The 62,951-nt window shown below is 36.8% G+C and overlaps 4 protein-coding genes and 1 pseudogene across 4 annotated transcripts in view; 3 read left to right on the top strand and 2 right to left on the bottom strand.

Moving 5' to 3' along the window:
- The window catches only part of Afti (aftiphilin), a 23,419-nt gene extending 22,288 nt beyond the window's left edge, over positions 1-1,131 (bottom strand). Inside the window, exon 1 of the mRNA XM_089090141.1 lies at positions 1,087-1,131. The gene's annotated coding sequence lies outside the window, so the exon portion shown is untranslated. The remainder of the gene's footprint in view (positions 1-1,086) is intronic.
- Positions 1,132-14,519: 13,388 nt separating this feature from the next.
- On the top strand, positions 14,520-14,933 carry LOC148951101 (von Willebrand factor A domain-containing protein 5A-like). The gene has a single exon (XM_089090999.1). The coding sequence runs from the start codon at positions 14,523-14,525 to the stop codon at positions 14,931-14,933; it is 411 nt and encodes a 136-aa protein (XP_088947125.1). The 5' UTR covers positions 14,520-14,522.
- Positions 14,934-15,099: 166 nt separating this feature from the next.
- On the top strand, positions 15,100-16,282 carry LOC148951102 (von Willebrand factor A domain-containing protein 5A-like; annotated as a pseudogene).
- A 22,450-nt stretch (positions 16,283-38,732) lies between these two features.
- LOC148951103 (uncharacterized) lies at positions 38,733-46,849 on the bottom strand. Its single transcript, XM_089091000.1, has 3 exons — positions 46,762-46,849; positions 45,114-45,297; positions 38,733-40,239 (listed from the first exon to the last, which is right to left on the bottom strand). The coding sequence occupies exons 1-3, from the start codon at positions 46,847-46,849 to the stop codon at positions 38,733-38,735; spliced, it is 1,779 nt and encodes a 592-aa protein (XP_088947126.1).
- Positions 46,850-49,567: 2,718 nt separating this feature from the next.
- Positions 49,568-57,287, top strand: LOC148951104 (uncharacterized). Its single transcript, XM_089090142.1, has 2 exons — positions 49,568-49,621; positions 56,403-57,287. Exons 1-2 carry the CDS (start codon positions 49,605-49,607, stop codon positions 57,277-57,279), a joined length of 894 nt encoding a protein of 297 aa, XP_088946268.1. The 5' UTR covers positions 49,568-49,604; the 3' UTR covers positions 57,280-57,287.
- Positions 57,288-62,951: the final 5,664 nt, after the last annotated feature.

A 62,951-nucleotide genomic window follows, 5' to 3' on the forward strand; every position in this document is an offset into this window, starting at 1 on the left:
TTTCTTGATTTCATCAATGTTGATTCAATCAATAGGTAATAAGTTAAAACAAGAGTGACATACTGCAAAACACATAGGGAATATATAATTTTGGCTATATATTGGTACATTAAGGGGGGTTGGGGTATGGATGTATAAGCAGTCTACCACATAAGGAGACATGTTAAGAAAAAAATTCTTACTTCATAATAGCCTATGCACTTTAATCCTAGGCTAGTTAATATATTTTGCAACAGGAGAACCTTTATTTTCACTTCTTTCCTTGTTTTTCTAGAAATTTTGTGAATTTATTAAAACCTATTAAAAGAGTATATACCTTTGGGCCCCTTTAAGGGCTCAAGATGTAACTAGCCCCAGAAAACAATTTTAGAATTATGAGAGAGCATAAAAAGGCATCAAATGATGTTTTCAATTTCATCTTAGCTAAATTATGTGCCCTACTGCAAATTTACTGGTTCTTCCACTGCAAAATATATTAACTAGGATTATTGTGCATATTATGAAGTAAGAATTGTCTGCTCAACATGTCTCCTTATGTGGTGGACTGCTCATATATATCTACACCTGGGTTGAGGTAAAGTGAAGCACTTTTGGGAATGATAGGCTATAAACCTTAGCAAGTAGGCTAGTCTAGAGTAGGAATATTTTAGGATTTTTCAAAGTTGTTTTCAGAGTGTCATGTTTCCTTCTCAATAGCCCCACTTGTACACTGAAATTAATCAAGCAGTGAGTTCATGTTCTAGCAAGGACAGAAGGCTAATGGGAAAAACTCAAAATTTATGAGAAACAAGCAGTAGGGCTGGCAGTTCTCCCAATTTTTCTGAAATTAAATTCCTTTTATTTTCTACTAATGGAATAGACCTTGTCCCCCAGATCATGAGGCCCAAAACCGCTAGCCTACAGCAAACACCTTCCAAGATAGGACCTAGAGTCTTTTTGAGGTTCAGGCCTAGGCTGAATTTCTTTTTGAAAGAATTGCTTTCGCAGAACTGTTCATGAAAATTAACCTGGATGGATAGCAAAGGTGAGACTGAGTACTCGTAATATTTGTTTAAGTAGCCTTGTCTAGACTAACAGCTAATTTACCTTGAAACAGAAAAGTTGAACAAATATTCTGCTATTTGTTCTTTAATTAAAATTTAAAAACTTGCCAAGGGTTTTTGGATTCAAGGTAGGTGCCGAAATAAGCGAAAAAGCACAGTTTCTGCGTCTGTATTACTTATGTTGGACTTCAAACCTGCAAGCAAAGAGTATAGGAAACTATAGTTTCCCATACTCTTTGCCTGCAAGAATAAAGTGTCCGAACATGGGTTCTGAGAGACATTCGTTAAATCATTGCATTATGAGTTTTGTTTTATTTTAACTCCTTATTTGACAAATTTTTACATGGGTTTCATAGAACAATTTGCTTTGAATAGTTTCCACTTAAATCATTCTCTCTGGTTTCGTTTCGTTGACGATATCCTTTCTGTTTGGAAACATGGACAGGACTCCTTAGGAGATTTTTTGGTATATTTGAACTCTTTTGATTTGAATCTCCAATTCACAATTTAACTGGAAGATTTAGGAAAGCTGCCTTTCTTGAATGTTTTAATTATAAAAATACTCCTAGCCTTGAATTTCCTGTATACAAAAAGCCGACCCATAATGATCGGTATCTACATTTCTCTTCAAATCATTCCCCCCTCTGTAAAAAGAGGGGTATTAATCTCTTTAGTCGATAGAGTTAAAAAAATCGGTTCAAGTAATCATGTAAATTCTGAATTAAATTATGTTAAAGATATTCTATTCTGCAATGAATACCCAATAAACCTTATTGAAAATATCATAGATAGACGATAAAAAAAGATAAAACAAGAAAATAGGGACCTCGTCCCCCTTAATTCAGTTATTCCGGCAATTGAGAACAAAAATTTTACCACTTTACCATACATCTTAAAACTTAGCGATAAACTTGGGAAAATAAAAAAAACATAATCTCTCTCTTGTTCTTTCAAAACTGAACAAAAAGTTGAATATTTTTTCAACTCAGGGAAAGATAAAACTGACCCTATACTGGGCAGTGGTGTCTACAGAGTCCCGTGTTCATGTGGGATATTTTACATTGGTAAGACCCATCAACAACATAGTGAACGTTTGCATGAACACAAAATTTCAATAGATTAGTCCCTGAAATTCAAAAATAAAATGACAACTTTGATTCCACCTTGGTCCTAAATATCTTTGAAAATCCTACATATTTGTTTTTTTTTCAGGAGGCAACTTTAATATCTACTGTAAATGGCCTACCGCATTCTTTTAAAGAAGTAATTAAGATAAAAAAATATATATACAGAAATTTGGCTATAAATAGAGATACCGGAGATATTTCATTAAGCCCAATTTATAACAATTTAATATTAAAAGAATCAATCAATATTTTTGCCCAGTCTAACTTAAGAGAACCTATCCGCATAACTAATGAAAACCGAAATTGCAGACAAGCTAAAATTATTGCAAGGCAATTCTTGCGTCAATTCTTTCAAAAAATTCTTGCTCAATCATTTTGGTAAATCCTCTTCCATTGATTCCTAGCTGGTTTTTATTCAGTATCTGTTCTCTCTCTGTCAAGTACACGTCGAAAGATTAGATTTTGTTGTTTTTTGTTTTATTAGCACTGAGGACAACTTGGCGGAGGTCCTTGCCGAAATATTTGCTTGTTCTTCGTCTTCATATTTTGCCACTGGCTGACAAAATCCTCGTTTTCTCATCTTTTTGATTTTATTTTTCATTTATTATTTTCTTTCCTCACTTAGTTTTATACGATAATCTGCACAACCCGTGCCCAGCTTTGAATTGGATGCTGGGTTACCTAAAAACTGGGTTCTATCGGTATTGTATTTTAACTAAAGACTACGACACACGTAGCTTTTTTTCTGCACTGATTTACCAAATTGCAGAGAAAACGGCAGCGATTCGAACTTGAAAAATTTATTAGGTGCCAATTTACAAAAACGGCACCAAGTTTCATCGTGATCATAAAAAAAATCTTCAATTGGGTCCTTCTCTTCAGCAGGAAAATCAAAAAAATAAATAGCAATAATAATTAAATGTTCAATAATAAAATAGCTTCATAATTTAATGATGAAAAAAGTAAAACTGTAATTAAGATTTTTAATTATACTAAAATTATAAAAGAAAGATTAATAGCAAAAGAATTTAGTTCTGAAAAAAGGTGATTTATTTGAAGATGTGCTTACTAAATGGCAATTTATTAATGGAACAAGAATAAGGCAAACAGAACGACCCCTTGATTTTGAAATGTAAGATTGCTGCTTGCATGGTCGGATTACATTACCACCTAAACAATTTCCAAATTTATCGGCTTGCTTTTTTTCAGACGTTACTTGCTCTCTAAGGAGTCCTACAGACGAGTCCAAAACTTGAACTAACGTTTCACTTTAGCTTCATTGACGTAAGCAAACCAATTCATTTTTAAATTTTGGAGCTGGTAATGCAATTCGAACATGGAAGCAGCAATCTACAAATGGATCTTTTTTGTTTAAGACTCTTTCCTCCGGAAAATGGAGGGCTCCGCAGTAAATAGGTACAACGTTGAAGGCCCTAATGGGTTGTGATTGACAGTTGCATAGTTCAAAGCCTCTTTATAGGTTTGTATTGGGTTTTTGTGGCAAGCCTTGTTGATGTTTTACTTGTCATTTTGTATGCTTCATATATACTAAATTTGATATGATCACTCGCGGGAGGCAAATGGTGTAATTTATGCTCTTGAACATAGGCGCAGAGTACGGGGGGGGGGGGGCAGGGAACCAAGGGTCCTACCGGATGAAGCCCAGGGGGCTCAGCCCCCAAAGAAATTTCAAATTCTGCCCTGTAACGTTCAGATTATTAGCACAAGCAGACTTCAGAGTTATCTTTTCAGTCTTAAGACTGATTATGTTGAATGATCATGCAAATCAGTTTCTTTTCCTTCCTGGCGAGCAGAAAAAGAACCTGTCGATTTTGACAGTTACAGCCATAATTAGGCTTCAAATTTAATCTTAATTTGGCATGGGCCCCCTTTTCCTGGAAAGTGTTCGAAAGTGAAAATGAAGGGTAGGATCTGCTGGCGAAACCGTCTGTGCTCAGTGGTCATTTTGAACTTAAACGGACTGTAGTGAAAAAAAAAACTGAGGCGAAAACTTTAATAATGAAAATAGTAGAACACTTTTTTTTTGCTAAGAACTCTAAAGACAGAACCGAGTTTACAGATGGGAGCTCACATATTGGTACCGAAAAAGGACAGATAAACGAACAACCGAGTACTTGTAGTTTAAGTGGTAGTGTTCGAGCTAGTGATGTAAATAAGAAAGCAAATGACCAAGGTAGCCCTAGTAGTAGCAATGTGTCAAGTGTAGCTGATACAGTCAGTGTCAGTAATGTCGGTAGTAATAGTACCACGGAGGACAGAACATTTCAAGCTAGCTGGACTGAAAAGTGTCAATTGTTACGACTAGACCCTGGCGCCACGCCGATGAGGGGAGACCGGCGGCGGCGGGGCCAAAAACAGCACGCAACGCCACACCACCGGTAAGATGTCAGCGGCACGCCGCCGGCGCGATCAATGTTGACCACAAACATTAATGTTTTCATCAGTCTTTCTCAAATCACAGCTTAAATTTACAAGAGATTTGAGCCTATTCATGAGTCATGAGCCTATTCTTTGTTATTCATCAAGAGAAGTAGAAATCTGGTAGAAACGAAATGGCTGTGGTGTTTCAGAACCTTTGCATATTAGTTGAAGTATCTATTAGCTATGTATTCTTAACATAAATAATTATCAAAATTAGTAGTTATTTTTCATCGAGCATTACTGCATACAAAACTTCAAATACCGTATCTCAAAATTCGTCAGTTATCAGGGTAAAAACTTTGAATATAAGTTTGAACTTATAAGCCTAATTTTTTCATAATGCCCTTTGTCTATATCTGTTTTGTCACCTTTAAAATAGTTAAAATGGGCGACTTTGATATTGATTGTTTTTTGTTTTTTTTTTGCTCTTTCGGATTTCTAAAAAGCCTTCCTTGTATTAAAAACTGGTTTTTAATAAAAATAAAAAAAAAAATACACTTTAAAGTTTTTTTTTGGCTTCTTTATAGAATATTTGCCATGTAGGCTAAGGCTGAACTGCTGCTTTTTTTATTGCTTTCGGCTTCTCTTTTGGATATAATTCATTTTTCTTTTGGGGATTCATTCAAAATTATAAACTCATAAATGCCTAATATCAGCTAAGTTATAAACTGCATCGATAATGAATAAATTTATCAAAATGAATTCTACATAATGAACACCATATGATAACACTTCAATTACAATGACACAAAAAACACTTAATGGTTTATTCGGTATAAGAAAAATGAAGTGCCAGCTATTTTCTTAGGTAAAAAATTAAAAGCTCATCCGTTTTAAATGTAATTAAATGAAATAATATGCAGACTAAAGTAGCTCCAGGAAGATGTTGATATTTTCTTCCTAGTTCCTCACTTTTAATCCAAGCAAAATGTTCGGAAACTTAGTATCAGTTATTATGTTTAAGCTTTGATTTCCAAATGCTCACAAAAATTACCAAATTTAAGAAAGTTTCAACAATAATTCAGCTGCGGTCAAAACACTCAAAGACTCCTCTTTGATCCCCACTTAGGCTCATAGCTTCTGCTATGGTCATATCCATGGAAATCTCCAAAGAGTTTCTTTTTAAAATATCTTTCAAGCGTAGTTAGGGGCATTTAGCCTTTTTTGCTTTTCTTCAAATCTTTGAAAAAAGTGTTTTAATATTCCAAATGTTACATTTGTTATATTTGTGCATATTTTTTGTCATCATTTGTGGGGGGATCAAATTTTTTAAACCACTATAGATACGTAAGCATGTTGCAGCATCCAGTACCCTGAGGTCATAAAACTATCGAAGATTCCTCCTTGAACCTCTCAAATTGAAAGCTTTTACTATGACCTGGCCTTTTAATGTAACTTGGGTACTGGACCAAGGGCACCAATGTCTCTCGAGCGCAACATTGGGAAGGGATGTTGATATTGCTCTCGTTACACCAATTCGTTTTAGTGTGAATCGACCTGGTACTTCTGAATGAATGTTTTTAAAGTAAACTCGTTTTATCAATAAGAAACAAAACGGGTTGGACGCATTTGTCCCTTTCCCTTTGGACGATAAAACTATACAAGTGCTGTACCACGTATAACTCACAAAAATCTTGCTGATTTTTGTCCACTTTTCAACTTTTTGGCACCCCTGCTTTCAATAAAAAAAAAATCAAGGTACTATCACTTAAATATAATAACTCCCTATGCCCCTCCCTCTGGATATTATCTTCATAGGATACCGTCTCTGCTTTAAATAAAAAAATTAACTTATTGGCATCCCTGCTTTCCAAAAAAAAGTTCGAGGTATTATCATTTAAATGTAATAGCTCCCTACCCCCCCCCCCCCTCTGGATACCACCTTGATAGGATGCTGTCTCTGCTTTAAATAAAAAAAAACAATTAACTTTTTGACATTTCTGCTTTCAATAAAAAAAAATTCGAGACATTATCATTTAAATGTAATACCTACCTACCCCCTCTGGATACCACCTTGATAGGATACCGTCTCAGCTTTACATTAAAAAAATAATTTACTTAATAATTAACTAGGTCACTATACGGTTCAAACAAACATGCGAAATAACGTTAAACAGCTTAATGTTCCTAGAAAAAAATTGAGAGTATGAGTAAAAGGGGTACAAAGACAACAAGAAAAATGTCAAAATTATTCAGATATACCTCAAAATATTGGAAAACTGAGTCATAGATTCCTTGTGGCATTCAATAAGATCCAAAGAATTTAATTAAAAGGGAGCATACATAAAAGCCAAACTAGGCAAGTTGCCTATGAGAAATCGCAAAATACCCAAGACAATGAACAAGTCCCAATGCCCTGGGCTTATTATAAAGATTTATCTACCAAAAATTGCATGGTGTGAGAAGTGGGATATGAACCCACGCCCTCTTTCAATGTTTGGTAGATAAATCTTTATTTAAAACCCAGGCACCTATAATAAAGAACACTATAAGCAAAGCAAGCAAGCATAACGCATCAAGGCAAATAAGCATAAGCACGCAATAGAAGCTGGTGCACAACCACAAGAATAAAGCAAGGTATCACATAATGCTACATCCCCCTCAGCTATTTCCAAGAGATGAGCTCCTTTTACCTCTAGGCCTGGAGGCGCTAGGCTTACTCTGCTAACTGGCAATAACTTGGCAAATTATCACTCAATACAGGACACAACAGAACCCTATACCTTGAGGCACAAGGCTCAATCCCATCAGCTGCCAATGGGTTTTGGCAGACCTACACTAGACACAAGTGCTAAATTGTTGCTTCGTTATTCATTATAGGCTTAGTCTCTCTGGTGGCTTCACCACTCTGCCGGATCTTGTGGCCTGAGCAGCTGTTGCTAGTGCTTAAATTGTGCTAGACGGTTCCCTTGCTGGCAGGTGGGGCTTAGCTATGACCATACCAGGCTCGGTGGTGGTAGTCGGGAATCTCTGCAATGATCTGTGCAGATTCATGCTTGCGGCAGTGTCAGGACAATCTGCAACCTGTCCCAGGTTTAGTGACCTTAGCAAAGCCTCGGAGAGGTACTTCATGGCAGGTCTATCATCAGGTGTGAGTAGAGAGGTTGCTTTGATTAAGTGTCTTCGGTTGCGACGAAGGATTGTACCATATTTAGTTGATAGGTAGTACGATCTAGGCTCATCTGCCTCTTTAATTATTTCCCCGCTTTTACACGGTGCTTACGGATGTTTTCTGAAGAAGACCTGATCACCTCCTCTGAGTTTGGGATGTTCTCTAGCATGCCGATCATGGTAGGATTTCTGTCTGGGTTGAGCCATCTTTCTGCTCGCCAAGAATTCAGAAGTCTGTACCACTCTGTTTTCCAAGGGTTTTTCTGTGCATGGCAGTTTTTAGCGGAGCTGGCGGCTCAGGAGCATTTGTGAGGGGGGCAGCTAAACCGTCTATTGGGGTGTTACGGTATTCCAGAATTCCGAAGTACGGGTCCGATCCATTTTCACTTGCCTTGGTCACGACGCTCTTGCAAGTATGGATAGTCTTTTCCACTAATCTATTTGACTGGGGGTATATTGGAGTTGAAGTTTTTAGCTCAAACCCCAGTCTCTGGCAAACCTCTTGAATTCTTGGGACACGAATTGTCTACCATTATTGGACATCATGACCTGGGTTATGCCATGATGGGCAAAATATGATTTCAGTTTCAAAATGACTTCTGCAGATGTTAAATCATGCAACTGATCAGTTTCAAAAAAGTGGCTATGGTAGTCCACCACTAGGAAGAAGCTGGCTCCATGCCAGGAGAATATGTCACAGGCAACTTGTTGCCATGGGAGAATTGATACTGGTGAGCAGATTAGTGGCTCTTTTTGCAGACTCCTGCTGTTTTTTGGCATGTGTAGCAGCTGACAATCAGATTTTCTATGTTTGTGTTCAGTCGAGGCCAGTAGATGAGCATCCTGGCTCTATGTTTAGTTTTCTCCGCTCCTATATGGGACGCGTGTAGCAGTTTTAACGTGTCGGTTCTCAGACATGCTGGTACCACTATCCTGTCTCCCTTGAATATGATTTCGTCATTGATGCATAGTTCGTGTCGGACTCCCCAAAATGGAAGCACGTGACTAGGACATAGCTTGCGGCAAACTGGCCAGCCAGTTTCTATAATTTGTCTGAGTGCAACTAGCTGGGGGTCTTCTTTAGACTGGTTGCAGATTTCTTGCAGTTTTGAATCACTCACCGAAAGTAGCTTGACAACTTGGTGTACATACGCTTCGAGTTCTCTCTGGCTTGCCTTGTCAATGTCTGACAGGTGGAGCCTTGATAAAGCATCAGCGACTGGTATTTCAGCGCCAGGCTGGTAAGTGAAACTCAAGTCGTATGGCTGAATCTGGAGCATCATAATTTGTAGTCTTGCTGAGGCCTTGTGCAAAGGCTGTCGTAAGATGGTTTCAAGAGGGCGATTATCAGTGAACACATTGACTTGCCTTCCATAAATGTAATGGTGGAAGTATCTGCAGCCAAATACAATGGCGTAAAGTTCTTTCTCTAGCTGTGAGTATCTTTGCTCGGTAGATGTAAGGGCTCGTGAAGCGTATGCTATTGCCTGTCCATTTGTTGAGATGTATGCTCCTAGGCCGTGTGATGAGGCATTGACTGTCAGGTCAATTGAGGTACTTCGGTGATCAAGGAAGTGAAGGTGCGACACAATGGAGCCCTTTATTTCCTTTAAGGCAACATCATGCTTTGTTTCCCAAACAAAGATTTTGTCTTTGCAGATGTCACGAAGGTCCTATAATTTTGTTGATAGATTAGGGATGTATCTGGCTAAGTAATTTAGCATTCCTAGGAGGGTGGTCAGCTCTTCTTTGTTCTCTGGCTTTGGAATTGCATTAATTGCTCGTAGCTTCTCTGGATCAGGGCGCATCCCTTTTTCGCCAATCATATGGCCAAAGTATGTTTCCTCTTGTACCCCAAATTTAGATTTACTGAGGTTGAGCCTCACCCCTTTTGCTCGAGCCCTCTTTAAGGCAGCAACAAGACGCTGATTATGCTTTTCCAGGGTTGAACCGAAAACTAGCAGATCGTCTATGATGACTATAAAGCCAGTGAGACCTTCAAACACTTCCTCAATGCGCCTCTGGAATTCGTCCTGCGCTGATATATTGCCAAACGGCATACGCTTGAAACGGTATCTTCCAAAGATAGTGTTGAATGTAGTTAGGTCTGAGGATTCCTCATCTAGCGACAACAACCAGTATCTTGAACGTGTGTCTAGCTTTGTGAAGTACTTTGCTCCATGCAAGTTGGATGTAGAGTCTTCTAGAATTGGAATAGGGTAGTGGTTCTTCCGATGGATTTATTGAGATCCACAGAGTCAATACAGAGACGGAGAGTGCCATCTTTCTTTTGAAGGGCCACCATGGAGTTGACCCATTCAGTAGGGAGAGTCACCTTCTCAATGACACCGTCTTTCTCCATTTTATCAAGCTCTGCTTTAAGCTTGTTGCAAAGAGCTGATGGATTTTCCTTACAGCATGAACCTTAGGGATGGCTCCATCCTTCAAATAAATATGGCACTTGCCATCCAGGTTTTCGAGCCCTTCAAAGACATCATTGAATTCTTTAATAATCTCCAAAACAGAGTTGCAGATTGGTACTTCAGTGCTTGCAGCAGAGTTGACATTCACGATCTGTTTAATAAGGTTCAGATCCAAGCTTGATCTGAAACCGATTATGGGAACAGAGTGTGCTTCTACAATGTAGAACTGCTGGTTGGAAGGCCTTGATTGTTCATAGGTACAGCTCAAAGTACATGTCCCTCGAACAGGAATCCTGCCACCACAGTAACTAGTAAGCTTCTGCCTAGCCTTGGTTATTTCTGGCTTTGGCAAGAGCATGTCAAAATACTTGATAGGAAGGACATTTGCTTGCACTCCTGTGTCAACTTTGAAGCTCACTGGCAAATGGGCGTTTATTTTGAGGGAAACTATGGCTTCTTCCTTGTTATTTGTTTCCGAGACTTCATGCAGAAATATATGGTCCTCATCATCAGTGTTTTCACGTGTGTTGTTGGTGCCTGAAACTATACTTACGACCTTGTTACTTCTTCAGACGCGTGCAAAACGGTTAGGCTTGCGGCACTTTGTACATATTTTTCCTTTTGCAGGACATGCATGATTCGGGCTGTAGCTGCCTCCACAGAAGTAGCATTCTCTAGATCTTGGGCTGGTGGTCTTGAGCTCGTCGTTTCTTCTGCTTGGGCGGCGATTGATTTTGTGAATGGAAACAACTTCTTTTTTTTTATGCTACCTTCATCAAACGTTCTTAGCTGTGCCTGGATTGTTTCAAAAATGTGACATTTCTCTATAGTTGTTTCAAGGGTTAGGGCATCCCCTTCTTCTAGCAAGCGCTCTCTGATACCTGGGTTCAGTATTCGACAGACTATTCTATCTCGTACCATTTCGTCTGCGTCCCTGTAGCTAAAGGCCTTAACCAAGGTTTTCACCTCTGTTATGTAGCTTTCTATATTTTCTCCCTCAGGTTGGTCACGTTTCTGAAAGACGTACCTTGCAAACACGCTGTCTGTTTTAGGTGTTGCATAATCTTTGAATTTTGTCATGTATGGCTCAAGCTTTTCCTTTTCAATCTCACTGACGGTGAAGGTATTAAATATCTCTCTTACCTTGTCTCCTACCCAAATCAGTAGGTAGGTGCGCATGGTCTTCTCAGTATTCCCAGATAAGGGGCCAGCAAACATAAGACGAGCATGCTGCTTAAATCGTTTCCACTCATCTGGAAGACACAGCGAGTCCCAACTGATACTTGGCTGATTTACATCCATTATTGGTTTCTCACTTCTGACACCATGCAATGATTGGTAGATAAATCTTTATTTAAAACCCAGGCACCTATAATAAATATCAAATAAATATCACATATATCATTATGTGATACCTTGCTTTATGCTTGTTGTTGTGCACCAGCTGCTATTGCGTGCTTAAGCTTATTTGCCTTGATGCGTTATGCTTGCTTGCTTTCCTTATAGGGTTCTTTATTATAGGTGCCTGGGTTTTAAATAAAGATTTATCTACCGAGCATTGCGTGGTGTCAGAAGTGGGATATTCCCTCATCGGCGAGGTGCCGGGGTCTAGTCGTAACAATTGGTACTTTTCAGTCCAGCAAACTTGAAATGTTCTGTCCTTCGTGGTACTACTACTACCTAGCCTAATACTGCTTTCTTCTCCACTCTCATTTTGACTAGTTCTGATTCTTGGTTTCGCTTGTCTTCTAACTGTAAGTGTCTTTGTTCTTCACTTTCATTTTAGTTCGTTTTTATCCTCGTTGTTGCAAGTCTTCTCCATAGGTTCATTACAACCACCCTGGGAAAAATACGAACTCTTCCTTAAAGTTGTCATATATTTAAATCGTATACTTTATATCGTATACGATACTATGGTAATTCAGGCCGTTGTAGTGTGGGTGTCTTGCATAAGGTGTTTGAAGTAGCATATCCACTGTCCATCCAGAAGTTCTATCTGGATAAAACAGTGGTTAGGTGAAGGGTTTCACCCGATGGTCGGTATTTTTTAAATTGCCAATATTTTTGCCATGTTGTCTTACAACCATTTCATTTGACGGAAAAATTTAGTCAGCATTAAAAGTAAGTACAGTGTATACTTCATTACATGCAAAAGGGTTGAACCATTTATAATTGACACCATCTGGCACATTGAATATGAGCTGAGCCTTTGGAGGCCGTTGTCTCAGTGAAGCAGCACGTTGATTTGCATCATCCTCCACTTTTCATAAAGTGGAGATCCTCGTATTTTCATGTAACATACGGCATAGTTGTTTGTGTCTCGCAATATTTCTTCTGAGAGATCAATTAAGTTATGAGAGATCCCATAATTTGAAGGATGTGAGAGGTGTTCTTCAAAAGCTTCATCGGGACATAAAAAGTACCACTGTTTTATCCAGATAGAACTTCTGGATGGACAGTGGATATGCTATTTCAAACACCTTATGCAAAACACCCACACTACAACGGCCTGAATTACCAAAGTATCGTATCTTTTTTCGACCTGAACGTGCCAAAAGCCTTTCTTTGTAAGCTTTCGCAAACTCTCTCTGTAATCCTGATTGGTTAGGTTCAGTTACTTGGATGTACTGTTCAACAAAATCAGTTTTCACTTTAACCTGCATCTACCATGACACAAGTCGCAAAGCAAAATTTTCGAATTTTTTTCTGTCGACCAATTAAACGAGCAATAATTGTGTATATATGTGATTATAGAATTTTCCTCGAAATTGGTTACTATTTTGTTTTTCTTAAAACTGGCATATTGACATTTTTGGCCACAAGAACGATATAAATAGATAACAACTTTAAGGAAGAGTTCGTATTTTTCCCAGGTTGGTTGTATTGAACCTATGGAGAAGACTTGCAACAACGAGGATAAAAACAAACTAAACTAAAAGTGAAGAACAAAGACACTTGCAGAATCAGAAATCAGAACTAGTCAAATTGAGAGTGGAGAAGAAAGCAGTATTAGGTTAGAAGAACAATATCATCGTAATGTTCGATGCCAACATCTGTGACACATACCCAGTACAAACCTGCAAAGGTTTTTCACTTCTCTTCTGACCACAAAATTCTTTCTTCTTCGCTTTCATTTTGTACTCGTTCTGATACTTGCTATCATATGTCTTCTAACTGCAAGTATCTTTGCTCTTCAGTTGCATTTTTGACACGTCCTGATTCTCGCTGTCGCTTGTCTTCTAACCGCAAATGTCTTTGTTCTTCATTTTTGTTTTTAATTCGTTTTGATCTTTGTTGTTACAAGTCTTCTAGCTGAATTTTTCTTTCTTTAAAGAGTTTTGGTTTCTGTTAACAAGGATTGTTGTGCAAGAAAGTGATCAGGCAAACATCTATTACAGATAAGAAGTGACAATGCTAACAATTCACTGGAGGTATTTCGGATGTTAAAGTGAATTTACTTTCTGAGCATCCTTTTAATCAATTACATAATCATTGCAGTAATACTTTTTTGTTGTTGCAAAATATCCTTTACATGATTCACTAACTTCATCAAAAGACATTTTAGTAGGTCGTGATAATCGGCTTCTGTTGCAGTGACTAAAAAATCTGCATTAATAATATCTAACTTGACCTCATACTGGATCAGTAACCAGCATGAATAAACTCTATTTGTCTAAGCAGCATGGTGTAAACACTGACCACATTTTGAATGCGCCCTACTTTTCCAAAGACATTTGGCTATTTCCAATTGATTTCATATTATTGCAGCAACTAAGGGCGTTTGATTATCTGCAGTCATTACATCTAATTTATTACCATACGAGATAAGTAACTGATCAGGGTTGAATGAGGAACTGATGTTTGATCATCTGCAGTCATTACATCTAATTCGTTACCATACGAGATAAGTAACTGATCGTGGTTGCAGCGGTAGCTGCAACCTAGTGAAAGATAAGTAACTCACATAAATGAAGGCTTCCCCTAATTATAAGATCTAAAGCACTACTGGTCAGCCCTTATAAGACAAAGAGACAAACATCTCAAAGAAAAAACAACAACAAAAAACAAAAGGTATACGGCAAGTAGAAAGAAAAGAAATGACGACAAAACAACAGACACTTCGGCTTTACTAGGCGTCTTCAGCGCTAAAAATAGAAATGACCAATAAAAAATAAAAAGATGAAATCTCATATAATTTTTAAAATCTAAAATTAAAATATATATAAAAAATGTATAAAACTAAAACAAATAAAAAAAAGAAGAAAGAAATCAACATCAATATACACAAGCAGTACTTCATGATTCACTAAAGAGTATATAGATAAACAATTCAAGTAGCTCCGAATGCCATATTTTTCTTTGTCCTGATTCAGATTATGGCTTTGGCTTGGAAAATAAGGGTTCAACCAGATACAGCACCATTGGGCCTTATAGCAACGAAAAATGGAAATGAATATCCTGTGCCGCTGACTGGGGTCAAGGTGCATGTTAAAATTGTCGATGTGCTTGCGGAAGTCAAAGTTGTTCAAACTTATGAAAACTTGGAGATGCAGCCAATAGAAGCAATATACAAGTTTCCTGTTGATGAAGGCTCAGCAGTGTATTATTTTAGCGCTTCGTATGAAAATAGAGAAATTCTTGGGATCGTTAAAGAGATAGAAGAAGCGAAAAAGAATTATGAAGAAGCTGTTGAAAGCAAGCAAAGTGCATTCCTTCTTGAAGAAAAGCTCCCGATGTTTTCAAGGCGAAAATTGGTGATATACCTCCTAGTTTTGCAGTGGATATAACAATCAACCAGTTGTTGAAGATTGCCTGATTAAGTTTTCACTACCAACCACAATCGCGCCAAGATATATACATAGACATGATATATCAGATGTTGCCACAGACTTGGCCAGTATACAATATAGAATAGATGCTGGTTATGGACTCCTATTCACTGCTGATGTTACAATGATGTCAAAAATACTTGAAATCCGGTCACCTTTATATAATCTTCATGTAATCTTGAGGGCAAGCATGCAAATATAAGGACAATAGAGGAGTAGGTGAAAATGAATGAAGATTGGTGATTCTTATCCAAGTTGAAGACTGCCATAAACCAAGACTAATCACTGAAAAGTCAGAGGAAGGAACATATGCGGCAATGATAACTCTAGTGCAATCCATTGATTTAAAGATACAGAAGCTGAACTTGTTTTCCTTATTGACCACAGTGGGTCAATGGATGGTGAATATATATCACAAGCAAAGGAAGCGCTTTTGATCTTTCTACAGTCACTTCCTATAAACTGCTACTTTAATATTATTGGCTTTGGCTCAACATACACAGCGCTATTTCCCAAATCTGTTCAATACACAAAAGATTCGTTGAGAACTGCAAAGAAGCATGCTGAAGGTCTAGGTACTGATTTAGGTAGAACTGAAATTTATGGTCCACTTGATTTTGTGCTTAAGCTGCCAACTGTTGAAGGATATTTACACCAGATTTTTGTCCTCATGGATGGAGAGATATCGAACACAGAGCAGGTGCTTTCTCTCGTTCAATCTTTCTCAAGTAATAATCATGTTTTTACTCTTGGCTCAGGAAGGAGTGCCTCATACCATCTTGTTAGTGGTATTGCACGTCTTGGGGGTGGCACAGCAATCTTTACAACTGTATCAGAAGAGCTCCGAAAGAAGGTCATTAATCAACAAAAAAAATGCTCTACTCTCGTCTTTTACAGATGTCTCTGTCACCCTGCAATCTGATGGAAAAAGGCTGAGTACAAATGCCCACTACAAAATTTGCCAGTGCCCCTCAAAGGTGTCACCCATTTTTGATGGAACTCGGTTTGTTGTTTACATTTTAATGAAGAAGGACTACTTACTTTCAAGTGCCTCCATCACATGCTCCTCTCCAGATGGCCCCTTAAAATTTGATGTCAAAATTTGTGAAAGCTTGCCACTATCAAATATAATCTATAGGCTTGCGGCAAAGAAGCTCATCCAAGAGCTAACTTTCAAAAATCTGGTTGACAGAGAAGAGACAAAGAAGGAAGTGGTAGCCTTGGGTATTAAATACGGTTTGGTTTCAAAGTACACAGCTTTTGTTGCAATAGACAGACACAGTAGAACTATGCTGAACAATAGTTGAGGCACTCTCAAAACTCGCGAGATTCCACTGGACCTAGCAAGAGGGTGGCGTGGTAGCCTTTCAAGATAATCAAGACTAAGAGCTACTCCATCTGAAGAAGTAGGAAGTGCTTTGATTCGACCTGTAGAAAGTACCTTGGCTCAAATAGTCATGCTTCAAATTTCAATGGTGCTTTCCCGTTGGACGACAAGCTGTGCGCTTTAGTAGGTGTCAACCTTAAGACAGTGAAAAACGAAGCACAGAAGTTAGATGTACCAGAAGAGCATATGATGACACATTTAGAGTAGTGAGGGAGTTCTCTTTTCCCTTTCTCTTTTCCATAGGATCCCTATGAGAGTCCTGTTTCTACCGGTCGGATAGCAAACCCATGAGAGACCCTTGCGATTTAAATAGGTCCATAGAAATTAGTATAGGATTCCTGCCAGACTTCCCTGGCAAGATTCTTGGAATTTCAGTACTTTTATTTGAGTAACCGAAGTGTGGTTGGGATAATGCACAAGTAGCATTAATAGGGATTACTAGCCCAGGTGTTCTAATATAGGGAACACAGCTAGAGACACACCCTCGCCTTTTAAACGGTCAGATAGGGATATTAGCATGGGATTTTAAAGGGTCAGATAGGGAGTCTAAAAGTGGAGCTACTAGGCCCTTTAGCCACCACACCCATTAAATGCCTATTCAAAGCGGCTTCTGTTTCCAGCTGTAATATACTTGGCGCAATATTATTTCAGATTGCAAGATTCCCGCAATATGTCCCTGTTTCCAGGTGTTCTTTTAAAGGGAACACAGCTGGCGAGATTACCACGACCCACCCCCCTGCAATCAAATGACGTCACCAACTTACCTCTTTTTAAACGGTCATGTGTAATATGGATGACCCAATTTTATGTAACCTTGAGACAATTTTTTACCAAAAAATTCAAAGCGTTGTTTCTTTCTTTTAACTTAATGGCGGTGTATACTTAATGTAAGGTCAGCACACACGTTGCATAATGACGGCACAAATGTTGCGTAATGGCAGTGCACATAATACTTCTTTGATATTTTATTTTTTCTGAAACGTACAAAGCGTTTTTTCCTTTCTTTTCAAGCGTTTTTTTTTCTTTCTTTGACCTCGCTAGCACTCGAAAGGTCAATTTCATTCCACTGGAACAACGCTCCAAGCAACAGGACTACACTGCTATTTTCAGTACTTTGTATCGAAAACTACATTCTAAAAATATTTTTTATTGCGCGACACCTAAGATTTCTCATTTTTCGCACACGCTAAAACAGCGTGTTTACAGCCAAAATCCGGTACGCACTCGAAAAACATCTATTTCCAGAAACAATTGCTCTCAAGGTATTTTTAGTAATAAAAGGGGAAGGACACGCTTAAATTATGTAGACACTTTTGTCGTCCTAAACAATAAATCTAAAGGATTAAGGTTATTGTACATACAATTTGTTTTAATAAAAACAAATTTACAACAATTTAAAAAAAAAGAAAAAGCAGATTGAAAAACATAACAAACAAAAATAAAACGTCAAAAAATGCTTATAAATGATCGTAATATAGGCAAAAAGAACAGTGTATTTTAGAAAGGCGGTGGGTCCTAGCAATCATTTCCAGGGGGCTGGGATGATATTAGGGTTAAATTTAAGCCATAGAAAGAGCTATCAACGAAATATTTCCCACCATCGTGACAATATACGGCTGCCCCCCCCCTAACTAGCAATCATTTCGAGAGGGCAGGGTTGATATTAGATACAGATTTGTAGGCAATATTGATGTATTTCCGAGAATCTCTAGCGAAAATACAGCGTTTTTTGGGTGCAAGTTAAATTTTCAGCCCCCCCTACGGTAAAAATTCTTTTGACACCCCTAAATTAACTTTTAAGCTGAAGAACGTGATAATCCAATACATTTACGCCACAATGACATTATTTGACTGCCCCTCTGACATCAAATCGTCACCTTCAAGATATTTTTCAGACATTTCTTGTTAAAAATTATGCTTCAATCCGGTGATTCAAGTTTTGCAAGCCAAGCTTATCATAATAATATCCAAAACACTCCACACCACAGTGGCACTACGCAACTACTCCTCCGTCATACACGTGGCATTACCCGTCATCACCCCTGTAGGACATTTTCAAACTTTTCCCACCGAAAATAAGGTCATGAATCTAAATTAAATACTGTTTTTACTTTAACAATGGAACTTCGTATTTCATTGCTAGAGTTTGATACTCCAGGCAATTCTTCCCACAATGCCACACTCTTACGGCTACGTGGCACCCTCTGACATCATATCATCACCTCCAAGACATTCTTCAAACATTTCTTGTCAAAAATGATGCTTCAATCCGGTGATTCAAGTTTTGAAGGCCAAGCTTATCAAAATAACCTCCAAAACACTCCACACCACCTTGGCATTACACGCTTCCTCCTCCATCGTACAAATGGCACTACAGCTTATCGGCCCCCTAGAACATTTTCAACCAGCTCATTCCGAAAATTAGCTCATGAATCTAAATTAAACACTCTTTTTCTTGGACAGCGGAACTCGGCATTTTATTGCTAGAGTAAGATACTCCAAGCAATTCATGCCACAATCCCACACTATTACTGCTCTGTGGCACCCTCTGACATCACATCTAAGACATTTTTTAGACATTTCTTGTCAAAAATCATGCTTCAATCCGGTGATTCAAGTTTTTTGGAAGCCAAGCCTATCATAATAACCTACAAAACACTCCAAGCCACCGTGGCATTGCAAACAAACCCTCCCTCATCCACCTGGCACCACCCCTCATCACCCCGCTATGACACTTCCAACCTTTTCCCACCGAAAATAAGGTCATCAATCTAAATTACATACTATTTTTACTTGAACAGCGGAACTTGGCATTTCATTGCTAGACTGTGTCACTCCAGGCAATTCATGCCACAATGCCACAGTATTACTGCTCTCTGGCAAACTCTGAAATCACATCATCACCTCCAAGACATTTTTCAGACATTTCTTAATTATGCTTCAATCCGGTGATTCAAGTTTTTTGCAAGCCAAGCTTATCATAATAACCTCCAAAACACTCTACACCACTGTGGCATTACACACCTCCCCCTCCCTCATCCACCTGGTACCACCACCCATCACCTCCCTATGACACTTTCAACCTTTTTCCACCAAAATAAGGTCACCAAAACAAATTAAATACTATTTTTACTTGAACAGCGGAACTTGGCATTTCATTGCTAGAGTGTGACACACCAAGCAATTCATGCCACAATGCCACAATATTACTGCTCTCTGGCAAACGGGACGAAGGTTGGCATAAAGTATAGCAGAACTGCTGGATTTTCCCCTGGGTATGTAGGCTAAGTGGAAAGTCACTTGTGCCTGATGTGGTTCTAACCATTATAGTTGGATGGAAAAAAAAATTCAAAGAGTGATCCCATTGAGGAGATGGCTCCTTCACATCACATCATCACCTCCAAGACATTTTCAGACATTTCATGTCAAAAATTATGCTTCAATCTATGCTTCAACTTTTTACCACAGAAAATAAGCTCATGAATCTAAATTAAACACTATTTTTACTCGAACAGCAGAGCACGGCATTTCATTGGTAGAGTATGATACTCTAAGCTATTCATTCCATAATGCCACACTCTTACTGCTCTGCGGCACCCTCTGAAATCACATCATCACCTTCATGACATTTTTCAGACATTTCCTGTTAATAATTATACTTCAACCCATTGATTCAAGTTTTCACAAGCCATATCTACGTGGTACACCATGTCAATTCAAACCACCGTAGTATTATTCAATTTTTACATATTTTCATTGATAAAGCAAAAAATTATACATTTCTCGTGGAAAGACGCGTGAAACCTCAATACAAAGGTTCTTTGATGTGCTGTATTTGATGCTGTAACTTTCATCAAGATCACTTTCAGCCTTTGGGAGTGTTTCCCCCTTTTCAAAAATTAAATTTACTTCAGTAGAATACAAATCTTAAATTAAGGCAAAATTGTCAAGGGTTTTTCACTGATACATTGAATAACCAAGATTTTCTAAGATTTCCCTCTGACTCTCTATGAAATTGTGAAGTTGTTTGACTACTAGCACACATTCGACAATCTTAGCACACTGAATTTTCCATTTTCTACTTATTTTCATTGAAAAAGCAACAAATTTTACATTTCTTGTGGATAGGCGCGTGAAACCTCCACAGCAAGGTTATTTGATTTGCCCTATTTGATGCTGTAATTCTTATCAAGACCCGTTACACCCTTTGAAAGTGCTTCGGCCTTTTTTCAAAAATCAGATTCGTTTTAATAAAATACAAAACTTAGATTACGAGCAAAACTGTTGAGGATTTTTCACTGATACATTGAATAAGCAAGATTTCTTAAGATTTTTCCCCTTTTCACGAAATTGTAAAGTTGTTTGACTACTAGCCCAAATTGATCAATCTTACCACATTGAATTGTGAAACCTCAACAGTGTGGTTCTTTGATGTGCTGTATTTGATACTGTAACTTTTTATTTTCTTCAGAAAAAAATTAAGAACAGAACTCGATCTTTTTCTCTTCTCTGAGAAGATTCAGAATCAAGGTTTGATATTTTTCTCTTCTTTGGAAAATATTCAAAGTGGAAGTTTAACATTTCTATTCCATGGAAAAATTCGGAAGAGAACTTGAACTTTTCTTCTCTTCTTTGAGAAAATTCGAAACTTCAGTGGAACTTTTTCTCTTCGGAAAAAAAAAATCAAAATCGAAGTGTAGCGTTTTCCATGTTCTAAAGAAAATTCAGAAGTGAAGTGAGACTTCTTTCTCATCACTGAGAAAATTCAGAAGCAATGTGACTTCTTTTTCTTCTTTGAGAAAGTTCAGAATTGAACTGGAACTATTTCTGTTCTCTCGGAAAATTCAGAATCGAAATATAACTTTTTTCTCTTCCTTGAGAAGATTCAGAAGAAAACTATAGCTTTTTTTCTCTTCGTCGAGAAAATTCCGAACTAAAGTGAAACTTCCTCTGTTTTAGGGAAACTCAGAACTGAAGTATAACTTTTCTATTTATCGAAAATTCAGAGTCGAAGTTTAAAATTTTTCTCATCTCTGGAAAAAATTCAGAATCGAACCTTAGCATTTTCTCACTGCCATTGGAAAATCCAAAAGCGAAGTTGAACTTTTTTCTTCTTTGAAAAATTCAGAACAGAAGTGGAATTTTTTTGTCTTCTTTGGTGAATCACAGAACCTGAGTATATCTTTTTCTCTTCTTTGAAAAAATTCAGAATTAAAGGGTAACATTTGTCTATAGTCCGGAAAAATTCAGAAGAGAACTTTGAAAGAACTTTGAATTTTTTCGCACTTTTTCGAGAAAACTCAGGATTAAAGTGGAACTTTTTCTCTTATTTGAAAAAAAATCCAAATCAAAGTATAACTTTTTCCATCTTCTACCGAAAATTCAGAAGTAAGACTTCTTTCTTTTCACTGAGAAAATTCAGAAGAGAACTTGAACCTTTTTTTCTCTTCGTTTAGAAAATTCCAAATTGTACTGAAACTATACTTCTTCTTTGGAAAAAATCACAATTGAAGATTAAAAATTTTATTTCTTCAATGGACAAATTCAGATGAGAACTTGAACTTTTCTTTTCTTCTTTGAGAACTTCAGAACTTAAAAGGAACTTCTTTCTTCTTTGAAGGAACTCAGAACTAATGTTTAACTTATTTTTATCTTCTTTGGAAAATTCAGGATTGAAGTTTACCTTTTTTTTGCTCTTCTCAGGAAAAAAAATTCAGTATCAAACCTTAGCATTTTTTCTCCTCCATGGAAAAATTTAGCAGAGAGCTTGAACTTTATTTCTTTGAAAAATTCAGAACAGAAGTGGAACTTTTTACCTTTGTTCTTCACTTCTTTAAAAAACTCAGAGCTAAAGTGGAACTCTTTCTGCTTTGTGAAAGCTCAGAACTGAAGAATAACTTTTTTCCCCTTCTTCGGAAAACATTCAAAGTCGAAACAATAATTTTTTATTTTTCAGTCGAAATTTCAGAAGGGAAATGAGACTTCTTTTTCTTCACTGAAAAAACTAAGAAATGAAAAGAGACTTCTTTTTCTGCTTTGAGAAAATTCAGAATTGAACTGGAACCATTTCTATTCCCTGGAAAAATTTGGAATCAAAATGTAACTTTTCTCTTCCTTGAGAAAATTAAGGAGACAACTTGAACCTTTTTTCTCTTCGTTGAGATACTTAGGAATTAAATTGGAACTTTCCCTCTTCTTAGGAAAACTCAAAAATGAAGTGTAACATTTTCTATCTTCTACCGAAAATTTAGAATCGAAGTTTAACATTTTTCTCTTAATTGGAAAAAAAAATTCATAATTTAACATTACCATTTTTCTCTTCTATGGAAATTCAGAAGAGAACTTGAACTTTTCCTCACTTCTTTGAAAAATTTCAGAACTGAGCTGGAACTATTTGTATTCTCTGAAAAAATCCGGAATCAAAATGTAACTTTTTTCTCTTCCTCGAGAAAATTGAAAAGAGAACTTGAAATTTTTTTCTTCGTTGAGAAATTTCCAAACTAAAGTGCTCTTCTTAGGAAAACTCAAAATTGAAGTGTAACTTTTTTCTATCTTCTACCGAAAATTCAGAGTCGATGTTTAAAACTTTTCTCTTCATTTGAAAAAAATTTATAATTGAACATTAACATTTTTCTCTTCAATGGAACTCCAGAAGAGAACTTGAACTTTTCCTCACTGTTTTGATAAAACTCAGAATGAAAGTGGAACTTTCTCTCTACATTCGAAAAAAAAATCAGAATCGAAGTATAACCTTTTCCATCTTCTACCTAAAATTCAGAATTGAGACTTCTTTCTCTTCACTGGGAAAATTCAGAAAAGAACTTGAAATTTTTTTCCTCGTTTAGAAAATTCCGAATTGAACTGGAACTATTCTTTGGAAAAAATTTATAACTGAAAATTAAAAATTTTCTCTGTAATGGAAAAATTCAGAAGAGAATTTCAACTTTTCTTTACTTCTTTGAAAAAAATCAGAATTGAAGTGAAACTTTCTCTCTTTGGAAAAAATTCAGAATCGAAACATAACTTTTTCTACCTTCTACCGAAAATTCAGAAGTAAAGTAAGATTTCTTTCTCTTCATTGAGAAAATTCATAATTGCACTGGAACTATTTCTATTCTATGGAAATATTTGGAATCAAAATATAACTTTTGTCACTTCCTTGAGAAGTTTCAGAAGAGAACTTGAACTTTTTTCTTTTCGTTGAGAGAATTCCATTTAAATGTAGTTAACTACATTTAAGTTAGGTTCATTTAGCTTAGTTTAGCAATACCACTATTACCAACATATGTTAAATGAAGATTAATTAAATGTAGTTAACTTAATGTAGTTAACTGAAGTTACACTTTTGTTCTGAATTATTTCGAAGAATAAAAAAGTTCAAGTTCTCTTCTGAATTTATCAAAGAAGAGAAAAATTACAAGTTCAATTCAGAATTTTTCCAAAGAAGAGAGAAAAATTACAGTTCAGTTCTGAGTTTTCCTAAAGAAGAAGAAGTTTCACTTAAGTTCGGAATTTTCTCAACGAAGAGAAAAAAGGTTCAAGTTTTCTTCTGAATTTTCTCAAGGAAGAGATTAAGTTACATTTCAATTCTGATTTTTTTTACAAAGAATGCAAATATTTTCAGTTCAAATCTGAATTTTCTTAATGAGGAGAAAGAAGTCTCACTTCACTTCTGCATTTTCGGTAGAAGATAGAAAAAATTATGTTTCGATCCTGAATTTTTTTCCAAAGAAGAGAGAAAGTTTCACTTTAATCCTACGTTTTCTCAAAGAAGTGAAGAAAAGTTCAAGTTCTCTTCTGAATTTTCCCATTGAAGAGAAAAATTTTAATGTTCATTTGTGAGATTTTTCAAAAGAGGAGAAACAGTTCCAGTTCAATTGGGAATTTTCTAAAAGAAGAGAAAAAAATTTCAAGTTCTCTTCTGAGCTTTCTCATTGAAAATAAAGTTTCGCTTCTGAATCTTCGGTAGAAAATGGAAAAAGTTATACTTCGATTCTGAATTTTTCCAAAGAAGAGAGACAGGTCCACTTTAATTCTGGTTTTCTCAAAGAAGTGAGGAAAAGTTCAAGTATTCTTCTCAATTTCCTTAGAAGAGAAAAAGTTTAATGTATAATTATGATTTTTTTTTCAAAGAAGAGAAAAACATTTAACTTCAACTCTGAATTTTCAGTAGAAGATATAAAAAGTTACACTTCAATTTTGAGTTTTCCTAAGAAGAGGGAAAGTTCCAGTTCAGTTCTGAATTTTCTCAACGAAGAGAAAAAAATTCATGTTTTCTTTTTAATTTTCTCAAGGAAGAGAAAAAAGTTACATTTCGATTCCGAATTTTTTCAGATAATAGATATAGTTCCAGTCCAATTCTGAATCTCATCAAAAAAGAAAAAGAAGTCTCATTTCACTTCTGAACTTTCATTAGAAGATGGAAAAAGTTGTGCTTCGACTCTGAATTTTTCGAAGAAGGGGAAAAGGGTTATCCTTTAGTTCTCAGTTTTCCTAAAGAAGAAAGAGTCCCACTTTAGTTCTGAGTATTCTCAAAGAAGTGAAGAACGAAGATAAAAAAGTTCCTCTTCTAATCTGAATTTTTCAAAGAAGAAAAAAGTTCAACTTCTCTTTTGGATTTTTCAATGGAAGTGAAAAAATGCTAAACTTTGATAGTGAGTTTTTTCCAGAGAAGGAAAAAATTTTAAACTTCAATTCTGAATTTTCCAAAGGAGAGAAAAAAGTCAAATATCAGTTCTGAGTTCCCTCAAGAAGAAAGAAGTTCCAGTTAAGTTCTGAATTTTCTCAAAGAAGAAAAAATAGTTCAAGTTCTCTTCTGAATTTTTCCACAGAAGAGAAAATTTTTACACTTCAAAGCTGAATTTCTTCAAAGAAGAAAAAAAGATATACTCCGGTACTGTGATTCTCAGACGAAGATAAAAATGTTCCACTTCTGTTCTGAATTTTTCAAAAAATAAAAAAGTTCAACTTCTCTTCTGGATTTTTCATTGGAATAGAGATAATACTAAGGTTAAATTGTAAATTTTTTACAGAGAAGAGAAAATATTAAACTTCGACTCTGAATTTTCGATAAAAGATAGAAAGAGTTATACTTCAGCTCTGAGAAGAGAGAAAGTTCCACTTTAACTTGGAATTTTCTCAACGAAGAGAAAAAAGTCTAAGTTCTCCTCTGAATGTTCTCAAGGAAGAGAAAAAAGCTACATCTCGATTCAGAATTTTTCCAGAGAATAAAAATAGTTCCAGTTCATTTCTGAATTTTCTCAAATAAGAAAAGAAGGCTCACTTCACTTCTAAATTTTTTCAGTGTAGAGAATGAAGTCTCTCTTCACTTATGAATTTTTGGTAGGAGATGAAAAAAGCTATAGTTCGATTTTAAATTTTTCCGAAGAGAGAAAGTTCTACTTAAGTTCCGAATTTTCTCAAAGAAGAGAAGAAAAATTCCAGTTCTCTTCTGAATTTTTCCATGGAATAGAAATGTTCAAATTCCATTTTGAATTTTTTCCGAAGAGAGAAAGTTCCACTTAAGTTCCGAATCTTTCAAAGAAGAGAAGAAAATTACAAGTTCTCTTCTGAATTTTTCCATGGGATAAAAATGTTAAACTTCCACCCTGATTTTTTTCCAAAGAAGAGAAAAATTTTAAACTTTGATTCTGAATCTTCTCAAACAAGAGAAAAAGATCAAGTTCTTTTCTGGATTTTATCCAAAGAAGAGAAAAAGTGACAGCATCAAATACATCACATCAAAGAACCTTAGTGTTAAGGTTTCACGCGCCTATCCATAAGAAATAAAGAATTTTTTGGTTTTTAGACTAAAATTTGTAAAAATGGGAAATTTAAAGTAATAGGATTCATAAATGCGTTCTATTATACAAACAACTCCGCAAACTTGTAGAGAGTCAGAGGGAAAAATCCTAAAAAATATTGAGTATACACCGTATATGTGGGACATCTTCGTCAATTTTGCAGTCAATCTAAGTTTTGCGCGCTGCAGAAACGCATTTTCTTTTTGAAAAGGAGGGAGACACTCTAAAAGGGTGTAATTTGTCTTCATAAAAGTTAAAACATCAAATTAACACATCAAAGAACCTTAGTGTTGGGGCTTCCTGTACCTATCCACAAAAAATATAGATTTTGTTAGTTTTTTGACGAAAATAAGTAAAACATGGAAAATTCAATGTGGTAAGATTGATCAATTTGGGCTAGTAGTCAAACAACTTTACAATTGTGCGAAGAGTTAGGGGGGAATCTTAGAAAATCTTGGTTATTCAATGTATCAGTGAAAAATCTTTGCTTGTAATCTAAGTTTTGTATTCTATTGAAGCAAATCTGATTTTTGAAAAAAGGTGGAACCACTCTCAAGGGGTGTAACGGGTCTTGATAAAAGTTACAGCATCAAACACAGCAATCAAAGAACCTTAGTGTTGAGTTTTCGCGCGCCTATCCATAAGAAATGTATTATTTGTTGCTTTTTTCATGAAAATATGGAAGAAAAAGGAAAATTCAATGTGGGAAAATTGGTGAATATGCGCTAGTAGTCAAACAACTACACAATTTCTTGAAGAGTCAGGGGGGAAAATCTTTGAAAATCATGGTTATTCACTGTATCAGTGAAAAATACTCGACAATTTTGCCTGTAATCTATGTTTTGTAGTCTTTGAAGCAAATTTGATTTTTGAAAAGGCGGAAACACTCCCAAAGGCAGCAAGAGGTTTTGATAAAAAAAATATACAGCATCAAATGCAGCACATCAAAGGACCTTAGCGTTGAGATTTAGTGTGCCTATCCACAAGAAATGTAGAATTTGTTGCTTTTTCAATTAAAATATGTAAAAATGAAATAATGCCACCGTGGTGTGAATGCTGTATGACGTAGGGTTGGCTTGCGAAAACCTGAATCAATGTGTTGAAGTTTAACTTTTGACAATAAATGTCTAAAAAATGTCTTAAAGATGTAAGAGATGTCTTGTGATGTCAGAGGGTGCCAAAGAGCAGTAATAGTGCGGCATTGTTTGGTGAACTGCTTGGAGTATTACACTCTAGCAATGAAATGCCGAGTTCCACTGTTCATGAAAAACAGTATTTAATTTTGATACATGAGCTTATTTTTGGAATGAGAAGGTTGAAAATGTCCTAGAGGGTGATGAGGGGTGATGCCACGTGGATGACGAAAGGGGAAGCGTGTAATGCCACGGTGGGTGTAGTGTTTGGGAGGTTATTATGATAAGCTTGGCTTACAAAAACTTGAATCACCGGATTGAAGTATAACTTTTGACATGAAATGTCTGAAAAAATATCTTTGAGGTGAAAATGTGATGTCAGAGGGTGCCAAAGAGCAGTAATAGTGTTGTATTGTGGGGTGAATTGCTTGGAGTGTCACACTCTAGCAATGAAATGCCGAGTTCCGTTGTTCAAGTAAAAACAGTGTTTAATTCAGAGTCACATGCTTATTTTCAGAATGAGAAGGTTGAAAATGTTCTCGGGGTTATGAGGGGGGGTGCCAGGGGGATGATGGAGGGAGAGGTGTACCAGATTACGATGAGACGGGGTGTTTTGGATCGTACTACGACATTCATGACCTTCAAATACGTGAATCGCTGGATTGAAGCACAATTTTTAACAAGAAATGTCTGAAAAATGTCTTGGGTAGGATGATGTGATGTCAGAGAGGAAGTCAACTAATGTCGCTGCGGTGTGAATTGCTTGGAGTATCATGTTCTACAGCTTAAAAGTTAAGATGGAGGCGTACAAAAATATTTTTACCGTGGGGGGGGGCTGAAAATTTAACTTGCACTCAAAAACGCTGTATTTTCGCTAAGGACTTTCGGAAATACCTCGATAGTACCTATAAATCTGTATCTAATATCAACCCTGCCCTCTAGAAATGATTGCTAGGGAGGGGGGGGGCAGCCGTATATTGTCACGATGGTGTGAATTATTCATAGTCTTGGCTAAAAGAAACGGGGCACTTTCGTTAATAGCTCTTAATATGGCGTTAATAGCTCTTAATATAAATTTAACTCTAATATCAACCCCACCCTCTGGAAATGATTGCTAGGACCCCCGCCTTTCTATAATACACGGTTCTTTTTGCCTATCTTAAATTCTTTATAAGCCTTTTTTACGCTCTATTTTTGTTTGTTATGTTTTTCTAACTGCATTTTCTTTGTTTTAATATTGTTGTAAATTTGTTTCTATTAAAAAAATTGCATGCACAATAACCCTAATCCTTTAGATTTATTGTTTAGGACGACAAGGTGTTTCCATAATTTAAGCATGTATTTCCCCTTTTATTACTAAAAATACCTTGAGAGCAATTGTCTCTAAAAATAGACGTTTTCCGAGTGCATGCCAAATTTTGGCTGTTAACACGCTGTTCTGGCGTGTGCGAAAAATGGGAAATCTCAGGTGCCGCGCAAGATTGTTTTTAGAATTTAATTCTCGATACAGATTACTAGGAATAGCAGTTTAGTCCTGTTGCTTGGAGCGTTGTTCAACTGGAAGGAAATTGACCTTTTGAGTCCTTGCAAGATCAAAGAAAGAAAGAAAACGCTTTGAAAGAAAGAAAATACTTTGAAAGAAAGAAAAAAACCTTTGCACGTTTCGGCGAGAAATAAAATGCCAAAGAAGTGTTATGTGACAGCGATGGTTGCGCTGTCATTACGCGACATGTGGACCGTCATTACGCAACGTGTGTGTTGACCTGAAATAAAGCGTGCGCCACTATTAAGTTAAAAGAAAGAAAAAAAGGCTTTGAGCGTTTCGGCGAAAATTCGTCGCAAGGTAACATAAAATTGGGTCATCTATATTACACCTGGCCGAACGGAGTAAGTCGTGTGACATCATTGTAGTGCAGGAGGGTATATCGGGAATCTCACCAGCTGTGTTCTCTTTAATAGAACACCTGGAAACAGGGACATGTTGCGGGAATCTTGGCATGTGAAATGAGATTGCGTCAAGCATATTACGCCTAGAAACAGGAGCCCCAATGCACAGGTGTGACGGTTTGAGGCACTTTCTTATTATCCTCTGCCACACTCCGGTTACTCATATAAAAATACTCGAATTCCGGGAATCTTGCCAGGAATCCTATGCTATTTTCTATGACCTATTTAATGAGCTAGGGTTTTCATAGGAATCTTGCCAGTCAACCGGTAGAAACAGGGCTCTCATAGGAATCTTGCCAGCGATGTTGTGACGTCAGAGGGCTCTCATAAGAATCCGGGGCTCTCATCGGAATCTCATGTTAATTTGCTGCATGTGCGCTTGATCCTGGAACCCCCTCACTACTATTTAGTTACTAAATATATTGAAGAAAATTTTCCTAAGTAAAAGGATATTTGGGACCTGGCTGTAATGAAGGCTATCAATTTTCATTAAAAGTGAGCCGCAAATGAAGTCAAAAGCACCTTTTTCGACCTTCTTAATCCGAGGGTCTTTTTTCAAAGGTTCCTGGTCTTATTTTGACTTCTTTTGGCATATTTTCTCTTGCTTTATTGATTTTCATCTTGGGCTAGTCTTTCTCCAACCTCCTTACTATCATCTAGCCCTCCTTTCCAAAACTCTTACATAGCCCAGTTTCTTAAGAAATTAGCCTAAGTAATAAAAGGGTTCTGGGAAAAAATATTCAAAGAGCTATATATTTAAAATATTCAAATAAATCAAAACTCAAATGAGCAAAACCAAATGTCTACTATCCCCTTTCCCTGCTCTGGCAGTAAAACTTCTATATCATATTGTATTGTTTTAAAAATAAGCTTTCTGCAAGAATTGGATGGTTTGCGAAATCACAACCATACGAAGAGGGATTGTCTCCTATGGTAACAGAACAGTGTGACACGTTTAAACTTTTGGGGAAAACATCTTGCATGCTATGACAATCGTGAAACGGTTCTAGACATTTACCCCCCCCCCCCCGCAAAAAATATCTCCTGGGTAAATACCTTCCCCCAGTGGAAAATAAGGCTTTGCAAATTTGAGAATTTTATTTGAGTTTTTTTTTTTATTTCCGTTGGGGGAAGGAATTTTGGTACTTGTGTATTATGCGCCACTCACTCAAGTTTACGCTGTGTAAAATTCGAGAGCTCACCGGTTTTTTCGTTAGTTTCTTTGTTACTTTAGAAATAAATTTGGGCTATAGATCTGCAAATTAGGGGGTACCCCCTCCCCCCAAGGTCGTATCCAGGGGGGTTACCCGGTTTGAACCCCCCCCCCCCCCGGAATTTTTGACCGAGTCGAAAATTAGTCTAAAAAATACATGTAAAGACAAAACCACGGGATGTTAGACAAAGTCCACGGGAAAAAATTGGAACCCCCCCCCCAACAAAAATACTGGATCCGCTCTTGCCCCTCCCCCCCCCCCGCTTATGCACAATTATATAGCCCAAATTATATACTTCCCAATTCCCATATATTCTGTCACTTGTCTTTTGTCTTGTCTCTAAGCTGACAAAAACTAACGAAGAAACCGGTTTGTTCTCGAGTTTTACACAGCGTAAACTTGAAAGAGTGGCGCATAATAAACAAGTACCAAAATGCCTTCCCCCTACGGGAATTAAAAAATTAAACTCAAACAAGATTTTCGAATTTGGAAAGCCTTATTTTCAACGGGGGGAATTTTCGCGGGGGGGGGGGAGGGTAATCACCGGGGAGGGGTGCTAAACACCTAGAACCATTTCCAATGATTTGAAGAATACGAAAATTCATACTTTAGAATTTTACAACGTTAAAAACAACTATCCTATCGACATTTTGACTGATGAATTCATACGCTTTGAACTGGGCTTATTAGGAGTTTTGAATCTCAAATCCCAGGTGTAGGAAAAATAAAATTAGGCGATATAAAATTGATTTAATGAGGCAGGAAGGATGGGGTGCATAGCGGTGATGCCAAACGTGGTACAATTGTACCATTTTGGTACATTTCACCTCTACTGGTACAATTTATTACAATTCCACAAAATATGGTACATTTTTCAAAATTATGGTACAATGTGGTACAATTCAGTATTTTTGTATCTATGTTTGTATTCTTTCATCTACAAATATTTTATTTCACCCTGATCTGTTCAGAATAGTCTAGATAAGAGACAGACAAGCAGTCACCTATTTTCCTTTTTTCGTAAACAGACACTTCACTTCTGGCGTCCAAAGGTCGCAAAAACATCTTTCTGTGTATCAAGCAGGGCTTCCACTCTCGAATCTTAAAACTCGGGGACATGCCTTAAAAACTCGGGGAGTTTTCGGGGACAAGTCTTCAAGATTTGGGGAATTTTGAAGAAAAAACAAAATGGAATTTCGTTGCGAAAATTCGGGAGTCAAAATTTGTTTGAGCTTCGGTTTCAGGCTCAAATAGGGTTTGGATCCGCGTAGTAAAACAAGCCTTTCACATGGTAGGTTTTAGAGCCAGAGCACGGGATTGGAAACCATAGCTGAAAACACTTATGGCTGATATTGCGGCAAAAACTTCAAAATTGTAAAAAAAAATAACGAACACATGTGAACTGTAAATACCAGTAGCAGTTTTTCATTAAGTCATTAATCTCAGCAATTCCTTAATAATATTTAAAACAAATATTGTTTGCGGTTTCTAGATATGTAACTTAAATAGACAAAATTCTACCTATAAGTATAGGGCAACATTACAACTTAAAACAAACAAGAACTAAATTAAACAAGTAAATTTAAGTTTAACCTAAAAGGGAATTTTAACTACAATTGACACATTATTGCTTTTTCATGCTGATTCTGGGGTTTTAGGTGTTTAGCCCCTGACAAATCCCCCCGCGGAAAAAAACAGAAAGTACTCTCCCGCTGAAAATACTTCCGCGAAAAATACCCCATGGAAAGTACCCCCGCGGAAAATACCCTCCGCGGAAATTACCCCCGCTGAAAATACCATCGGAAAATACCCCTACCCCCCCCCCCGGTGGAAAATACCCCTCGATACATACATTTTTTTTTTCATTGTTTGTTTCTACTATAGGCCTGTTTTTTAGCACTAATATCTTACATCTTTCTGCAAAGATTATCGTTTTTTATCTCATCTTTGTTCTAAGATCTTACAGCTTACTGATGTTAGCCAAAAGTCTGAAGACCCCCGCTGTTCTGCCATATAGAACAATGACGAGAGAACTTTGATGATGTACTCATCATTGTTCACAGACTGCTGATAAGAGCAGAATGATGAAAGACGTTTGCATAAAACGACAAATAGTCCAGGACTTTTAGCTCAAAAAAGTGTCGAACCCGGAAAAAATTGCAATATAAACGAAAATGGTACCAAAATGATCAAAAAAAAATTCTGTACAACATACTAAAAGTCCCCATACATCCGAGTCGGGCGAGTACCCGAAAAACAGGGGAAAAGGGGGAAATGTGGGGGAAAATGGGAAAAATGCCGAACATGCCCAGAAAATAGTTTAAAGTGAGTTTTCTGAGGTTTTCACATACGCTGATTACGAAATTGACATCTAAAATTCAGCATAGAAAAAGAGTACTACGGAAAACGGGGGAGCAGGGAAAAGAGGTGATAAGAGAGAAAAATACATGGGAGGGGTAGAAAGTGTTTTGAACGATATTTTCTTGGGTATTCCTATCTTGTGATTACAAAATTGAGAACTAAAGTGACATAAAAAAATTGATTAACATAAAATGGGGGAATGGGGGGAGGGAGGGGAAAAAGGGAAATATACAGGGTAGGGGTAGAAAGCATGTGGAAATGTTTACAAATGTTAATACAGGAGATCTATAGAGGTTCGGCTAACCCATAGGTTCGGAAAAGGCAAAAAAAAAACTCGAGAAAGAAATACGGAAAAATACTGAAATTACTTTATTCCGTATTCCTCGCCGTTATCAACAAGAGCGTGGGTTCGTCAACATAATCCAGTTCTAATTCCGCAGCACGAATAAAGAGAGATACTAAGGATCTATTGACGTTTCTTGAATTCCTTCTAGAGAACTGTCCTTTCACTAGTTCCAGAGTGCTGAGAAGTATAGATTCCGAGCATATTGCCCAAAAAGGTATCAATGCAGAAGATTCTAAAGCTGTAGGTGAGCTGATCTTCCTGTGCATGGATGGCCAATCTCTCAAAAGTTTTTCATGCAGGAAGAAAGACAAAGTCGTTACACTGGCATCCGATGGGAACATAAGGATAGATGGCGAGATTTTGCATATCGACCTTGCACTGCTTTTTCAACGTCTTTCGACTGCTGCCCATACATCTGAAAATGACATGGCAGAAACTCTACGCTACGAACTGTGCAGCTATCCACCCGCTTTGTTTAAGAATTCTGGCATAATGCGTCAGCCAGACAAACCTGCACTAGCGAAAGCAATAGGGAAAGAAGCGAAAACGGACTCGATTCACCACCTGCCAGTGTCGGATCGTGTCACTGTAGTTGACGGAGGTTGGCTGCTTCAGCAAGTACCTTGGAAGATTGGTGATACTTATGATTCAATCTGGGACAGCTATGTTAGTTTCGTTACTCGACGCTGTACCTCCCCTACTCTTGTCTTCGATGGATACAGCGCTGGTCCAACAACGAAAGATGCTACGCACAACCGACGGTGTAAGGAAAACCAGCACCAAGTGATCGATTTCAGTTTAGGAATGAAGCTCCAGAAAAAGAAGGAAGAGTTTTTGAGCAACTCTCAGAACAAACAGCGAATTATAAGCTACATCGGGGAAAAACTCAGAGCCAAAGGATTTGAAGTCGCCCATGCAAAGGACGATGCTGATTATCTAATCGTGAAGACTGCCGTAAGGAAAGCAGGAAACTCTGAAGGAATAGTTCTTGGCAACGACACTGACCTTCCGATTCTACTCTTGTATCACCTCCCGCCTAATGCAAAAACACTTTACTTCGAACCGTCAACGAACACAAAAGAATCAATAACACGGTTCTGGTGCCTCAACGAAGTTAAAAAAAAAATGGGAGAAGTATCCAGGCTACTTCTGGTAGGGCACGCACTCTTGGGATGTGACACGACCTCACGAGTTTTCGGACTTGGAAAGCAAGCTGTGCTCCCTCTTTTGAAGAAGAGCGAAGTGTTCAGAAAAAAATGCGAAGTGTTTCTGGATGAATCATCGTCTAAAGATGAAATTGTGAAAGCGGGTGAATATCTTCTCCTCAGCTTGTATAAAGCACGACCAAACGAAGATCTCACTAGACTGCGACATCGAATTTTCTTGGAAAAAGTTTCTTCGTCAAATACTACGGCGTTTGTTAAGCCTGAAAGGCTTCCGCCAACCGATGCTGCAGCTTCATTCCACTCCCAGTGAGTGCGCCTCCAGGTATCCCGTTGGAAAGGGGAACCAGCTGACCTCGACCCGGCTGACTGGGGTTGGGTCCTTAGAGACCATAAATACTCACCTGTGATGACCGATTTGTTGCCCGCACCTCAGACTCTTTTGAATGTTGTGATATGCAACTGCAAGACAGGCTGTGAGAACTCACGATGCAGCTGCAAGAAAACTAAATTAGCGTGTACGTTCGCGTGCGGAGAATGTCGGGGTATCAACTTTTTGAACAGGGACAACGAGAGTGTCGAAGACGAGGAGCTCGACTAGTGACATCAATGCTGTGTTTTTCAAGTCAACTCTACTGCCTTAAAAAGTGCAGATTTTACCTATAGTTAATGAAGTTCTTTTTTTAGTTTTTTATTCAACGATATTGCCTTCGAAAGTACAAATTTTACCAATAATAGCTGAAGTCTTATACTGTGATCACTGCCAAGCGGTTGTTTTATTTATGTTTAGTAATTCAAATGGTTGTAAGAAATGTCTGTGATTCAAGAAAGTAAAAGTTTGATACTTAAGCGAGTTATTTTGTCCATAGGCCTACTTATTAGCCATTAGCAGCTGGCTCAGGAGTCAAGCTTCCCTTCCCCTTTTCGTTATTTCCTCCAGTTTTGTTCGGTTTTCATGGTTCTCGTTTTCTTTCCTTCATTTTAGGTGTCAGTTTCGTGATCAGCAGATAGGAAAACCCCAGAAAACACATTTCAAACTGATTTCTACCCCTGACTTCAATTGTCCCTTTTCTTCCCCTCTTCCCCCCTTTTCCCCCGTTATGGTGGGACTCATGTTCTTTATTTCATTTTAGATGTCAGTTTCGGGATCAGCAGATAGAAAGACCCCAGAAAACATATTTCAAAGTGCTTTCTACCCCTACCCTGTATTTTTTAATTTTTTCCCCTATTCCCCCTGTTCCCCCCGGTTTTCGTAGTACTTTTATTCTATACTAACTTTTAGATGTCAGTTTCGTGATCAGCGTATGGGAAAGCCCCAGAAAACTCACTTTGAACTATTTTCTTGGCATGTTCGGCATTTTTCCCAATTTCCCCCGCATTTGCCCCTTTTCCCCTGTTTTTCGGGTACTCGCCCCACTCGGATTTATGGGGACTTTAAGTATATTGTACAGAATTTTTTTCTGATCATTTTGGTACCATTTTCGTTTATATTGCAATTTTATCCGGGTTAAACCCTAAAAGTCCTGGACTAAAAAGATGTAAGATCTTAGTTCAAAGATTTCACTTTTCAGCGTTTTCTGACAAAAGAATTCGCAATAAGGCATCTCAGCAGTATCCCAAGAACGACTGAGGGTATTGTGGTCAAACTTTTGTGGCTACTTCTGCTCTTAAGATTTAACCAAATCAAAATAGCGTAATCGTATCCAAGCTATCAAAGAAAGCAAACAGATTTTTTGGCGAATGGTATCAAGTTTTCTATTTCAGGTCAACTAGAGGAGGTATGGACAGGGTTTGCCCTCAGCCAGTTTTTTTGGTGCCACTTTGGATAGCAAAATAGTGTCAATTTTATATAAAAAGTGTCATTTTCCAAGAATTTGCCGCTCGCGCTCATATCAACAAGCTTTTTAAATTGAAAATATTGGCCAATCCGCTTGGAATCACCCCCGTGGTTTCCCGCATCTTTAAATTCTCCAACATGAAATCTCGGATCTAATGCCATTTATCAACTATAAAAAGAAAATTTAGATTTTACTTAGTCAGTGCTGATTTCCGGCTTTGCGTAGCACTTCCACTCTTGTCAACTTTCCAGTCCCCTCCTAAAAACCCGCTAAAACATAAATGGTGCTTACTGTATAAAATGGGAACTCGTCCCACAGAATACTTTCTTCTCTTTTTTTCTGAGCAGTCTTTGTTCATAGCATAAAAAAGGAACAGAAAAATAAAAGATGAAAAATCTTCAGTTCTTTTTTGAGAAAACTAAAAAAAAGGACAGCAATACTCGTCTACACCAGTTTTTCCATAAAATGGACTATCTGGATTATTACAGTGCATTCAGGTGCTTGAAACTTTTCTTTTCTCCGAAAAAGCTGAAGAGAATGCCACGAACATAGATCGTCGCTATTGATGAACCTGTGATAAACGCAACCAACAGTGGTTCAGACACTAACTCTTTCAAATAATGTATTTGGCGAAAACTAGGGGAAAAACAATAAGACAGCTATATCATCTAATCTGTTTATAACAACCTGAATAGAATAAGTTTCACGAGAACTCTCGCCACTCCCAGTAAATTTTTCTTTACGATGTCTCCAGGGACTAGGGCATTTTACGTATCAATATGAAAGCATCTTTATAAAAAAAAACGAGCATTTAGAGTATCAGCGTGAAAGCACATTCACAATCAAAAATTAGTGGGAATGAAATAACTAAAATGAGGAACTGTGTCCAAATTCAATTTGTGTAATGATGTAACATAAATTTAAGTAAGAAAAAAAGTGAAATGAGATTGTGATTTTGCTAATGATTGCATAGGATTGAAAAGAATGGAAGTTTTGGTATCAATTTTTCTTTTAGTATGATGGTTATGTATGAATATTTATTTGTCTATTGCCCGGAGGCCAACAAAAAAATACGAAAAATGTGAAAGGAAATGATAAAGCGCATTTTTGCGTCACTTGCCCAGTCACTGAAGAGGTCACTAGATATTCTTGTGGGACACCAGTGAGCTCAGTGGATGTTTTTGCGTTGCTCAGTCGTTGTGTGATATCACCAGTGAGCTTTTCAGTCACCGGGTTTCAAGAGCTCCAGTCACGGAAATCGATGATAAGACGCGTAAAGTTAAGCAGTCACTGGCCCAGTGACTGGTTAACATCCTACCTTAGACCTTAGCTCTTCCTGTACCTCCAGAGGCACACAGGGCGTCTGTTAAGAGCCTCCAATCACCCCGGAAATGAGCTGCAGCGTTAATGTCCTCCCACTCTGGGATTAAGGATGCGTGAAGGGCTCTCCTGTCCCACTCATATGTCCTGTGAAGCGTGTTTTTGGGCCTTCCTCGCCGACGCGTGCCGTCTGGTTGCCACTGGAGGATCATATTTGGTAGTCTCGATCTCGGCATACGGATAACATGGCCAAGATAGCGCCATCTTCGTTGCCTGACTACATCAGCGACATCAGGCTGGTTTGTGTAGTGGTAAATTTCTATGTTTGTTATCCTATCCTTCCAGCTGAGATTCAGGATACGTTAAGAACCGTTGTTATCATACGTAGTGTTTTGTGGTTCCAGCTCGGCTATGATATTTAAAAGATCTATCACCTTCTTCAGGTTCAATGGGACTGTGCTTCTGAAAAGGTAACGGTTCGGATTGAGTGTTTACACCACTGGTCTCCAGACAGTTTGAAGTCGTTGGAAGGCCAAGCTTGCCAGGACTATTCGTGTTCACAGTTCTTTTTCGGAGTCGCCACTAAACGAGACGGTGCTGCCAAGATATCGGAAGTCAGTGACCTGCTCTAGGCTTTCAGTCCCCAGCTGGATATTCATCGGTGAGTTAGTGGTTGACATCGCTTTGGTTTTTGGGGTGTTGATATGTAACCCAAACTGTTCCGCTCTTTCGGCTAACTTGCATAAAAAGTCTTGAAGTTTGCTTTTGTCTTTCTCCATCAATTCAACATCGTCTGAAAAGTTGAGATCTTGGACTAGTGTGCCTGCAATTTTGATCCCGTATCCATCAATTTGCCTGAATATGTAGTCCATTATGAGAATAAAGAGAAATGGAGACAATACACATCCTTGTTTGAAACCTGTCATCACTTTGAAATAGCTTGTATTTCCTTCGGAGGTTCTCACGCAGCATTCCGTGTCTTCATACATTGTATGATAAGGCGAACCAGCTTTTCAGGAATACCGTAGAAGATCAGGATCCTCCATAGTATTGGGCTGTCTATTGAGTCGAACGCTTTTTCAAAATCGACGAACAATAGATATAGACGTTGTCTCCATTCATTTGATTCTTCAAGCATGGCCCGCAGTGTGAATATCAGATCGGCGCAAGATCTTTTTGGTCGGAAACCATGTTGCTCCTCCCGTAAATGCGGGTCTAAGGCAGCTTGAAGTCTTGTCAGGATGATTATGCAGAAGAGTTTTCCGGGTATCGAGAGGAGGTTGATGCCTCTGTAATTGCCACAGACTGTCGCGTCTCCTTTTTGAACAGTTTGATAATGGTTCCTGCTCTCCAGTCCTTTAGGACTTTTTCTTTTTGCCAGAGGAGGGAAAAGAAGACTAGCCACACTGAAAGGGACCTGCGAATCGATGACTTGACCATTTCTCCAGATATACGGTCATTACCCGGAGATTTTCCATTCTTCAGCTTTTTCGAGGCTGAAAGGATCTCGTCCGCCGTTGGCTCGTTTTCATTAATGAGAAGATCCAAAAATGGGCTGCCCGGAATATCTGGTGGAACAGAAGGGGACGGGCGATTGAGAAGGTTTTCGAAGTAATCCGCCCATCTATTTTTTCGGTCATCTGGATTGGTTAGCAGTCTTCCGTTTTCCCCTTTTACTGGTCCTTCTTGTACGTTGGTCTTCCCAACGATTTCTTTCGTTAGGCGGTACACAGCTCTCGTGTCACCACGTCGGGCTGCTTCTTCTGCCATTCTTGCTTTCTCATTGAGGTGCTTTCGTTTGTCTGACCTAGCAATTTTCTTCACTTCTCTGTCCGCTTCTTTATAAGCTATGTCTTTCATGACATCAGCAGAGGGATCATTTCTGAGCGTGCCCTGTTTTATTTTCTTGCGGTCTTCGATCAAGTCCCATGTCTTCTGGGATATCCTCTGTTCTTTTATTGACTTTTTAAAGCCAAGAACTTCTTCAGCAGTTTCTGCGTAGTTCTGTTGTATAGTCGTCCAAGCTTCTTCCACATCTTGTGGTACATCAGCAAGTGCCTCGAATCTGTTCGAGTGTTTGATGTTAAATTGTCCCCTAACATTCTTGTCTCTGATATTCTCTACGTCAAAATTGCTTGGTAGTTTTGTTGGTTGTCGAGATCTGTTGGAGCGGAGTTTCAACTTGAGTGTCGCTACAAGAAGTTCATGATCCGACCCAACGTCCGCACTTCTGTAACTCCTCACGTCTTTCAGACTAGTTCTCCTCCGTCGTCGGATTGGAAAGTGGTCAATCTGGTTTTTGACAGTTTTGTCTGGGGATGTCCATGTATACTTATGTATATCTTTGTGCTCGCATAATGTACCTCCTATCAACAGGTCATTCGACATGGCAAAGCTGACTAGCCTTGCACCATTTTCGTTGATAGTTCCAAGCCCGTGATGTCCCAACACCTCGGGGCAGTATGATCTGTCCTGACCAACTTTCGCATTTAGGTCGCCTGCCAAGCAAGCGACGTCATGGAGAGGGATGGAGTCTAGGACGGACTGGAGGGTTTCATAAAAACCGTCTTTCGAGGTTTCATCGGCATCATTTGTTGGTGCATAGCATATGACTAGCGACAGCTTTGCATGTTTAGATGCAAATCGTGCATACAGGATTCTCTCGTTAATTGGTTTCAACGAGCAGAGAGACTTTGTTGCATCTGGGTTTAATATAGCTGCGATTCCGGCTGCATTTCTGTCCGTTTTCCCGCTGTATAGAACTATTTAAGTCATGTTGCTGTTTATTGTGTTGAGTTTTTTTTTTCCACAGCCTTTTTATCGTGCTTCGGCCACTGTGAGGATATCTAGCCGAAAGTTTTTGTACTCCTGTAGAACTTGTTCAGTTTTTGAAAGGGCCGACATGGTCCTTACGTTCCAAAATCCGATTCGTACTGGTTTATTCGCGTTCAGAAATCTGGTCTAGGGGCATGCATGGGTCGTCATCATATTGGGGCAAAAATACACTCTTCTTGCTCTTTTCTTCTTTGAATTGTAGTCAACCCTCAACTAATAAAACATAAAAATTGAATTCGGACCCACTCAAGAATTGCAAACTACTTGACTGACTTATCGTCTATGAGCTTACAAATTGTTGCAACAACACAAAATAGTTGAACTAAACAACTGAAAATAATTGAAGGCTTCTCCACCACATTGCAGTTAAATGTCTGTCTCTGTCCTCTTCATTGCCAAGTATTTCGTACCGAAGATCACTGGGTGATCTTCGCTTATCAGTGATAACAATATAAAAATTTTGCACACACAGATAGATACAAACACGTTTACATTTTTCACCGCACAGAAAGATTCTTGTATCCAATAATTGCCGCATGCGGAGTTAAGATAAGAATCTTAACTGACAGAAAAAGGATATCGATGCATATCTACATTGACAGTTTTCCTTCCGGTTTTTTGTCTGAAAAAATTCTTTTTCTGTAAAATAGTGCTACTTAGCAAAAACTGCCACTTTTGCTAAAAAGTGTCCTAATAGTGGCAGGTGTCCCAAAAAGGGCCATTTAAAAAAAAATAGTGTCAAAGGTGACACTGGTGGCAACCCTGGGTATGGAACTAAATTAAACCCTAATATTTGTGTCCAGATTGTTAAAAGGGTGTAAGATAAGATAAGATGTATTGCAAAAAGCCTGCGGGCCATAGCAACACATAATACAATCTATGAGATATGAGATATATGAGATATACATTTATAAAAAAAGAAAACAAACACTATTCGCCTTTCGCCTGCCAAGAAAGACAATAAGCTTGAAAGGGCAAGCGCGGTTATCACTCTCAGATAATTAAAATAACATTTATACCTTGCTACTCAACACACAAGAAAATTATCGGATGAAGGAATAAAGGAAAAAAGAGAGAAAGAGGAAAAGACAAGAAGTAGATAGAAAAAAAAGAAAAAAGAAAAAAAAGCAAACTAAATCGGGGAAGTACCTTAAATAGAATGACAACCTGGAGTGGGCTTAACACCAAATTCACTCACGAGATAAAAGAAACTTCTTTCCCCCTGACCTGAAAGTCGGAAGACTAGGCGCATTTTTCACACACTCGGGCAATATATTCCAAACAAGTGGACCATAATGGTGAATCACAAAAGATGCGCGAGTGGTGCTCCTAAACTCATGAGTTAAGTCATCAGCTTTTCTTGTATTATGATCATGAAGGTCTCTATTAAAATTAAAAATATTTTCAAAAGCAGGGGTGAGCAGCTGATTCAAATATTTATACGAGAAAATCGCGACATGGTAATCTCGAATTTGGGATACATCCATTAACTTATTCTTTTTAAAATGCTCATAAGCAGGAACCTCATCAGAATCATCAAATTCAGATAATAATTTTACAGCTCTATTCTGAAGTTTTTGTACTCTTTTGAAACATGTAACAAAATTACTTGCCCATATAGAGCATCCGTAGCTAATATATGGGTAAAATATAGAAAAATAAATCATTTTCCGGATCTTTTTTGGGACTAGATTTTTAATTCTTTGCATCACCCCAAGGCCTCTGCTTAATTTTTCAGCTATTGCACTTGAATGGTTTTTCCACGACAGGTTTTCATCAATTAAAAACCCCAAATACTTCGTTGTCGCTACTCTCTTTATCACATTTTCTTGAACCGTGATATGGTCATTTCCAGCACTAGACGAAAGTCTAGAAAATATCATGAAAAAGGTTTTAGAAAATTTTAGGGTTAATATATTTTTCTGAGAAAAAATTAGCAATTCAGAAACTGCATTATGAATTTTATTATATAAAACATCAAGTGAAGGCGCTGCCAGAAAGAGCAAAGTGTCATCTGCAAACAGGATGACACCAGCCTCTGACAGGTACTGTTTCACTCGATCAGTGAAAATAATTAAAAGTCGAGGTCCCAATATTGACCCTTGTGTGACCAAACACTACATTTTCTTTTTTGAAGATAAAAATGACTCATTCTTAACTATCGGATACTTATTGTGTATAAACTATGAAAACCACTCCAGAATTGAACCCTTCACCCCAGTCAAGTCTAGAGCTTGAATAAGCTCTGAGGGGTCGACCGTATCAAACGCTTTTTTCACATCCAAAAACACAGCTGCGGGTATGAGACCAGCTTCAAATGCATCACTAATCCAATCAACCAATTTCAGAACTTCTATATCCGTAGATAGCCCTTTTCTGAACCCAAATTGATTTTCCATTAGAATTTTATTCTTTTCAATATAATAACTTAACTGGGCATGTACCACTTTCTCATATAACTTAGAGAAAAATGGGAGAATAGATATAGGTCTTCGATTCGATGGGTCATCTTTTTTCTCTCCTTTATGAAGAGGAATAACTCTTGCAATCTTTAGTGCTTCCGGGAAGACTCCAAGATCTAAAGAAAGGTTGATGAGGTACGTCAACACAGGTAAGACACTCGTTTTTGCGGCCTTTATGAGTTTCAGGGAAAACTCGTCCATCCCGCTAGAGCTTGACTTCATCGTACCCAAGAATCGTGCCACTTCCCGTTCCGAATACCTTGCAAACTCAAAGGCATTCTGACTTACAGGCTGTCTTTTAATGACAGATCCAAAACTCGCAGATGTGTGTAGTTTAGCCCGCGCTTGATCGCACAGTCTTTTTCCTTCATTTGCAAAATAACCACACAGAAATTCAGATATGTCTTGAGAATCAGTAAGACGACCTCCTGTTGTCTCCATGACTCTCCCCTCCTCCTTACTCTGAAATTTACCCAAAAGTTTATTTATTGTTTTCCATGTATTTTTCATATCCCCTTGATTTTCATGAAATTCATTTTGGAAATAAAGTTTCTGAGCATTCCGTTTTACTGAATTTAAAATATTCCGAAATCTTTTGAATTTTATAAAACTATCATCTGAATTATCCTTTAAATAATTCACGTAAAGTTTGTTTTTCTGCTTTATTGAAACTAAAATAGCTTTTGTTATCCATGGTTTATTAGGAAAATTTCTATTATGGTTTATTCTTCGCAAGGGACATGTTTCATTCATTATACTCGTCACTATCTCACTGAATAGGTCATATGCAGTATTTGGACACTTTTTATTTATTACACGCGAGAAATTTGTTTCATCCATCATATGTGCAAAACTATTTAGGTTTTTATTATCCATTTCACGGTAAAACGAAGTCCTATCTTTTAGTTTATTTTCCTTTGACTGATTTTGATTTATTTTACTTATTAAAAGAATGTGATCCGAGCCGTCAGACACGACCACATCTGCTTGGGATCTTTCAAGCAATCCACCATTAACGAAAAAATTATCAATTAAAGATGCCGAGAGATACGAAATCCAAGTTGGAATAGTCACAAGAGGAAAACTATCATGTGACACCATCATATTAACAAAATCTAAGCTATTCGCTCTTTTTAGTAAATCTATATTAAAATCTCCCATCATAAATTTGTTTTTATTTTCATCATTAATTTTATCTAACAATGGTTCAAATTCATCAAGAAAAAAACTAATATCACATGACGGATTTTTGTAAATTAATCCCAAAATCAAGTTCCTTTCCCCTTCATTTTTTATTTCAATGAAGTGTTTCGATCCTACCTTCAAGCCACAGGGAAAGGTCATCCCTAACCCAATATTGGGTACCTTCACTAATCAAAAGGCCTAGACCGCCCCGCTCCATGGCTGTCCGTTCTCTTCTCTCGCAAATATATCCTGGGAAAGAAAAATCCCATGGCAGTGACTTGCTAGAAACAAATGTCTCACAAAGGCCTACAATGCACGGTTTCTTATCTAGCGAACTTAAAATCTCACATAAAGAAGAATATGCCGTTCTTAGACCTTGACAATTCCAGAAAACGATCGCTCTTTCTGCACTTGCAGGATTTGAATACTCATAAAGATTATTCGGATTCACATAATTACTAGGGCGACAATTCGACGAAAAATTATCTATGCATTCATCATCCCCCGCAAGTGTGTCACGAGCTTGGCTTCCAAGAATAAACCGTTTTTTTTCAAATTAATTAAAAGGGTAATAATATATATTCGCACTCATTGAAGAGGTTGATTACCTTTACGACAAAAAAAAAACATACTGATAGGCATAAAGAATAAGGGAAAAAAAAAAAAAAGGAACGGAAAATTTGCCAAAAAAATAAAAAAGGGAAAACAAGCAAAAAAGTAATTAAAAAAAACAATTTACACAACACAAAATTATATGGTCAGATTCGGCAGACGAACCACTTAAGCCATAGCTCGAATTTTACGGATCTCTCCCATTGAGTTTTTTCCAAAAATCGTCCCGTTATTCGACCAAACATTTCTGTTTCCAAGCTTACTCTTAGCCAAATCAAGAATCTGTTTCTTTTTTGATGTTAGGTACTCGGTGACAAAAATTCCCGACCGAGCAAGCTTTGACTTACATGCAAACACTTTTCTTGCAATTTCAGCAGATTTGAACGTAACCAACACAGGCAAAGGACGCTTTTTTGCATTTACAATGGTGTCCGAATCAGTATAATTTGCTCGAAATTTAAATACAGAAACTATTGCGGTCGAAGAAAAATGAGAAATTTGCATTTTATCTGTAATCACTTTCAATACACACTTAGAGATGGGAAGACCCCCACTGTGGTCAACACCTTGAAATACGAGCTGATTCAGTCGTTTTTCCTGCTCTATATCATCAAGACGTGCTTCAAGCTGTTCAACCCTATTTTCCAGGGCTAGGTTTGCGTTTTGAAGAGCCCGCAGTTTGTTTTCAATCTCATCAAACTTAGCCGAATACTGAACTAGTATAGAGTCGTGTATATGTGAAAACCTATATGTAAACAAAAACCCCCAAATTTTAAATATAAAATTTTTTCCAAAATATTTTTAAAAATAAATACGGATAAATGATTTTAGTTTGTCCAATTCCGATAAAACAGAGTTTACTGAATTCCCCGATGTATTTGGTAAACTCGAACCAGTAATCTCAAGATGCTTATGAGGAAAATCAGCTAATTCCGCAAAAGCGTTCGCAACGCCTAATTCATTTTTCTTTTTAGCCTCCTTTGAAATGCTAACAAAGTTCGAAAGCTGTGAGGCTGTTGTTGTCACGATTTCATGGCTTCCGTAACAAAATACAACGTAAGATATTTTATTGTTCTTGGCCTTAATTATGTCCAACACTCGGCAGGGCCATGGTGGATAACTTCTGTATTTTGCTAGAACAACAGCATCCTTTTCGAACTGAACCATTGAAATGTATTATCAAATAGACAAAAAACTACACTTAATTTTGAATAGGTAGGTCAACGTGAGCTTATGAATCACCTTATGATCGGTTCATCCGTCCAAATATCCAACAAAATTGTTGTTTCCAATTTCATTCAATATCTAGTTCATTATTCATTAATTATGTCCAACAAATCATATCCAATTTCATTCAATAGGTCACTGCGCTTTTGTAGGTAACAGGTTTTAGATAATGTAATACAAATCACACACAGGTCCTTTCGCTTTGAACGACGAATGATAACTGATCTATAAACCAACACTCAGTAACAAAATACAACTTTAGATATTAAAAATCAAAAAAGGAAAAAAGAAAAAGAACAACAAAACGACAAAAAAAGAAACACGCTAAGGTTCGACTTTTAACCAACAAAAAACATATAATAAAATTCAAATCATAAATATAGTATCAGGCTATCCCCTCAAACATGATTCCCTATATTTAATCCCTAAACGAAGAAACTTACATCACTGTTTAATAGCACATGCGTTCCTCTCAGCCATCCGCTCTATTAACCAGCATTTGCTCCCAAACATTCGTCCGAAACATTCATTCTGCAACTCAGACAACTCTTCACACTCGGATACAAAATGAAATAAGTTTTCATTCACCAATCCACACAATGGGCAAAAACAAGGGCCGGCAGCCAGCCTAAACTTTCCCAAAAATTTCCTTCTCTCACCTAAATCCAAACTATCCCCTCTTACCAACAACAAATTCTTCAAATCCTCTTTATTCAATCAAAATTTAAAATAAACCTCCCCCCCCCAACAGTCTTTGGCTTGGGAGTAAAACCTCAAAGGCATAGATTGGTCCTTATGTGCTTGTCACTTTTGGATTTTTTGGTCGTTTAGGGTTCGCTAAACTTCCTTCCATACTGACACGGTTTCATCCATAGGGCCTTTTCCTTCATTCCACATCTCCAAAAGTCCACAGAGGTCCAGAATTTTCTTGACCTGATTTGACCATGAATCACGTCTACCGTCCTTCAAGCTCTCCAAATAAGCTGCCTTAAGAAGCCGAACTCCAGCTAGCCTAATTATCTTCTCCCAGAATTTTACCATTCTAACCAGTCTAACACTCCTTAAAGAAAAAAGCCCCAAATCTCCTTTCAGTACCACTGAACTAAATGAATCCTTCAAGCTTAGAATTCTCTTAAAATATCTTAGCTGAACTACTTTTAGCTTAGCTGCTTTAGCAAAACCCCAAACCTCAGAGCCCCAATGTAGACTTGAAGCTACTTTGGTCTGGAAAACTCTTTTCTGGATCCTCATATCAGCTAGCTGGTTTAAATTACTTCTCAAAAGCATACTTATTAGCCTATTACCCCTTAAATTAAATCTTCTACATGCCTGGACATCCCCCTTAAAGCACTAAACTTAACACCCAAATAAACAAATTCATCTTTAACCTCTAAAACCTTTCCTCGAAAATTAAAATGAACCTCTAAATCAACATCTTCTTAACTCCTAAATACTAATACTACTGATTTCTTAGCGTTCAACTCTAACTCCTTCTTTTCTAAATAATTTTTTATTATATCTAATTGCTTCTGAAGGTTATCTCTGCTATCCGCCACTAGAGCTATATCATCCGGGAATAACATGCATGATAGCCTAAACCAATCCAAAGATACATAAGGGGCTCCATTATTTTTCATAAACCTATTTAAATCATTAGCAAATAAGGAAAATAGGTTAGAAGATAATGTACATCCTTGTTTCACTGCCACGTGAGATGTGACCAGCCTAGAAAAATTTTCCATAACCTTCACAAAAAATTTCACCCTCCGATACATATCTGCTATTATTGCTACAAAACAAGACGGCAGGCCTATTTCTAACAGACTTTCAATTAACAACCTCCTATTTACCGAATCGAAAGCACTTTTCAGGTCTAAAAATGCTACGAATAGCCGACCATTTTTTTCCTCCAGCATATTTCCTTCTCAATACATCCAAAGTAAAAATATGGTCAACAGTGCTGAATGTCAATCTGAATCCCGCTTGTATCGGGCTAAGTATTTCCTCCTTATCTAACCAATCTCTTAGCCTAAATTCGAGAACCTTACAAAACAATTTACTTACCACTTGTATGTTGTTAAAAATTGCTGAAAATTTTTCTCCGACATACAAATAGCAGGCCCAACTATGAATTCTTAAAGAAAACGAAAAGATTTAAACTATTATTTTATTTTTCCCTGAAAAGACTATGTCAATATAAAACGAACATAAATTAGTTAAAACAATTTCTCCCACAAAATAAGTTTTTCAAAGAAAAGTAAAGAACTCCATTAAACCAAAAATGAGCCAAAATAAAATAAAATAATCTACCAAGCGTGAAACTACCACAAATCAGCATCGATAAGTAAATGAAACCCAAAAAGAACAAAAATAACAATAAAAAAGCGAGTCAAACTCAAAGCGAGCAGAAATTGACATGAGCAGGGCTTAAAACCCTTATGCCTTCCCAAGGTCAGAACATAATTTACACTTACTGAAAAAAATACAAATGAATGTGCATTGTAAGTTTAACATAGGTATACTGATATTTAGGAATCAAAATGTTATAATATGATTTATTAAAGTTATTAAAGTAAAGACATTTATATTTTTGCAGTAAAGTGCAAGTTATGTTCTGGCCTTGGGAAAACATATAGGTTTTGAGCCCTACTCATGTTAATTTCTGCTCGTTTTGAGTTTTATAAAGTTTGCCAAATTTATAAATGGTCGTAAATGGCCGAAAAAAGCGACTTTTGTTGGCCTGTAGTAAAATGTTTCTGTTGTAATATATGTTACTCCGGCACCGGAACATCATAGAGAGCTGTTGGCTCATTTTAAAGGAAATTGCCACATATCGTGCCTTCTGTAATGAACAAAAATAATATTTTAAATAAAATCAGTTTTTAAATAAAATTAAATAAAATCAGTGCCTTTTCATATACAAAATAATGGCCAAGAACCATGTCTATCCAAAGAACCTTCCCCTCTAGAAGAAATTCAGAGCTATCGGTTGAAATTTCTCTTTCTTTCAAACCCCTTTCAACCTGATAAATGGTGTTATGAAACGCACCTTTTTCATTCTAAATAATACATATGGTGTTTGATCGTGTGTCTGAATTCGAAGAATCAATGGAAATCATTAAACGGTATGTTCATATTACACAAACGGGGTTTTATCGTGTGGAGGCAGTGGCGTCAATTCACAAAAATGTATTTTCAAAACCTAAGGGGGGTTTGTGTTTTCTAACGAAAAGACAAAGAAGCCATCTTTCAATGAAAATACAAAAAAGTATTGTTAGAAATCTGGGGACAAATACTCCCCCCTCAGTCAGTGGCAGATCCAGGGGGCGCACCCCCTAAAGTAGTGTAATTTACATAATTAGCGCAAGTTTGCGTTAATTAAGCTTGCTCCTAATGCAAGTTTATTGGATCAACTTATTCCCCCCCTTCCCCTAAAAAAGCCGCCCCTGCCCTCAGTCAAAGGAATTGGGCATTTATACGGACTGCATCGGGTTCTTTGTACTTATCATCTCCCTTTAATAGGATGCAGAAGTGAGCGTCCATAACAGACGAAGTATTACCACGAAAAATTTCGTTTATTTAAATGTACCAGGAACAAGTTGCAGATATCTCGTTTATAATCTGGCTACTGTCAGATATCTAATCAGCTGTCAAAGAACTAGGGCACAAGAAAAAAAAACAGTTCAGGAAGCTGCAACACACTTTGAGGTGACTTTTATTCATGATGTTAAACACAGACGCGACTCTGAGAAAACTGAAAATCAGTTTCTTTATAGAGGGGATTGGATAGAGTAATATGAAATTATCTATAAGGTAACAAATGTGTCTAGTATTATTAGAGGCCTTTTTTCACTACGTAGAAAACGAAACTGCTTGGCTTTCCATAGTTCATTTCCATTATTCGTGACTAGCGGAAAACTGCCAGATCATTATTCACGAGAAGAGACTAGACCAGGGATGCCACCCCTAGTGATTTTGGTACTCGTCTATTATATAAAGCACACTCGAGACGTTAAGTTTGGTGAATGCTAATGAAATAAAACAAAATTTTGATGAAAATATAATAGTTTAGAGATAAATTTGGGCTATATAGTTGCACATGTGGGGGAGGGGGTAGAGCACAGCATGAATTAAACACGTAGCCTAAACAAACCTATTTTAACCTAACCAAATCTATTTAACCCAATGAAAAAAATATGCAGCAGAAATGTCCTAAAGAATCATATTAAAATGAACTCGGCCTTCTGCCTTTACTGCCCCCCGCCACATGTACTCTACTAAGTATGAATGTAAATGATGGCGGGATGTACTTCGGTGCTGTTTGTTCCTTCACTTTGCGGAACCCCACATTCTTTTTGGGTAGAGGCGCCGGTTTCTAGGTCGACAAGATTGTTTTTTTGGTTCACTTTCAAATGAGTTAAACCTGCTTGTTCCAGCTCAGTTGTGTCGTAGCCCTTCCATTAATGTTAAATGATTCCTGAACATCCACGGTGAGAAACTATATTCTATCACTAGTCAAAGCAAACTAATCACTGTCCTCAAGAATCGCGTTAATAATGAACTAAAATAAATTAGGTAAAGAGTCGCTTTAATAATGAACGTTTCTTTGTCTTTGAGACGGTCAGCCGACGCCGAAGCCGCCAATTTAATAATTCACAAATGAACTTCACAATCTCGCTAATAAAGTATTATATTTTCATCATATTTTATTGTCACCAAACTTCACTGCTCGAGTTGGTTTTATACAATAGACAAGTACCTTTGGAATTTAGGGATTGAGGGGGGGACAACCTCCCTTACATTTAAGAGATAAAACAGTTTTTAGTAAGCAAGAACCAGTGAAGAGCGACGCTCTGCAATAATTAATTTCTAAGACCACAATGGCTATGCATGATGATGCGAGAAAACATAGAAAACTGGTTTCCCTACATTTTCTTGTTTTACCAACAGAATCGCTTATCCACAGAAACCAAAAGTGTAAAAGCAAAGTTTATGGGTAAAATTCTACTTTAGCTACTTTTGGCTATCTTGGAAAGGGGTTAGGTTAAAAAAAAATGAAACTTACAAGGATAGATCTACAGGCTAATGTATGTCCTGGGAAGATATTTTGAAGTACCTACCTCCACTCCTTCTCCTTCTAGAGGATCCTGACCTTTGATGATCTTTAAAAATCTGTGTGTTATAAAAGTGAAAACGTTTAAAATAGATCTTCTGGTTAAATGAAGTACAACAAAATTATTGTTAGCTTCACAACTTTGCTCAATCCCAATTTATAAAGTTTTAAAAATATACCACTACATTACCTAAAATTTTGAAAAAAACAGTGATATGGCTTAAAATTCCACTGAAATAACAGGAATTGTATTTTCAGAATTAAATCCAGAGAAAAAGAGACTGAGAACTGAAAATTATGGTAAATACCTATTGTTCTGTTAAAAATTCAATAGATGTAGACATTTCACGTAGACAAATTTCAGGACCCTTCAAAGGGAGAAGGAATGATGGTAGGTCCTTCAAAATGCCTTCGCAGGAAATACTTTAGCCTGTAGACCCATCTCTGAAAGTTTTTTTTTTCTAACGTAACCCTTTTCCAAGATAGCCAAAAGTAGCTAAAGTAGAAAAATTGAGCCCCCCCCCCCCCAAAAAAAAAAAGATTTGTCTGACTCATAAAAACGTAATAAAAATAGATATAAACAAATTTTTATGCGTTTTTGAGGTTTTTTTGTGTAAACCCCCACCCCCCGAAGTTTTATTTTAATAAAACCCCCTCCGAAAAAAATCCTGGGTATGTTTTGGGGTATGATCATACAAAACCAGAAACGTTAGATTATCAAAAAAGGGCACGTTCAAACAAAAATTCAAAAACCTAGCTCCGTTTTAACTAACAAAAGTCTAAGCCCTGAAAAGAGCGTTATTTTGCCAACACTTAACTTTACACGAGAGGTGGTTCAAATGAACTGGATGGGATTCAAAAGAATTAAATAAAAAAATAAGTTTTTTTTTTAACTGAAAGTAAGGAACGACGTTAAAACTTAAAACGAACAGAAATCATTCCGTATATGAAAGGGGCTGTCCCCTCCTCAACACCTCGCTCTTTGCGCTAAAGTTTTTATTATTTAAAAAAATAGAGTTGTGAGAAAGTCAAACTTTAGCGTAAAGAGCGATGCGTTGAGGAGGGGACAGCCCCTTTTATATACGGAATAATTTCTGTTCGTTTTAAGTTTTAACGTTGTTCCTTACTTTCAGTTAAAAAAACTTTTTTTTTTTATTTAATTTTTGAACATTTTTGAATTGATGCAGGTTTTAATTTTGGCTAACCGTACCTGAATAATTAAAACAAAATTTGCATATTAATTTTACTTTTTATTTGGTTAAATGGCTTTCTCGAAACTTGTTTAATTTTATTTACGAACGTTTTATTAGTAATAAATACACGTAACTTACGGAACGAACTACTATATTCGTATATTTTTAATGCGTATAGTAGGGGGCTCGCCTACTAGTCAATACCTCACTCTTTAAGCTTAAGTTCGAATTTTGTTCCAATTCTTTAAAAATGACCTTTTAATCGCAAAGGCCGCTATTCAGAATAAATAGTTCTTATGAAAGTACTAAAAAATCTTTGGCTTAAAGAGCGAGGTACTGACTAGGGGGTAAACCCAATCATACACGTAATATTTTCTGTTCCTTTTAAGTTTTGATGTTACTCCTTATTTTCAGTTGGGAAACTTGTTTTTTTTTTATATTTAATTTCTGATCTTTTTTTAAATAATGCTGGGAAATCCGGCGCCCCCCTTATAACAATTTCCCTTCCCCCATGAAAACTTCTTTCATGGAAAGATCCTCCCACATAACCCCCAACCCACCCACCCTCCGACTACCAGAAAAAATCCCCCCTGAAAACTTCGGTCTACTTCCTAATAACCAATGCTATATGTTAATATTGGGCAAAGTTCATAACTGTCAGCCCTCCCCCCGGGGACTTCGGAGGATTAAGTCATCCTAAAGGAAATATTTATCACATTTTCAACATGCTGAACAATATGGCTATCTCAAAATTTTGATCAGGTGACTTTGGGAAAAAAATGAGCGTGGGAGGGGGCCTAGTTGCCCTCCATTTTTTTGGTCACTTAAAAAGGGCACTATAAATTTTAATTTCCGTTCCAATGAGCCCTCCTAAGATATTCTAGGACCACTGGGTCAATACGATCACCCCTGGAAAAAAAAACAAAAACAAATAAACACGCATCTGTGATCTTTCTTCTGGCAAAAAATGGAAAATTCTACATTTTTGTAGATAGGAGCTTGAAACCTCTACAGTAGGGTTCTCTGATACGCCAAATATGATGGTGTGATTTTCATCAAGGTTCTATAACTTTTAGGGGGTCTTTTCTCCTTTTTTCTAAATTCAGGCAAATTTTCTCTGGCGCGTAACCTTTTATGTGTAGAACTAAAATTGGTAAAAGTTATATATTTGAAATCAGCATTAAAATCTTGTTCTTTTGATGTATCTATTGGTATCAAAAACCCGTTTTCTAGAGTTTCGGTTACCATTGAGTAGCCGAACCATTAACCGGTTACCATTTTTCTCGAACCACTGTTATGAAAGATCAAATCTTAATATAAAGAGTAGGGGTTGGTGGTTGGCATCCCCTCACATTCAGCACAACACATCATAAGGTAGAAAAAATAAATAAAAAAGAAAAAAAGTTTTTGGATTGAAAGCAAAGAGCAACATTAGATTTAAAGAAGAACATAAGCTATATTGTATATGAGGCGGCCTACTTCTCCATCCCCTTTATTTCCATTATTTCCGCTAAAGCTTGATTTTTTTTCACCAAGGACTGCAGGAGCGAATGCTCCAAAGGAAGTGCGATAAGAAGATTTGTCACAGCGCCTAGCAACGGAACGGCATTTTGATAAGTATTTGCTTTATACAATAAAATATTCCGTTTAAATGTTTTGAAAGGCTATTAATGGGAGTTTGATGGGCAAGCAGCCTGCCTCAATCTTACTGATTGAGTAAAGCACATTAGCCCAAATTAGTACTTATTCTTAAAGAACTGCGTCAAACTTTTTCATAAACAGATGGGAGTTGAAGGTTAAAACGAATAGAAATCGAACTAAAAAAAAAAGTTTTTTAAATGAAAGTCAAGAGCAATATTAGAACTTCAAACCAACATAAGTTATTTTTCATACAAAAGAACTATTGACCCCTGAATTCCTCGCTCTTTAAGCAAAATTTTGACTCTTGTCTCTCAATCCTCAAAGAATGAATGGTTTTCCTCGGGAGCAATATAAAATATTTTTTTTTTTTTTTTACAGAGAATGAAAAGGGGTAATAAATTTGCATTTACTTTGAACAATAAAATTACTAATTCCGTGGTTATGAAAAGCAATCAGTAAATAAAAGACATGTAATTACCAACTGGCAATATTGTTTTTTAACTCTAAAACATGCTCAGGAAAGCCCTGGTCGAACTTCAGTGTAAGAAATGGGTGACCAAAGAGGCTAGAGCCCCCCCCCCCTCATATAAGAAAAACCTCAGCTTGTTTTCAGTTTTAATGTCGTTCTACTTTTACTTGAATTTTTTTTATAAAACTATAATTGATGAAAAAGTTCTTAATTTTTGACGATTTCTGAGCTCATCACTTTGTTTTAACTTTCAACAAATTAACAATAATTTTCAATTTTAACAACCTTAACAACAATTTAACTCCCATCTCAAAATATTTATGAGAACACAATTTCTCCGTTAAAAATTGATACGGACAAATTGTGGTTCGCGTTTTTCGTCGTGAGTCGTAATTCCTCGCTTTTTGTCACTGCTCGTGAATTTCATAAGAAAAAGAAAAAAATAGATGAAAAACGGTTAAGATTTTCCTTTTCCTTTCGGGAAAAGGAAAATGAAGTTCACAGTAAAACGGAAGTAAAGAACAATCGATTCTGGTTGAAAACAATTGAACAGCTACGCTTCAACAGCTTCCCGATAAAGCGAAAAGTCGATAATGTAAAATTTTTGTCCCTGCTTTTGAAATAATTCCATAATAAGCTAGAAATCCCTGAATTTTGAAGTTTGAATTGGTGTTTTCGAAGAAACACCAATTCCATTGGAGAGAAAGGCATAAAAAACGAACAAACGCGATGTTGCACCATTATGGATAATATGACATTCTCTGGCGAAAAAAAAGCTTATTTTTCAGCTTCCACTTCCTCGAAATTCGTTGACTGCTTGCTCCCTTTGGTGCCCCCTTATCTGCGACGCAGTCAATGTGGATAATCGAGCAATATTTCACAATGCGCATAATTGTAATAAATGAAAATAAAAGATAGAAAAATTCCAGATATTCTTCGTTATATTAAAAAAAAAAAAAAATGCTGCGTGACTTTTAAAAGATCCATTAACCTGACAATGGTAAGACGCACCTGAGATCAAGGAATATAAAAATTATTCGGTAAAATTTGAAAACAATAAAGCAAAATGGTCAAGTCGATCCACTTTGCTGTCATCATGAAAGTAAATATGATACTGTTCTATCACTTCAGCTACTGCTGCAATACTTCAATTTATCCGCAAATTAAAACCCATAAAGGTACTGAAAATCAATGGTGTCAGTTGAGGGAAACAGGGGGCACATGCACACGCCAAAGGTATTTTGCCCACCCCATAATTCTGGAAAATACCTTATTTTTGGTATTTTCATTAAAAAACTACTTACGCTATATTTTCATTAATAAAATTTTAAAAAACAACAAATTGCCTCCCTAGATTAAAAAAAATACATTTTCACCACACCCCTTCGTTTCTGTGATTCGAAGCCACAGCTGAAAATGTAGAGTATAGGTTATATTAAGGCATTGATTTGATAATGATAAATATATATACGGGTCTATTGCAGCAATGAAGCCTTCAAAATCTAGATAGAAAGGAATATATTTTATCCTTCTTTCAGCTAATCTGCAGTCAATTTTGTTCTGAATTGGATTGTTTTTGCGTTTTAGCTTGTACCAAAAAATCTTTTGATACTAAGGTTCAGTTCCCATTTATAACTTTAGAGAAGAACGATACAGAGTATATCTTTTATCAAAAACAAAAATCTCAGAAATAAGTAGAAAGTAAGTTGGATTGTTTTGTATAACATGATAGAATATAAGAAAAAACATAATGTTCGAGCAACTATTCACACAAGAATATGTCAAGTTTATGTGAAATTACGAAAACACATGTTACTTTTCCCCTCTGAGGTATAATGCACATTCATTCATTTGCTCAAACTAGCCAGCAAACATTGTTCACTGCACAAACTTCACACCAAGAACTCGGAAGGACAGGAGGACTCTCCCGAGATCTGTCTGAGCTCTTCAAGAATGCATTTAAAAAATCCTTAGAATACACCGAGCCTGAATATTTGGCCACGAAACGAACATTTTCTAGCCAGAATCAGACCAGCTCCCCTCGGAAATTTAACCAGATCTTTCTAAAGTATGACTGCGTGCACCAAGCGGCTGTAGCTATGAGCCTCACCCTTGGCCATTTATGGCATTACATTATTCCTTTCCACTTTTATTATAGTAATTTTTATTTTCTTTTAGGACACAAATAGCAATTACACTTTTCCTGGCACTATGTCGAATTGTACCAGCGACAGACGAAGAAGACGATGAAGTATGTCCATGTCTTGAAGAATGTGATGAGAAGGATCATGAATTTGGATCAATTGATACAGATATTAGAGATTTTGGAATTCAGCCTGTTTGTAGTGATGATGACTTTGTAAGATGTTGTCCAGAAGAGCCACCGCCGACAAAAAATCTAACAGTTGATCTTACATTGGAGGAAATTTGCTTCTTAGAGCCAGAAGAGTTGAAGAGTGTTGGCGTTGATCCAAAAGAAAAGGAAAAATGTAAAACTCTTGTTCCAGCAAATAAAATAAAAAATAAAAGTAAATACCCGAGGATAAAAGCTGGATCAACCTTCCATCCTCCAGACGAATCTTTATTTAAAACAAACTTAGAAAACTCCAGGAAGTCTAACAAGAGGGTTAAAAGTAAATCTAAAAAACCTGGATCGAGTCGCCGGAAACAATCCCAACGGCAACAACGGCCAAAAACTCTGTCTACATCACCGAACACTGGTCAGCATCAACAACCTTCATATCCTCCAGCGATGTATCCTCAACAGCAATCTCGTCCACCTCCATATCCCTATCAGCCACAACTATCCTATATGCCACCACCAACATATCAGCCACAACCTCCTCCTTATCAGTCACATCTTCCACCTTATCAGCCACCACCTAGTTATTCTCCTCCAGTGCAGTCTTATCCTAAACAGATGACATACCAGCCAACATACATAGAAATGAGACCATATTCACCGAGGTATCAACGCTCATATCACGCTGGTATGCCCCATTACCAAGCATATAGTGAAGCAAGACCTGTTCAAGTTTATAACTATAATAATTGAATTTGTATGTCTAGTTAAATTATTAATAAATTAATTTTTAGAAAAATAAGATTTCATCCAAAAAAGAGTCCATTTTTTTAGTGCACTTCAAAGTGCTTACGGTATTAGCCGTTAAAATTAGGAATATAATGACAAGTGAAATCTAAAATCTGAACACAATCCACTTACAGAGGCAGTAATTTTCGAGGAAACGAAATCAAAGTCTGCTAGTGACTATTACAAAGGGTTTTCACCTTTTGAAGCACCATTTTTGCTGCTCGTCTTTATATCTTTATATATATATATATATATATATATATATATATATATATATATATATATATATATATATATATATATATATATATATATATATATATATATATATATATATATATATATATATATATATATATATATATATATATATATATATATATATACATATATATATATATATATATATATATATATATATATATATATATATATATATATATTAAAACACATTTATAATTTTATAAGAAAATGAAAATATGTTTCATAATTTTGGACACATTGAAATATTGTTAGCTTTTATAGAAAACCGATTTACAACCTTACCTTAGACATTGGTTCCACCTGTGCCGCCAGGGGCACCCATGGCATAGAGGAAGAGCCTCCAATCATCCTGTTGGTTTGCTGCAGCTACGTATCCTCCGACTCGGGTTGGAAAAAAAAAGCAAAGGCTGCGCAGGTCAGTCTGGTAGTTGTGTCGTAGCGTTTTCCTGGGCCTTCCTCTACGACGAGTGCCAGTTGGTTGTTAGTGAAGGACACGGCCATCCATTCGTATGGCATGTCCTAAGTATCTCCATTTACGCTTTCTGATGACGTCGATTACAAGTCGGTTGTCTAGGGGCATCTCCTATTGACTGGTTAGTGACTTTCTGGGTCCAATGCAGTGGCGGATTTAAGCATTTGCCATCAGTAGGCTATTTCAATTTTGCCGCCCTACTTACCCTTAAAAATCGAATCCGTTTTTACAATCATATTAAAAACAATTTGCTATTAATGAAATAGTAACTTTAAGGTTTGTGAATATCTTTGTAGAGTTAATAATAGATAAGTATAAGTAATAAATAATAACACCTTCTGCCTGTTATTAATATTATTGTCAATTACGAAATCCTTGTGAAGGTTTAGCTTTAGTAATTATTTTTGCTAGTCAATACTCATTGATTTAGTAAATTATCTGAGAATATTAATTGTTATAGAAAAAAATCAATATAATTCAATATCAATTTATTCTTTTATTCAATATAATCTGTATACAAACCAAATTATGCTTCCAATGCTCTTTTACGCGCATTTTTGTTCACAAAAGCTTTAATTATATCTTCAAATGACAGCATGGGCGCCCATAAGCTGAATTCCAGGGGGGGGGGCAAACCTCATCTAATTGACACTTTTAATGCTATATAATAGAAATCTCAGAACAAAAATAAAAAAATAAGGCAGCATCATTCAGCCAGGGGGGCGGGAGCCCCCTGCCCCCCCCATATGGGCGCCCATGAATGACAGTTTATTAATTATTTCTGACTCTAAACATAAGAGTGCTAGGAGATTTAGCTTTTCTTGATATACATTTTCTTGACATAACATTTTCTTGGCATTTACCTTTTCTTGACATAACGTTGATTGTAAGTAATTTTTTATTAATTATTTCTGACTCTAAACATAGAAGTGGTAGGGCATTTAGCTTTTCTTGACATAAGGTTGATTGTAGGTAATTTTTCACCCGTTTTAAACAGGAGAAACTTCTTTTACCAGAACAATTTGTCGCTGGTGTGCAAAGAGCAATGCGAACTGGTATGTGCAAATTCGGATAAATATTATGCCAGCCTTGTTGTTGCAGAAATAAAGATGTACTTCTTAAAGACCCATAGTCTGGTTCTGTTAAAATGTTTCTGGAAGTTATGTGGCATTGAAAATATAAACACTCTTGAACAAAATCATTCTAAAATTCATTCGATCACATTTTTTCTAGAAATAGGGCCTTTTCCTTGAGGATTGATGATGGTAATTCACTCTTTATGGTTATAAACAAAATTTTTTCATCGAAGCTATTGTAAGCCTCCAGCTGTTTTTTCTAATTCCGATACAAGTCTATCAATAAGAATGAGAAATGTGTTCACTCTAAAATTATCACTCGCAGTCATTCTTATTTCTTCATCGGGTGTTTCATCATATTGGTTTTTTCTTTTTGTTTTTTTTTACCCACATCTTTGGATACCCTTTCTATACACTTAATTCCATTGATTTTTGTTCAAAATACCCAAAATTTTCTCGCTGAGATACGAAAAACTTGCAAAGAGATTCGTATATATTTGCAACCGTGATCATGTTTATTGTAGGAGCTTGAATTTCTTTACTCACTTTGTTAATCCTCTCCAAAAATACATTCCACATCACAACCATAACCGCTGTCTCAAGTTTTTCTAGACTCAAAAGTATTCCTGTCGCTCCGTTTCGCGTTACAGGCTTTTCGCAAAAATCATCTTTGATTGATTCTAAAGTCTTAATGACTTGGAACCAAGAATCTCTTAAACTCTTACAAGCGTCTTCTCTAGCTAACCAACGAGTCAAATTTATTCTTTTTAATGTTTTCCCTTTCATAATTTCAGACATTAATTTTTGCCAGCGTTGTGTCGAACTTACAAAAAAACGTAGATTTCTTGAAGCAACGTAAAGAAGTGACAAGCTTCTGTGGAAGATTCAGCAGCCGCAGTTGCAACTAAATTCAATGAGTGGGCCGATCAAGGAACGAAAAAAGCAATAGGTGCTTGTCTTTGAATTTTAGCCTATAAGCCATTGTATATACCAGCTATATTCGCAGCATTATCACATGACTGTCCACGACAATCTTTAATATTTATGTCCAGTGTGTTAAGTTGGGAAATAATGCAGGAAAATATTTCTTCAGCTTTATGTCCTACTGAGGGCAAAAAATTTACAAATCTTTCACACCCTTCACCTGTTTCCAAAACGTATCTAATGACGAGAGTAAGTTGGTTCACATGTGCTATGTCTGGTGTAGAATCGACGACTAAAGAAAAATATTTCGCTTTTTGTATCACGTCTTTAATTTGTTTTGAGACTTTATGACTCATCAAAAGAATAACTCGTGGCAAATGGTTTTAGACAATTAACTGGTAATTCCAGATCCTTGATTTCCAAATCATTGCAATATCATCACTTTACGGAAAAATCGCTTTGCTGGTTTACAGAGTCAAAGACTTTCTAGAAATCGACAAAGATCATGTAAATCTTTGACCACCATTCACGACTTTCTTCTGTTAAGATGCGCCGAGTGAAGGTCAGATCTTCGCAGGAGCGGTTCTTTTGGTAGTCGTGTTGTTCGTCCCAGATATGCTTGTCTAACCGAGGTGTAACCCTCTGAATTATGATGCGTCAATTTTGCTTCCCAGAAAAACAATTTACAGAATGTTATTTTTTTATGCATATTTTTTTTAATTTTAGGCTAAATGTTCTACCCATTACTTTTCTCTCTGCTGGATCAATATATATTCGTATATTCCAAACGCATACCCATTTTAAACAGGTAATATTCCCTCTAACCTAGTATATATATAGTGACATTGGCATTAAAATGCATTCATGAAACATTTAAAAAATGCTGTATGATTCAGATAATGAATTTTGAGGTACCCTATTTGAGTAGAGGGCATGCGGAACTTGCAATCCTATGTCCTTCTGAACGGGGGTTCAAATCCTGGTGTCGCCAATCCTTGCTTTTTTGGGGGGGGGGGATCAGTGGTGTAACTCTGCAAGCTCAACGGCCGTAAGTCTGGGAGTTTACGGTTAAACAAATTCCCACTTTGACATTTGAATTTCTGGTTCCGGGTGAGACGGAAAACACCTGGTCCAGCTGCAAATACAATCATAATGATTCTTGGGATCGCAGTACAGCTAACAGTTGCAGAAAAAAAACGGTACTAACTAAGAACATTATAAAAGAAAGAATAGTCATTAAGGAAGAATGTGTATTAGTAAAAAGATATAAAAATGATCCCCTTTAAACCTTTGCACAATTTACGCACAGAAATGCTAACGCTCTAGACATTCAGAAAAAAAAAATGGTTTTCAAAAAGGCAAGTAAATAGGACACTCAAAGGAGATGAAAATATTTCGTAAAACGAAAAACAGAAGACCCGAAAATAAAAGCAAGCAACTCAACAAATAATACGAACTTTTCTGAAAAAGGATTTACTTTCAAGCGGACTTTATCCTGTAACCTTTTCTGGAGGGGGGGGGGGGTCCGCCAAAACGGGTGAAAATATTTCTGAATGTTCGTACGTGCCAATCTTTATTGATGCCCATTTTAAGAATAACGGTTTCATGAGAATTAGCGTCAACTTGAACATAAAGAAGCAAGTGACATAGCTATTTTTTTAAAATTAATCTTAACATTTTATTCAATTTAATCCTCGAAGTAGAGACAAAAGATAAACTAAATTCAAGGAGAACTCAATTGGAGAATTCAAAGGGAACGTTTGGGCACGAAGAAGAACTCGATTAAATAAGCAAATTCGAGGTAAGCCCAGTATTTTTTCTTCTACAGCTTGACTACATTTGTAGAATTGAAAGACAGAATTTTCAAAATTTTTTCTGTGCAATTTAGATATTTAACTGATTAAAAAAAAGGAGCACAGCCCTTAAGTCTACCGGATACAGACATTAATAATACAAACACAGACCTGATTGCTACTAGGTCCCAACTCTTCTAAGCTACCCGCCAAAAAGTAGGTACAATGAACTAGTCAATATAATTTTAATTATTTTTCTATTGTCCACCGTTTTTTTATAAGGCTCTGTTTATGTTTTATATATTGCATAAAATACACCTGCATGTTTGTTGGTGTGTTTGAGAGAAATCAGCCTGAATATGAGACAAGGAATTCGTCAGCAATTAGAAAACCGATTAAAAGGTCTCCAAGGTCTGCATTTTCGATTATATATATATATATATATATATATATATATATATATATATATATACACACATAGACCTGGGGAAATTTTCTTAGTAATAAAAAAAATTCAATTTAAATAAGGCTCCACAGCAATGTCTGGACGGAAATATTTTAATCAAACACTAAAACATCAAACTAAAATGGAACAATAGTTACTGGGCCAAAATATGAGCAACTGGCAAGAGGTCTTTGATTGTCTTTGAGCAAAATCATCCAACGCCATCTAGCAAATTGATAATATAAATTATGAAAAAAACGCCTGTATTTAATGTTTTTTTTTAATCTTTTTATTGTAGGCTACTGTTATTTTAAACTGAACCCAAGATAAGAGAACCACTTTTACCACAAGGGTACAGAAGATAATAATCAACACAGGTGATAAATGTGACAAATGTAATGAATAAATGATGGTTTGATATTCTGCGTATGCCTTCTTCAGAAAAAAAAAAAAAAAAAAAAAATAGTTTGAATCCAGATAAACTGAAACCTTCAACTCAAATCCCAATTTTCATAATATCAATTAACAATTTTAAATTTTTTTTGAAAATATGCATATATCCTCCCCAATAGATTTTGAAAAATACATTATGGCATTATCCCTATATTTATGTGAAATCACGCCACTGCCAGTAAATAATAATCCCACTGGCATCCTATGTG

Source organism: Artemia sp. Qi Xiang Cuo, chromosome 6 (assembly GCF_049724085.1).
Source record: "Artemia sp. Qi Xiang Cuo chromosome 6, ASM4972408v1, whole genome shotgun sequence".
Taxonomy (NCBI): Eukaryota; Metazoa; Arthropoda; class Branchiopoda; order Anostraca; family Artemiidae; genus Artemia; species Artemia sp. Qi Xiang Cuo.

Bases quoted from the DNA above. Each gene is read 5' to 3' on its own strand.
- LOC148951101 (XM_089090999.1), top strand. From the start codon at position 14,523: ATGGCTTTGGCTTGGAAAATAAGGGTTCAACCAGATACAGCACCATTG.
- LOC148951103 (XM_089091000.1), bottom strand. From the start codon at position 46,849: ATGGTAAAATTCTGGGAGAAGATAATTAGGCTAGCTGGAGTTCGGCTT. The intron at 45,298-46,761 runs GTGATTCATGGT...ACTCTATACTAG, and splicing joins GAGCTTGAAGGACGGTAGAC to TTCAGTATTCGGCTAAGTTT. The intron at 40,240-45,113 runs GTGTGTATTGAA...AGTTCTATACAG, and splicing joins GGGGGTCTTCCCATCTCTAA to CGGGAAAACGGACAGAAATG.